Source organism: Chrysemys picta, chromosome 7 (genome assembly GCF_011386835.1).
Source record: "Chrysemys picta bellii isolate R12L10 chromosome 7, ASM1138683v2, whole genome shotgun sequence".
Lineage (NCBI taxonomy): Eukaryota > Metazoa > Chordata > Testudines > Emydidae > Chrysemys > Chrysemys picta.
The window spans coordinates 43,435,240-43,507,328 of NC_088797.1; the positions used below are offsets into that span (position 1 = coordinate 43,435,240).

At 42.7% G+C, this 72,089-nt stretch overlaps 1 long non-coding RNA gene across 2 annotated transcripts; it reads left to right on the forward strand.

Annotated features, from left to right (window-relative positions):
• The first annotated feature begins 11,995 nt into the window (after positions 1 to 11,995).
• On the forward strand, positions 11,996 to 28,809 carry LOC101950560 (uncharacterized). 2 transcript variants are annotated; one of them, XR_002887899.3, is made up of 6 exons: positions 11,996 to 16,325; positions 17,969 to 18,008; positions 18,582 to 18,651; positions 24,370 to 24,502; positions 25,098 to 25,155; positions 27,328 to 28,809. It is a non-coding gene; the product is annotated as an uncharacterized LOC101950560 (long non-coding RNA). The 2 variants fall into 2 exon arrangements; XR_010589116.1 differs by lacking the exon at positions 17,969 to 18,008.
• The last annotated feature ends 43,280 nt before the right edge of the window (positions 28,810 to 72,089 follow it).

Here is a 72,089-nt window from a genome sequence, read left to right on the forward strand (position 1 = left end):
AATGCATATTGTCCTGGATTGCAGACTGCATCCACACGTGCTACGAGTTGGCCAAGGTCCCAGCCCCAGAGATTACGGCCTATTCAACAAGAGCACAGGCATCTTTGACAGCCTTTCTGGCTCAGATCCCTATCTATGAGATCTGTAAAGCAGCCACCTGGTCTTCAGTGCACACATTTACAGCCCACTATGCTGTTAGCCAACAGGCCAGAGATGATGCGGCAGTCAGCACAGCTGTTCTTCAATCAATTGTTCCATGACTCCTACCCTCCTCCAATGGTAAGCTTGGAAGTCACCTAATTGGAATGGATATGAACAATCACTCGAAGAAGAAAAGACGGTTACCTACCTTTCATAACTGTTGTTCTTCGAGATGTGTTGTTCACGTCCATTACAATACCCACCCCTCTTCCCCTCTGTTGGAGTCAACGGCAAGAAGGAACCGAAGGGGGGTCAGACTGGCAGGGTAATATATACACCGCCATGAGGGCGCCACTCTAGGGGGGTTCCCCTGCTGTCCTGAGGGGAGCTGCTAAGGGAAAAAGTTTCCGACATCCGTGCATGCGGTGCGCGCACACCTAATTGGAATGGAAGTGAACAACACATCTCAAAGAACAACAGTTACGAAAGGTAGGTAACCGTCTTTTCCTTTTAGAACCCTGTTAAGGTCTTGACCTTCACAACATCCTCTGGCAAGAAGTTCCACAGGTTGACTGTGAGTTGTGTGAAGAAATACTTACTTTTATTTGTTTTAAACCTGCTGCATATTAATTTCATTTTGTGACCCCTAGTTCTTGTGTTATGCGAAGTAGTAAACAACACTTCCTTATATACTTTCTCTACACCAATCATGATTTTATAGACCTTAATCATATCTCCCCTTAGCCGTCTCTTTTCCAAGCTGAAAAGCCCTAGTATTATTAATCTTTCATCATACAAAAGCCATTCCATACCCCTAATAATTTTTTGCCCTTTTCTGAACCTTTTCCAATTCCAATATCTCTTTTTTGAGATGGGGCGACCACATCTGCACACAGTATTCAAGATGTGAGCATACCATGGATGTATATAGAGGCCAGGTGATATTTTCTGTCCTATTATCTATCCCTTTCTTTATTATTCCCAGCATTCTGTTCACTTTTTTGACTGCCACTGCATATTGAGTGGATGTTTTCAGAGAACTATCCACAATGATTCCAAGATCTTTCTTGAGTGATAACAGCTAATTTAGACCCCATAATTTTATATGTATAGTTGGGATTATGCTTTCCAAAATGCATTACTTTTCATTTATCAACATTAAATTCCATCTGCCATTTTGTTACCCAGTCACCCAGTTTTGAGAGATCCTTTTGTAGCCCTTCGCAGTCTGCCTGGATCTTAACTATCTTTAATAATTTTGTATCATCTACAAATTTTGCCACCTCACTTTTATCGTGTTTACAGATAATTTATGAATATGTTGAATAGTGCTGGTTATTCATAAATGATCTGGAAAATGTTGAATAGGTCTGGTCCCAGAACAGACCCCCAGAGGACAACACTATTTACCTCTCTCCATTCTGAAAACTGACCATTTATACCTACCCTTTGTTTCCTATCTTTTAACCAGTTATCAATCCATGAGAACACCTTCCCTTTATCCTGTGGTAGCTTACTTTGCCTAAGAGCCTTTGGTAAGGGACCTTGTCAAAGGCTTTCTGAAAATCTAAGTACACTATAGCCACTGGATCCCCTTGGTCCACATGCTTGATGACCCCCTCAAAGAATTCTAGTAGATTGGTGAGGCATGATTTCCCTTTACTAAAACCATGTTGCCTCTTCCTCAACACAATATGTTCATTTATATGTCTGATAATATTGTTCTTTATTATAGTTTCAACCAGTTTTCCCGGTACTGAAGTCAGGCTTACAGGCCTGTAATTGCCGGGATCACCTCTGGAGCCCTTTTTAAAAATTGGCGTCACATTAGCTATCCTCCAGTCATCAGGTACAGATGCTGATTTAAATGAGAGGTTACAGACTACCGTTATTAGTTCTGCAATTTCACATTGGAGTTCCTTCAGAACTCTTGGGTGAATAACATCAGGTCCTGGTGACTTATTGCTGTTTAATTTATCAATTTGTTCCAAAACCTCCTCTAATGATATCTCAATCTGGGACAGTTCCTCAGATCTGTCACCTAAAAAGAATAGCTCAGGTTTGTGAAGCTCCCTCATGTCCTCAGCCATGAAGACAAATGCAAAGAATTAATTTAGTTTCTCTGCAATGGCCTTATCATCCTTGAGTGCTTCTTTAGCACCTCGATCGTCCAGTGCCCCCACTGGTTGTTTAGTAGGCTTCTTGCTTCTGATGTACTTAAATATATTTGCTGTTACTGTGTGAGTCTTTGGCTAACTGTTCCTCAAATTCTTTTTTGGGCTTCCTAATTGTATTTTTACACTTCATTTACTAGTGTTTATGCCCCTTTCTATTTTCCTCACTAGGATTTAACTTCCACTTTTTAAAGGATGCCTTCTTGTCTCTCACTGATTCTTTTACTTTGTTGTTTAGCCAGGGTGGCTCTTTTTTGGTTCTCTTACTATGTTTTTAAATTTAGGTTATACATTTAAGTTGAGCCTCTATTATGGTGTCTTTAAAAAGTTTCCACGCAGCTTGCAGAGATGTTACTTTTGGCACTGTACCCTTTAATTTCTGTTTAACTAACCTCCTCATTTTTGTGTAGTTCCTCTTTCTGGAATTAAATGCTACAGTGTTGGGCTGCTGTGGTGTTTTTCCTGCCACAGGGATATTAAATTTAATTATATTATTGTCACTGTTACCAAGCGGTCCAGATATATTCATCTCTTGGACCAGATCCTGTGCTCCACTTAGGATTAAATTAAGAATTGCCTCTCCTCTGGGTTTCAGGACCAGCTGATCCAAGAAGCAGTCATCTAAGGTGTCAAGGAACTTTATCTCTGCATCCCATCCTGAGGTGACATGTACCCAGTCAATATGGGGATAATTGCAGAAAAAAGTGGGGAAAAAACAATACGGGGGGGAAAATGGTAAACTAATATGATTTACAACAATTTTGGTAATTAAGTCTAGTGTAGGGTTACTTTATAGAACAAAATGTAAGTGGCACTGATAAATACATTCATGATAACACAAGTTTGTCCCCCAATTTATAGAAAGCCATTCAAAGAAGAATGTGCTTTTAGGGGAGATAAGTAAAGTATGTTTAGAGTTTCTGTTATATCAACAGAGCTAAAAGTCATCTCATAAAGACTTAAAAATGTCTCTGTAAAGAACATTCAAATGTAGTGAGATTCTGTCTCAACAGTGTGAAATGCATTTTGATGTAGAACAGGAGTGAGGAGGCCAAACATTTGGTGTTGGTGATTAATAATTGAATATTGTTAATCCCCGAGTTAATGCTTTCTATTAACAAATCATTATGCAGCTAATAGCAAAGATAGACTGTATAAATATTGTTCTTTGCTGTCCCTATGGGTGCTCCACTGTAGGTATGTCTGCATTCCTGTGCTGCTGATCGGATAATTTTGGTAGCAGTGTCCATTCGGCCCACGCATGTGTTGCACCCCCTTCGCGCTCTGCCATGAAGCTAACCAATGCTCAGCGAATGCCCCTGGCTAGAGATGGAGCTTTAGCTGTCCATTAGCAGATTGTTAACTTCTTCAGAATTGTTAATTTTAGCTACCTTTTTGGAGCTTACATAAGAACAGCCATACTGGGTCAGATCAAAGGTCCATCTAGCCCAGTATCCAGTCTTCTGACAGTGGCCAGTGCTGGGTGCCCCAGAGGGAATGAATAGAACAGGTAATCTTCAAGTGATCCATTCCCTGTTGCTCATTCCCAGCTTCTGGCAAACAGAGGCTCGGGAAAGCTTTCCTTTCTTTTTCTTGTCTCCTTTATCTTTTTTACTCAACACCCCACCCACCCCCCTGACCCCCAACAAACAAACAAAAAACCTTTATTTTAGGCTTCGTTCCGGGAGAAAACCCCATACCACAGAAGTGTGGTTTGTGCCAACAACTGAAGCCCAGATTCAGAAAGGATAGAGAACTGAGACTCAAGCTTAATGGAGGCAGCACTTCAACCACCCTCTGAGCTGGGCCAATGTCCCAGATGGTGGGAATCTTCACTGCAGCCCTCTACTTGTAAAGGAGATGAGCCCAAGAAGATGCTCATTAGCCATTGACGCAAGGCCTCTAAGGCCTGGTCTACACTATGATTTTTAGGTCGAATTTAGCAGAGTTACCTCGATTTAAGCCTGGACCTGTCCACACGATGAAGCCCTTTTTTTCGACTTAAAGGGCTCTTTAAATCGATTTCTTTACTCCACCTCCAATGAGGGGATTAGCACTGAAATCGGCCTTGCTGGGTCGAATTTGGGGTAGTGTGGACAGAATTCAACGGTATTGGCCTCCGGGAGCAATCTCAGAGTGCTCCATTATGACTGCTCTGGACAATGCTCTCAACTCAGATGCTCTGGCCAGGTAGATAGGAAAAGGCCCGCAAACTTTTGAATCTCATTTCCTGTTTGGCCAACATGGTAAGGTGCAAGTGAGTGCAGATCTCATCAGCAGCGGTGACCATGATGGAGTCCCAGGATCGCAAAAGAGCTCCAGCATGGACCAAACGGGAGGTACGGGATCTGCTCACCCTATGGGGAGACGAATCCATGCTAGCTGAACTCCGTTCCAGTAAACGAAATGCCAAAATATTAGAAAAAGTCTCAAAGGGCATGAAGGACAGAGGCCATAACAATGACGCACAGCAGTGCCGTGTGAAAATTAAGGAGCTAAGGCAAGCCTACCACAAAGCCAGAGAGGCAAATGGAAGGTCTGGGGCAGAGCTGCAGGCATGCTGCTTCTATGCTGAGCTGCATGCCATGCTAGGGCGTGCAGCCACCACTACCCCAACCCTGTGCTTTGACTCCGTCAATGGAGAATCATGCAACATGGAAGCGGGTTTTGGAGATAAGGAAGATTACGATGAAGAGATTGAAGATAGCTCACAGCAAGGAAGCGGAGAAACCGGTTTCCCCAACAGCCAAGATACATTTTTCACCCTGGATCTGGAGCTAGTAACCCCCAAACCCACCCAAGGCATGCTCCCGGACCCTGAGGGCAGACAAGGGACCTCTGGTGAGTGTACCTTTGTAAATATTACACATGGTTTAAAAGCAAGCGTGTTTAATGATTAATTTGCCCTGGCATTCGCGGCCAGTACAGCTACTGGAAAAGTCTGCTAACATGTCTGGGGATGGAGCAGAAATCCTCCAGGGACATCTCCATAAAGCTCTCCTGGATGTACTCCCAAAGCTTTTGCAAAAGGTTTCTGGTGAGGGCTGCCTCATTCCATCCGCCATGGTAGGACACTTTACCATGCCAGGCCAGTAGCACGTAGTCTGGAATCCTTGCATAACAAAGCATGGCAGCGTATGGTCCCGGTGTTTGCTGGCATTCAAACAACATCTGTTCCTTATCTCTCTGTGTTATCCTGAGGAGCGTGATATCATTCATGGTCACCTGGTTGAAATAGGGTGCTTTTATTAAGGGGACATTCAGAGGTGCCCATTCCTGCTCGGCTGTTTGGCTGTGGCTGAACAGAAATGTTCCCTGCTGTTAGCCTCGTGGTGTGGGGGAGGGGTGAAGTGATCATCCCAGAGAATTGCGTGTGTGGGGGGTGTTATTTGGGTTTGTGCTGCATGCTAACCTGCAAACCGCAGCCCTTCCTTTTAAATTACCAACCCGTTTTAAATGGCCAACCCAACAGCCGCTTGGTATGGGAAATGGGGGCGCTGCTGTTTGAAACCGTTCCCACATGTTATGAAGTTTGAAGAAGCCAAAAGACTGTGGCTTACCATGGCTGCCTACAAGCCGAATTCTGTTGCCTGGCACTGCGTGAGTGATCTCTCACACCAAACCAGCAGGCCCTCAATATGAGGCAAAATGCGACCTTGTAATGAAAGCACATGTGCTGTGTAATGTGAACAGCATGGTTTAATGGGAAAGAGTGATCCTATTGTTCTCTAAAATGTGTCTTTTTAACTACCAATCTCCCTTTTTCCCCACCAGCTGCAAATATTTCTCCTTTGCAGAGGCTAGCGAAGATTAGAAGGCAAAAAAAAAAGCACTTGGGATGACATGTTCTCAGAGCTCCTGCTGTCCTCCCACACTGACAGAGCACAGCAGAATGCATGGAGGCAGACAATGTCAGAGTGCAGGAAAGCACAATATGAACATGAGGAGAGGTGGCGGGCTGAATGGTGGGCTGAAGAGAGTAAGTGGCGGGCTGAAGAAGATAGGTGCCGTCAGCTTGTTGACAGAAGGCAAGAGTCGATGCTCCGGCTTCTGGAGCATCAAACTGATATGCTCCAGCGTATGGTTGAGCTGCAGGAAAGGCAGCAGGAGCACAGATTGCCGCTACAGCCCCTGTGTAACCAACAGCCCTCCTCCCCAAGTTCCATAGCGTCCTCATCCAGACACCCAAGAACGCGTTGGGGGAGCCTCCGGCCACCCAGCCACTCCACCCCAGAGGATTGCCCAAGCAACAAAAGGCTGGTCTTCAATAAGTTTTAAAATTTTAAAGTTCAGTGTGTCCTTGTCCTTCCCTCCTCCCCCACCCCTCCTGGCGCTTCCCTCCTCCCCCGCCCCTCCCAGGCTACCTTGACAGTTATCTCCCTATTTGTGTGATGAATTAATATGCGACAGACCTTTCCGTATCTAACACACTAGAGTCACCTTTACTCAGTACCGTGGCCCCAGTACAAAGTCCACCTGGAGCTGCAGACTTTCTGGCAACATCATGCCAGGCACCCCGTTTTTCATCCACTGAGTCAGATAGTGAGCAAGAAGATGTGGTCTCCTGCCGCTCCTCTCACCCACCCTACAGTGCCCAATTCCAGTATGGACCTCAACCATACTGTCCCTCTGATCCCACTGAACAATTAAGAGAGAAACAAGAGGCTGAACTTGAGGAGGAAGTTACCCCACACACTAATTTCTCATCATCATCACCAGATGAGACAATGATGCACTCTCCACCGTCGTTGGCAGATTATTTTAAGCTATTTCAGGAGCTAGCCCAGCAGATGGCAGAGGCATTGCAGATACCATTACAGGAGGTGACCGTATCATACCACAAACTAATGGATATTTTACATTAGTCTATCCTACCTCATCCAGAGTAGCCCTCCCTATTAACAAGGCCCTCTTGAAACCTGCCAAACTCATATGGCAGACCCCCATGTCAGTCCCACCAACATGCAAATGGGCGAACAAAAAGTATTACATGCCAGCCAAAGACACGGAATTTCTCTTCTCCCACACACCTCCCAATTCAATCATCGTGGACGCAGTGAACTCGAGGCTGCTAGCACCATCTCAAATCCAGTCCCTATGATCGAGACTGGAAGAGGTGCAAAAAATCATGGAGGACCTTCCTTTTGAAGGTACAAAACTGTTTGCTGAGACAACAGATACTTCCCACCACACTTGAATAGACTTCAGGGCTATTAGTTGATCACTCGGAATCTAGACACCTGGACAGAAGAGAGGGGGAAAAAACCTCTTAGCCTTTATTCAGACCTCGTTCATAACAATATTCAGCTCAGATCATATAAATCCCAGAGAAAATAGTTCAGGTTCCCCAAATGGAAACTGTTGGGATCTCAAAATGACAGTTTTGATGGGTTCGTCAAGACCACTCTCCTCAATGCCATCTGACACTGGAAAAACTCCCTCATCCCTATGGATGCTGTCTCACCGTGTTCCGCAGCACCTGGGAACAGATAACCTTCAACAAATGGGTGTTGGAGATTATTCAAGGTGGGTACTCCATCCACTTCACCTCCCCGGCCCCCTCCCCAACACCCTTCCTTGTCCCTCTTTGGGGGACCATTCTCACGAGCGCATGCTATGACAAGAGACCATCTCCTCAGCGTAGGAGCCATAGAGCCACTGCCCATACATCTAAGAGGCAAAAGGCTTCCTCATACTTAAGAAAAAGGGAGATTGGAGACTCATACTAGACCTCAGAGTGCTCAACAAATTTGTCAAGACTCAGAAGTTCAAGATGGTCACATTGGCGACGATTATCCCAGCGTTAGAAAAGAGAGACTGGTTCTCAGCCTTCATCCTTCAATATGCTTGCTTCCACGTTTCGATTCATATGGTGTCTATCATATGGTGTCTATCTGACACCTTGAGTGCAGAAGGTGGGGGTCCACAAGGATTTTAAAAATTAATACTGGCCACTCCAGACTGGTATTAAATTCTCAAGGTTACAGCTCTTTTCTGACCTTGACTTGGTAAATGCTGCCACCACCCAAATGCTTAACCCCTTTTTTTGGAACCCAAGAAGGCGCACTTGAGAATTCCTTCCTGTGGGGTATCCTCAAGCCCTTTCACCATCCCTCTGGGGAAGAGCTGAGAAAGAAAACAAAGGAAATTAGCTGTTGCCACCAGCTAATTAAACAACATACGCACAAACTTCTTAGGACACCAAAAATCCAGTCCTGTTCTTAAAAAAGGTAAATTTTATTAAAAACAAAAAGAAAGACAATACATCTGGAACTGAGGCTTTTGCTAGATTTTAAAAGACTGTCCTGGATCTATTCAAGAAGCATCAAGATAGCTCTCATGAGGTTCATCTTAAAGATTACAAGCAAAACAAAAGCGTCTGGGGTTAGCACAGAGGAGTCCACCAGCCAATAAGAAATAACCCTAATCACGTCTTCCTAGACATTCCCTAATTTACTTACATTTGTGGGGTTCAGATAAGCAATCTTCAGGTATGATCTGATGGTTTTTCATACCTGGCTTAAAGCTTATCACAGCATAACTGCTCCCTGTTCCCCTCTTTTCCAGAGAACAACACACAGACAAAGGGAAGTTTTTTCCCCATTTTAAAAAGTTCTAGCCCTCCCATTTGACTCTTTTGGTCAGGTGCCCACTCCTTTCCTTTTACCTGTGGGCTTGTTAACTCTTTACAGGTAAAGCAAGTAGAGAACAGCTACTAAGAGGAATTTTATAGCTAACTGGGTGCCCATAAAAGGAAGTTACTCCCCTCCCCCCGTCATTTATTACAGTGTCACAGATGATACCTCAGATTCCCACTTGGCCAATGCCACTACCAGTACAGAGTACTCCCTTTTGGCCTCTCATTGGCTCCCAGAGTATTCTTCAAGGTCCTTTCAATAGTGGTGGCCCACTTACGCTCCTAGGTCGTTATGATTTACCCTTACCTGGATGATTGCCTCCTCAGACCGTGTTCCTTCACCAAAGCAGAGCAAGTTATCCAGACTGTCCTGGATCTATTCAAGAAGCTAGGCCTGCAAATCCATACACAAAAAATTGACATTAACACTGGTACAGAGACTAGAATTCATAGGAGCAGACCTCGACTCTCTCCAAGTAAGAGCACTCCTCTCACATCACCGTCTCTCCACACTTAGAGACAGTGCAATCCAGATACCAAATACTGGCCAGATATTGGCTTCAGTTTCTGGGGTATGTGGCCATGGGAATATCGGTGATACCTCATTGCCGACTCCGCATGAGATGCCTCCAGTTGTGGTTCAGTTTGGTTTACAGACCGAACAAGGTCAACCTAGATGAACTGCTATCGATGCCCACCAAAATCAAACAATCCCTGAATGGGTGGAAAGACCCAGCAAACACCTGCACTGGAATCCCATTCACCCAACCTCCCTCATCTCTACTCCTCACATCTGACACATCCCTTGTAGGCTGGGGCGCACATCTCAACAATCTCACAATATAAGGTAAATGGTCTCCATCTGAGATGTGTGTTCACATCAATTTACTGAAACTCAGAGCAGTCAGGAACACATATGCTCACTTCCTGCAGATGATCAAAGGTACACACACAGAGGTCATGATGGACAATATAGCCTGCATATATTCCATAAGCTGTCAAGAAGGTGTTAGATTTCCCTCCCGTTGTATGGAAGCACTAAAACTGGAACTGGTGGGTTTCCCACAGTGTTACAATATCAGTGGCTTACCTATCAGGAGTACACAAGATGACAACAGACAGTCTCAGCCGCAAATTCTCACACGACCATGAGTGGGAGATAGATTCAGTAGTACTCCACGTAGGGTGACCAGATGTCCTGATTTTATAGGGACAATTCTGATTTTTGGGTCTTTTTCTTATATAGGCTCCTATTACTCCCCACCCCCATCCCAATTTTTCACATTTGCTGTTTGGTCATCCTAACTCCACGACATAATCCGATAATTGGGGATGCCGATAATAGACTTGTTTGCTGCCTACCAGAACAAGAAATGACACATGGTACTGCTCCAGAGTGGGCATTGGACAGTGCTCCATGGGGGATACTCTCCTCTCATGTGACAAAGTCCTTCTTTATGCCTTTCCCCCATTCACTCTATTGCTGAAAGTACTGTTGAAAGTAAAAAGAGGAAAACAGCATAGTCCTTTCTCCCACATGGCACAGACAGATGTGGTACCCTTACGTGTCACAACTGGTGCTGTGTCCACTAATGACTCTTCCAATCACTCCTTCCCTCCTCTTGCAGAATGAGATGCGCTCTCCATCCCAACCTATGGATACTATGGCTCAAAGCCTGGCTCCTTCATGGTTCTAGCATGTAGAAACATGCTCTGAAGAGGTACAGGAAATGTTATTACACAGTAGGAAAGTGACTACCCGTCTTACTTACCAACAGAAGTGGACCAGGTTCTGGATCTAGTGCCAATCCAAAAGGGTCACACTGGAGATAGCCACTCTACGTATAGTCTTAGACTATTTGTTGGATCTCAAGAAATTGGGACTCTCTATTTGTACACTTAGCAGCAGATAGAAGGGACTCAATTTTCTCCCACCCGACAGCGAAGAGGTTTCTCAAAGGCATAGCGAACCTCTTTCCCCACCCAAGCTTCCTATCCTACAGTGGGACCTCAATCTAGTATTAAAAGGACTGACCAGACCACCCTTTGAACCCATGGCCACTTATTCTTTAACTCACCTTTCCATGAAGACTGATCGCCATTACCTCGGCAAGAAGGATAGGGGAGATAGTGGCCCTGATGGCATAGCCCCCATTCACAGTGGTCTTCCCCAACAAAGTCATGCTTAGACCACATCCAAAGTTCATCCTCAAGGTGACATCCGCATTTCACATGAACTGACTCATTCACCTTCCAACCTTTTATCCTAAGCCTCACCAGGATAATAGGGAAGCCATCCTCTATACGCTCGATGTAAGGAGAGCCTTGGCCTTTTATTTAGACAGGACAAGAGGTTTTTAGAAAATATCTTGGGCTTTTCCTTTCCATCGCAGACAGGTCCAAAGACACAGCGATTTCAGTTGAAAGACTCTCTAAATGGGTCTCAAATTGTATGAAACACTGTTAGCAGGGTTGCAACCTAGCACCTTTATCTACAGTCCATACACATTCCACGAGATGAGTTTCCTTGTCCGTTGCCTTTTCCAAGGGTATCCCTATATCAAAAATCTGCAGAGCAGCTACCTGGGCATCAGCACATACCTTTGCAGAACACTATGCTATCCTCGGGGACTCTGCTACAGATTTCAGATTTGGCACAATGGTACTATCATCTATAATAGACTCAACCCTGAAGCCCCAGCCCCTTCTGATTTATTGACAGAATGATGCAAATATAATTTTTTTAATTTGTCAACATTTTATTGGAAATTTCTATGAAGAGGTATTGAAACGAGGATTTGTTTTTAATTAAAAGCAACCTTTCTGGCTTTTTTGGCTGCAAAATCAGTAATAATGTCATCGTAGGACAAAGACAAAGTGATGTCTTGTTCGATTGCAAGAATAGCAAGACCAGTCAAGCATTCCTGACTCGTAGAACGGAGATAGTTTTTAATGAGCTTTAGTTTTGAGAAACTCTGTTCTCCTGATGCTACTGTTACAGGAATTGTCAGTAGAATATGAGTGGCAATGTACACATATGTCAATAAGTTTGCTGGTATGAATAAACTGTGCAACGTCCATCATCGATTTTTGCATGTGGCAACACGGATGACAATGTACTCAATTCTTCGGACAGTTCAAGTCCATTTAAATCAAAGCTATCACTGTGCTTCAGAAGCCTCTCTAGGTTCTTGGACTTTGTAATTCACTGCTCTTGTTTTCCTATTTTGTTGAATTTAGTTATGTCATACAAAAATCCAAACTGTTCATGATGTACTCATAAGGTATTAAACCTTTCGTCAATGGCAGATATTGCTTTATCCATCACAACATTAAAAAATTCAACCTCAAATTTCTTTTATGGATCATCTATGAGCTCATAGCAGATCGTCTATTTGCTCCTTCATACTCTGCTTTCTGTTTTTTCCTTGAAACTCGTGTCACATTCGGACATGGAAATTTTGGTTCTACACAAAGTGCCTGTGCAAGCTCTCTTGCTGTAATCTGTGCTTCTTTGAATCCATTTTCTCTGTATTTTACTAAAAAGTCTTGTGTGTTTGTTTAGTAAGGTAAATGTTGAATCAAGCTGCATCATTGGACTCTGCATTATTTTGCTTACACTTGAGATTTTAACAAGAATGTCATACCAGATTACGACAGATGTTAGAAACTTGAAGCTGGATATTTCAGAGGCCAATGATTGTGCTTCACTTTTTAGCTTTTGGATCTCTGGCTTCTTCTGAAATAGCAACCAGTGCTTCGTAAACTTCCTCAGATTGATATCTCAACGTTTTTGCACTTTCTACTCTGCTTTCCCAGTGCCTCTCAGATAGAGGCTTAACGGTAATACCATTGACATGTGTTTTGAATATTTGCCATCGTTGAGGGGAAGCTGAAAAGAGCACGTAAATGCATTGCAGCAAACCAAAAAAAGAAATCGCTTCTACAGAAGACTTGGCCATATCACACAAAATCAAATTAAGACTGTGGCATGCATACAGAACAAAAAAGGCTCGTGGATTTTCTGCCAGCAATCTAGCTTGCATGCCAGAAATGCATCCTCTCATATTGGCACCATTATCATAGTCTTGTCCTCTAATGTTCATTACAGACAATCCCATTCGTTTTAGTTCATCAAGGAGAACTTGAAGTCCAAAACCTGTAGTGTCCTCTACTTCTAAAAATGTGATAAACAATTCCCTAACTGTAATCTCTGTTGAATCACTGTTGAAAAATCTCACTATTAATGACATCTGTTCTTGATGACTTATGTCAGGAGTGCAATCTAGAATTATGGCAAAATATTTTGCCAAAGTAACCAATGAAACAATTTTGTCTTTCACTTTATCACTCATTAGCATGATCAGTTCACTTTGAATTCTTGGTCCCAAATAGTGGTCATGTATGTCATGTATTTCATTTTCAGTTACTCTTTGGAGATGTTCACTCATCACTGTGTCAAATTTTCCCAGCAGTTGTACAAGGCCCAAAAAAATTGCCATTTTTGGGCTGGAATAATTTCTCAATGCTTCCTCTAAAAGCAAGATTATTTGTTGATAGAAATTCAACAATAGATAATAGATGTTCAAGAACATGACGCCAATGCTGCTTCTCTGACTCCAGCAATCTTTGATTTGGGGCCTCAAGAGTTGTCTGACTTTTTTTAACCTTATACTCAGCTCACACCATTTGTGCATACTTTCAATGTGGTGTTGTGCCTTTTCATGTTGCAGTAATGTGTGACTAAGATTTTTTCAATCATTAATACCCATGGTTGCGATCTTAAAATTGCAACTATTGAAAATCTTGCATGGGAAACAAAATACAGCATCCTTGCATTTAGAGTACACAAGCCACCGTCTGTTGACAATTTCACCATTAGAAAGTCTTTTGTAGTAATTGTTTTCTGTGAATTTCCTACCTCTAATGTCTTTAAGATATTCAAGAACTTTTATTCTCATAGGGCCTTGCTCAAGTATAATGGCACGTAATTCGTTGTTTAAAGATTGCGGCCATGCGCCAATGTCATCTATATCTCATGCTAGTACAGTTTCAACTGTTGTAATTTATTGTTTTTGTGTCTGCATCTGTTTCAAATGATTGTTCTGTGTGTTGTTGCGTTTCTTGAGTTTCGTCTGCATAAAAATTTTCTTCGGCAGTTACTTGATAATCTTGATCAACTTTGTGGTTTTCTTGATGTACAAACTTAAGTATAGAACCCTTCTGTGCTTGTATAGCTAATCCTATTTCATCTTTCCATTTTCTTTTTTGTGACCCGGAAAGTTATTTTCGATACAAGATAACTTATAAGGGTGTTTTTTAAAGAAATAACTGTTTAAATTATTGTCAGATTATCAGAAATATTATTTAAAATAACTAATTTAGGATAGCCATGTATCTGTGACTTTGAGCTAGTGTGAAGACACCTCACAAGGCACTCCACCCTGACTGAGACATTGTAGAGTTGGAAACCCATGTCATTTTTACAAAGCCACTTTTTAATTTTAAATGTATAATGGACATCAATCTTAATGTTAGTTTACAACTCTATATCAGTCTTATACTGTAAATAGATCAATGGCATTGTCCAGTTTAATAAGCTTGGTTTCCAAACAGTGGGAAAATATATCCCTGGTTTTATTCCTAGGTAAAGCACAAAGTGACCAAAATGAAGTCAGCACAGAATCATCTCATCTAGATGAAGGTAGCACAGAAATGTTACAGAAGTCCTATTATGCCTTATTTTTGTTTGGAAAGATGTTAGCAATAGTAGCACATTTGGGGCACTGCCAGAAATGTATGATAAATCACTGCCTCTAAAGTTCCATCAAAAACTGAGATTTTCACAGCTCTAGCATGATCTGTTGCACAGATTCTTCACAGGGAAATGTCCCTGGCCTTTTAAACTCATATTAGCCATGTATTTACTTTATGAAAGTTGGACAAAACATTGTGAAAATGTAAGACATTGGCTGCCCAACCTCTGGGCTGGCAAAAGCTATTCTGACTCACTGGCAAATAAAGCAAGAGAATCTTAGTACAACATATGGTCACTCTATACACTAGTAAGGGGATGAGCATATTACAGTCGTTGGAGGGCTCTATTTAGCAGTAATAGGACTACAGGAAAGCCAGTCAACATTTTTTGTTTCTCTGATGAAAACTGGCCCACTCCCTGCCCCAAACCAAACTTGTCACAAATAATTGTCAACAACTTAATTTTCTGTTTTTGGCTAAGATATTTATTTAAAAAAATATTGAAATTGGATTCAGGATTGTTAGCAAGCATTTTTGGCAAACTAAGTTGTTAAATAATAATCTAAATGGAAACACAGTACTGCTTTCATGTTTGGCTCACCCCCAGCCTGCTGGTCCAACAGCTGCAGTAGAGGAGGAGATGGGTGGAAAACTGCAGGACCCCAAAATCCACCTCTTGGGGTGCAGAGTGGCAACAGCAGCAGCAAACCCTCAGGTCCGATCACAAGCCACTGGGCACCACCGCCAGCACCACGGACCATGGTGAAGTTAGCCCAGCATCTGATCTCAGGGACGGGGCACCCACGGAGCCACAGCAGCTCATCCTGCCCTGCGCTGCTCCCTCCGGATGAGATGGATCGCTGCCAGCCCAGGGGAGAGACGTACTCCCCAGCTACGGTGACCAGATGTCCTGATTTTATAGGGCCAGTCTTGATATTTGGGGCTTTGTCTTATATAGGCACCAATTACCCCACACCTAGGGTGACCCGACAGCAAATGTGAAAAATCAGGACAGGGGCAGGGGTCATAGGAACCTATATAAGAAAAAGACCCCAAAATTGGGACTGTCCCTATACAAGTGGGACATCTGGTCACCCTACCCCAACCCCCTCTCCTGAAGATTTTTCACACATGCTATCTGGTCATCCTATCCCCAGCCAGCTGTGTGTGAGCATTCCAATCCAACCCCTGTTGCTTGGGCTGGCTGCCGAGGAAGTGAGTCACTTTCACTTTCATTTCCTCAGCAGGCAGGCTGCCACCTCACCCCACCCCTGCCGGAGAGGAGGGGGGATATGGGGGGTGCTCCATGGGGGGGAGAATACACCCTATGGTGGGCAACAAAGGATACTGCCAGAGCTGCCCAGCCTGCCTCACCTCACACCGGGGGGAGAGAGTCACACAGTTGAGTTCCTTCCCCCACCTCTTCCCAGAGATCCCAGCAGCCAATCCCTCTCCCTCAGACTGCTGCAGGCAGCTCATTTGGCTCTCTCTAGGACCCAACCCTGCTCTTACATGCTCCACTGCTTCCCGTCCGTCCCAGCTCCCAGCAGAGTGGTGCCCCAGACATACTGGTGCCCTATGCTGCCTACGGCTAAGGATAGCCCTGCATATCAGAGGTAATCCAGGACAATGGTCAGAGTTCTCACAGGGGTCATAAAATGAAGATCCAAGGGGCTGGGTCACTGTGTTGAGAAGGTGAGGTCTGACAAAGTGATAAAGCAGAGTCAGGAGAAGTAGCAAGGCTAGGAAGTCTAGGAAGCAACTGGCAGGCACTGGTTTGTTGCTCAGACAGCTTCCTTTTCCTTATGGACTTTATATAGTCCAGGCACCCAGTGAGAGTGGTGCCTGTCCATCCTATCAGGGGCATGGCTGCTGTGAGCCTTTAGCACTAAGCCTGTTGGTCAGGAAACAGCTGAGTGCATTGCTGTGGCACCGCAGCTAAGGCTGATACCTAAGGATCCGGGTTCAGTACTGGGATCCAACACTGTCACTCTTGCTTTTTAAATATCAACAGTTTTTTAGTAATTATTTTTCAAATCACTTTAGTTAATTTTATATTAAACAATTCTTATAGCTACATATGAGAAATTCAAATGAGTTGCTTAACACAATCGGAAGCCTAAAAACTGCATTTTAAGAAACTTAAGCATTAAGTTGCTTAGGAGAACAGTCTCAGTGACAGTCAATAGGGCTTGTGCTCCTAAATCATTAACTAGGATTGTAGGATTGGATTTTCAAATATATATAATGAAAACCCTGATACCTAAACATCAGCATTAATATTTCCTTCTCACAACTGTTTATGAGCAGCGGTATTTTTGTACTTTTAGAGCAGTTTTGTGATGCTAAGGACAGTGTGATGTTATCTGATTACAATATGACCATATAGAGCATTGTTGCAACCAGTGGTGAGCTGGAGCCGGTTCTCACTGGTTCGCAGGAACCGGTTGTTAAATTTAGAAGCCCTTTTAGAACCCGTTGTTCTGGGAGCCTGTTGTTAATATTTTGGCAGCTCATCACTGGTTGCAACCACTGTTATAGATTTGCTGCAAATCTTGTACAATGTTTGTCAAGTGAGGTGTCTATGAAAAGGTTATGATTTTGTTGGTTATGCTATCCATATGCATGTATCCTTTTTGTATTTGAAGTTGTAAGTATTGGCACTATACCTAGATTTCAAATGTTTGCTTCTGGGGTACCACCCACAAGGTAGCTAGCCAGCACATCTTGGAGGGACTATTCAAATTAAGTGGCTCATCAAGAAACACTTGGTTGACAATGGACCATGGGAGACGCCCATCTACATTGAGTGGACTGTCATGTAAACATGCTGTCTGGAGTGTAGTTAATGGCTTCCTGCAATGACTGAGCGAAGTTGGGCGTGGACATGTGACTCCAAACTCCATCTTGTTGCTGTAATTTTCCACAGAACAATGGGTTTCCCTCCACATGGCAGAGGATATAAAAGGCGCTGGAAACCTCTCCATTTTGCCTCTGTCTTGCCCCACCCTCTATCCTGCTCCAGCCTTTTTCCAGCCCAAGCCTCTGGACTATGAACTTATACTAATGGGAGCATTCTAACCAAGGGATCAAGGACCTTCTAATGATTTGGAAGCAGGCAGAGGCTTGACTTAAGCCAGCAGTTTATTCCATCACTGCTACAAACCTGAACCAAGAACTTTGCAATTATTGTATGTATTTGATTCCTTTAACTAATTTTAACTCTCACCTTTCTTTCTTTTTATGAATAAACCTTTAGATTTTAGATACTAGAGGATTGACACCAGTGTGATTTTTGGGTAAGCTCTAAGTTATATATTGACCTGGGTGTGTGGCTGGTCCTTTGGGATCAGAAGAACCTATTATTTGATGAGACTGGTTGTAAAAAACCACTCACCTTTAAATCCAGTGTTTTTGGTGGTGATATAAGAACTCGAATGCCTGAGGAAACTGCCTTTATGTTTTCATGGTAGCCAGTGTGGTGAAACAGAAGTTTACTTTTGTGGCTGGTTCGGTATATCCTAGGGGGCTTAGCTACCAGTCTTGGGGTGTATCTGCCCTATTTCTCAGCAGTTTTTCCTGAATTTGGCATCCTCAGTTGTGACCCACTGAGGCATGGTTACAGGCAGGAAGGGAATTTCTTTAGAACAGTTTCTATGGCAATTTTTCTGGGTAAGAAACCAAGTAAAGCCAGAAAACCAGATTAAAACAAATCCCACATCTTCTCCCACAGAAAAGTGGCTGTCCTGTTACTGGAAGTGGCAATTTTCAACTGATTGTAATGTCCCTGCTTGAGAAAATAATTAGTGACTCTTTGCAGGGAAGCATTATCAGCCTTTTGTTCATCCTTGGCATTAATGTTTCTGCTGCAGGGTTGGATTAAGACCATCGTGAGCCATAGGAACACCATGCCACAGGGCCTCCTGGGATCTCGTCTCCCTGGTATGTCCATGTCTCCTAACTTGAGTGTCCTAGAGAGACAGTAGTGACAGCTATAGAAGACCCCCTTCCTTCGGAATAGTAGCAATGATACTAGTGGTCCCTGTTCCCTCACAAGTGGGTCCCCCACTACTTAGTCTCAGCAGTCAAGGCATAAGCATATGGGTGGAAGGGCCAGGCTCATTGTGCTCTTCTGCCACATGGAGTCCTTTGCTGTGGTGGTGTTGGTGAGATCCCTACAGCAGAATAGTGAGTGTGATGCACTGGGCAGTACATACTTTTCAGAAGCTGTATTTCGAACTGTCTAGGCTCAGACAAAATTCACTGTATCATTAATGTTCAGGTTATGTTTTCAAGTTTATTTTGATTTTTCCCAAATGTGGAGAGCTTTTAAAATTTTTTTTAGATTGGGCTAAACTTCTGTTATAATCACATGATTCCAGTAGCAGGGCCCAATGCACAGACCTCTAATGCATCTGCCTTAATCCTGCCTGGGTCTGATTAAAGTTATTGTTCCTAAAAAGGAGAAAAACTAGTTTGTTTATATAGTAAAGATCCATCCCATAGACCTTTTTGACCATCCTACAAATTTTAGGGAAGAAATTGGTCCCTGCAATAGAATTATGTAGGCTGTTCTAAAACTATAATAGAAAGGGTGTTCATTCTCTAAGTACTATAAGATCTTTTCATAAGGGACAAAGCTTTCAAAGATCCTATCTGAGGATTCATTGAGCTCTTCTTTGGCATTCTCTCAATACCACTCCCTCCTGGACATATGCTCTTTTAATTTACTGTTGGGGAGGTGTTTAACCACACACTGACACAAGAGAGCTTTGTTACTACTGGTTATGTTGATAAAAGTTACTGCTGTGCACTGTTGTACTTGTCAACATACTTGCTCTTCCACAGCAAATTATCTACAGTAATATCAAGTTCTAAGTTTTGCCAACCAGCATTTCTTTGTGTGTGTGTGTGTGTGTGTGTGTGTGTGTGTGTGTGTGTGTGTGTGAAAGAAAATTCAGTTAGGTTGTTAAATGAGTTTATTTTATTTAGTATACAAGGGAAAATTTTCATAAACACCCAAGTGACTTTGAAGCCTACATCACTTTTCAAAACAAGACTATGCTCCTGAAGGAGGGCCTAAGTGCAGTAGCAATGTATTTAGCATAGTTATCAGCTCTGTATTGCAGATAATGTGCCTGATTCTCATTTACACTAAGGCCCCTTTACACATCTCTATTAATGTGGTGTATAAAATTGTGTATAAAAAAAGTGTATAAAATTAATTTACTCCCCTGTTAAGGCCCTTTTAACATTGACAGAATTGTGCCAAGTGAACTCAGTGCAAATGGGAATCCAGTTCAGTTTCTCCATAGCCATGATTATCCAATATAATTTATTAAAATGAATACAGGAGGGTCGTAAGGAGTGCTAAATCAATAGCTTAATCAGAAACTCAGGTGTTCCATGTATCCACAGACCAAATATAGCATGAGCAGCAGCACAAACTTCATCCATGCTGCCCTTAGGGTTGCCAACTTTCTACTCGCACACAACTGAACACCCTTACCCCACCCCACTCCTTCTCTGAGGCCCCACCCCCTATTCACTCCATTCCCCCCTCCCTCTGTCTCTCACTCTCCCCACCCTCACTCAATCTTTTTCACCTGGGTGGGGCAGGAGGTTGGGGTTTGGGAGGGGGTGAGGGCTCCCACTGGGGTTGTGGGATCTGGGGTGGAGCTTGGGATGAGGGATTTGGGGTGTATGAGGTTGCTCCGGGCTGGGACAGAGGGGTTCAGAAGGCGGGAGGGGGATCAGGGCTGGAGCAGGGGGTTGGGACATGAGAGGGTTCAGGAGTGCAGGCTCTGGGTGGCACTTACCTCAGGCAGCTCCCGGAAGCAGTGGCATGTCCCCCCCTCTGACTCCTGTGCAGAAGTGTAGCCAGGTGGCTCTGCATGCTGCTCCGTCCACAGGTGCTGCCCCCGTAGCTCTCATTGGCAGTAGTTACCAGCCAGTGGGAGCTGCAGAGCTGGCATGTGGGGCAGGGGCAGCGTGCAGAGCTCCCTGGCTACCCCTATGTGTAGGAGCTGGAGCGTGGACATGCTGCTGTTTCTGGAGCCACGCGGAGCCACAGCAGGCAGGGAGCCTGCCTTAGCCCCACTGTGCTGCCAACCACACTTTTAACAGCAGTGCTGACCGGTGCCTCCAAGGTCCCTTTTCATCCAGGTGTTCCGGTTGAAAACCGGACACCTGGCAACTCTAGCTGCCCTACCTCAACCTTATTCTGCAAAGGGGGGGCAAGAGGCAAATTGTGGATCTAGATCCATACAGTCCTTGGTCTGTCTCCTGAGAATTCTACTGGTTGCTATGGGTTGAAGCTACATTTAAACTTGATTTGAGGGCTCAGTACTGCTCCACGTTGAATTCAATGGCAGTGGCAACAGATTCAGGCTCTAAGACTTTATGAAAGAAAGGGCAGAAAATATACTCCAGAAGAATGAGGGAACAGGTGAAATAAAAGTCAAGTATGTAGAAAGAATATTAACACTTTCAATTTTACTAGATCTAGGCTTTACCAGAGAATACAAAGTTTTATTTAGGGCTGCAATGAGGTTAAAACTAGTAAAATCACACACTGAGCAGGGTGAATGATTAGAGGGAGACTAAGCCTGAAAGTAGGAAGTGAAGAACTACAGTGACATTTCTGGAAAGGATTTTAATGTTTGTTGGACTCAAGAGACCCAGTCACTAAATGCTCCTTTGTTTAATATATCTACTGTAGTTAATTGAAGACGGGTAGCTTTATAGGAGCAGGCTTTTAGGTGTCTATGGAAAAATCTGCATTAAAGAACCATTTTAGATAAGGAAGGCAATTAATTGGGCATCTACATGTGACCTTATTTTCCCCAGAAAAATATAACTGAAGTCTCAGAACAGTTTCCCATAGAATTGCTAGAGTATGAGGGCTTTGCTGTGAGTTCCCCAAGTTTGCTGTCAAAAGTTTTTTTTTTTTTTTTTTTTTTTTTAATCAATCAATGAAGTGGTTGCTCAGTACTACACTGCAAATGCACTGTTATATTTATAGCAGGAAGTCTCCCTCTGACTGTTCAAAAGCTGCATGCAGGCATCATTCCCCCAGCCTTAAAAACAACAACAACAAAAACACAACAATCATCTGAGCTACCCAAGTTCATTGTTGCCTCAGGGAAAAGCCTTATATGAACCTAAAAACCCTCTAGCATATATACCAATATCTATGATTGAATTATCCATCAATTGTGGCTTTGTTACAATTTTCCCACCACGTGTTGGAGAGACACTACGGACTGAAAATGATCAAGTGACCAAAAAGAAGACAATTTATTTAGCCCTTTATGGTAAAGCTTTGAAAATGAAATCCTTATACCTTTATACAATTCAAGTAAATAAGCTGAATGCTGAGGTGGGAAGAAGGAATTCTTTCCCTATAAAGATAGGGAGCAGATCTCTTTTTTTTTCCCACCCCACTCCCTCCATAAGCCACAGTAGCCTCCACTTCTATTGTGCCACTCACTCTGCGGGTAGACAGGTCAGTGGATTCATTACGCTATCCTGTCCACAAACTCCTCCCTTGCATTGCGGTCCAAGGAACCTCTTCAGAGCCATATTTAATAGTTTTAATTGAATATGCAGCCCCTGTGTGGGATCCCTGACTCCTATGTACTGCTGTAACGACCTGTTACACCTGTAGAATTGCCCTCTCTCTCCAGTGTAAATAGCTATTAGGATCCAACCATAAGATATGATCTGAATCTTATTTGAAGTGAATGAGAATATTTTTCTGTTTCATATATCTGGTCACATCTACACGTACAGCTTTTGCTGATATAATAATGTTCATTAGGGGTGGTGGTTTTTAATGACATTTGTAAGGTGATTAAAAAAAAAAACCCCATGATGTAGATGCAGTTATACTGGCATATAGGTGCTTTTGTCAGTATAGCTTATTTCACTCAATGAACTGGTATTATCTATATTGCCAAAAGCACTTTTCCCCCCAGTATAATCTGTATCTACACTAGGGCACTTTGCCAATATAGCTATACTTGCAAACCTTTTCTAATGTAGATTAGGCCTCATTGTGGAAAGACACTCAGCTAGAGAATCCTTAGGCAGATGTGTCCTACAGCACCACATAAAGAATCCTGACATCTTGACATGAAGTTTCATTGACTTCACTGAAAGATCAAATATCAACATGTGATCCAGTAGAATTAAAGTTTCCAGGAGGGAGGTGTATCAGACTCTTAAGATGAATGTGCAACCTCTAGAACAGGGGTTCTCACAACACATTTTTTGGTGATCTCGGAGTGTGGCCATCAACTCTTGCTGGTGGGCACTCTGACAAACACGTCTCTCTGTTCCTGCCTCCCATGACCCTTCAGCAAGAACCCGCCCCAGGGAAGATGGGTTGAGAACTCACCAGCCGCCTGTGGAATCCCTGGCTCCCTGTACCCCAGCTGGGTGTGAGCTGCCCAGGGGAGCAACCCAGTCACTGAACACCACAGCTTCTTCCACTGACAAGAGCCACCTCTGGTGCTGCGCACACCAACTACACATGTCTCCAGCAGTGCTGCCCAGAGCTCCCAAGGAGGCTGCGTGGTGCAGAGCACTGATCCCTGCTGGGGATGCAGCGGAAACATCAAGGTTGGTTACTGCAGGATTGTGCTACTGCTTTGCCCCCCATATCTCTGCCCAAGCTTTGGAGGCTGTTATGGCCGCATAACAATCCGCTAGTGGCCGCATGCGAGAAACACTGCTCAAGAATGCCTTGCTCTTAGAACCTTTGCATTCTCCAAACCTCAGCTTTTCTGAGCATGAAGTAAATTGTCACGAAGAATTAAATCATGAGACACCTTCAAAAATCTACATTTCTTCACCAATTTGTTGTCTAGGAAAAACATTTAATAATCAGGATTAAACATATCCTTCAGAGAAGGAGATAAACTGATAGATGTATCAGCAAACTCTCCTGGAGTCTGATGCAAAAGATGTAGTAAACTATCTATGTGGAAAGAAGAAATAAAATAGCTCTGAAGCACATTCATGAAAAATATATAGCCTTTGAAATTTTGGTTTATTTTAAATAAGGAAGCGAAAGGCATTGAACGGGTTCACATTCTTGGGAGCCTTAGAGCCCTCTTTTAAAAAAAAGATTAACATGAATAGATCTTCACATTTATAGGATGGCTTTTCTTGTCAGGATGGTCAGGTGTCTGACTTCAAAAATGCATTCATGCACAAGTGTCTAGCTGCTAGTTTACTTGGATACATATATCAAATCAGGAGAGATTCTTGTATTTAAATAATGATCATCACCAACTGGCTATTCTCAACACAAACACAACTTCCCAAATTAATTTGCTTCATACTGTACCTGATTTGTTGAAGATCAACATAGCCTTGGATATAAATGCTGTTATGGTGTCACTTCTGCTATCTTAAATTCAAGACCCTGTTGTATTCCCATATCTGTGCTTTATGCACCTTAGAGTAAAAGAGAACAATCGGAATCTCACGTGCTAAGAGAGGTGGACTGCAGAATTTGGACCTAGACTTTCTCCAAGTTGATAGTATTTGGATCTGGGATTTTGATTTAGGGTGTTGCCATGTCTCATGATTTTATCGTAAGTCTTGTGATTTTATTGAGCACCTTGTAATATTTGGTGTGTTTTCTTAAAGTAACAGCTGTTGGAGGCAACTGACTACATGAGAATCTCAGCTTTAACTTAATCAAGTTTGCAGCATAATGTCTATGGAGAAAAGTTTGAAAATATGACTTGACTGCAGACTCTAAATGCTCAATAAGTAGAAGGTAAATAACCCCAAAATTAATATTTTTAAAAAAATCTCATGATTTTAAGTCAATATCTGATTTTTGGGCCCTAATTCATGAGTTTTGAATGCTTGGGGTTGGCATCTGTAATAAGTACTCTGTTACAACCAATCTGGTCTGGATTTGAACGAGTGACCTAGTAACAAAATCCTCCATATCCCAATAATCAAAGTTGTACAGCCCTAATGATACTAGTTACAAAATGCTGAGATTCCTGTCTGTGACTTATTGTTATTTGACTCTACAATCATTTAAAACTTTTGAAAAATTTAATTAACTTTTTAATAATCTCAGATTACTATTTTAAAAATATTGAAAAACCTAGGGACATTCTGCATGTCACGAAAGATCGCTAAGTGATTTAAAGATATATGGACATTTATTTGCAGAAGTTTAATTGTTGCACAGATAATATAGATGCATTTTATTGGGTATTATGTTTGAAAGCTGCATATATACACACTACTTCAATCCTGTTTTATCAGCAAAAGGAATGTTTAGTATGTTATCAGTGTCATCTGGTATGAGGAGGATCGCTTCACTGAATAAACCATTACACATTTATTTATTTTAGACTGTAAAACTAATGGGGAAAGCAGCAGTTGAAGAAACAAGATTGAAGAACTGCAAAGGTGATTGTATTTTGCCAAATAGTTCTTTAGCAGCTATGTAAGTTATTGGTTGTATATCCTATGCTGGGCAGGGTGGACAGCCTTTTGTAGCAAGGAAAGGGCAACTGGCAGATCTGCTGCATTTCCTGTGTACCTCCAGATATTGTGGAATCCGCTCTGTAGGGTTGGACTCCATGGTTCTAAGACAGAGAGGTGGAGCCAGGGAACAGTCTCTCTGGAATATGTGCTTGTGCAGATTGGGCAGTTTTCAGTTCAACAATCCCCTTGGAAATTATTGCTGATTAATCCACCAGCAACTCTCTTACACTGGGATTGAGAGTGTGGCTACTGGCAGTGGGCTGCATAATAGTATGGCTTTTTATGTATGGAAAAGGAGGAGCTTTGCAGGCATCCTGGACCTCCATGTGGACTTCCCTGCTCTCTATTGTTTCTAAGATATTACTCATATTCCAGGGGGATCAAAGCCTCCTTCAGTGGGACAATTTATGTTAATTGCAAATGTATAAGTCATTTATAAAAGATTAATTAGTAGATGTTATAAAGATGTTAATCATAAGTAACATGTTTTTATAGCTATAAGCAACCCATTTACTTTGCTTTGGAACAGGACATATTTTAGTCCAGGAGTTGCAAACTTTGTTATAAGCCTGTGACAGACACCCAAAGGAGTATAGATGTTCTAAGCAATCTATTGACAATTATATAGTAAAAATATAGTTTCTGAACAAGCCTGATTGTAGAAGATGCTATATCATTATCTATTCAGTATTTTTTATAATCAGCTATTCAGTGTAAGGAGATCCTTAAGAGGGGATTGTCATAAGTGATTAAAAATACTTATGAGATTCTAAGCATTACACATTTAACAATTAATTAACCATTTATTCAGAACATTAGTTTTTAACACTATACAAAGTATGTATAAATATACCCTTAATATAAAATGTGACCCATACTATGATAACGGCAAGATTTCTGTAGTACAGGTCATTGTCTGCCCAAGCTCACTTAAGCCCTATTCTGTCATATGTGCCCCATTCTGATCTCCCACTTGGCTTTAACTAACATTAGGTATGACTTGAGGAAGGATGGTTCAGGGTGTGGACCACTAGCCTGGAACTCTGGAATCCTGGATTCAATTTCCTGCTCCACCTCAGACTTCCAGTGTGACTATGGGCAAATCACTTAGTTCTTCTGTGCTGCAGTTCCCCATCTGTAAAATGAGAATACTTCCGTACCTCATCAAGGAAGTTGTGACAATAAATATATTTAAGATTGTGAGATGGCCAGATACTGTGATAATGGGGACAATCATTTTAAATACACACACACACACACACAGTATATATAGTTTAAAATAGAAATGAGTAGATAAGAAGGGAAATACATGTTTAAGAAAAGTTTGAAATGAGATATAACTGCTGCTCTTGAATGGCTGAGAATTGTGCTAATTTTTTTTTCTCAACTCTCCCGTTTCCCACTCTAACCTGCTTGTTTTTCTCATCCACCTGTTATGCCTTAGACTGTAAGCTCTCTGAGAGACTGTCATTTGTTATATGATTTACATGTAGAATGAAGTCCTGACCTGATTGGCCTTTTGGGACCACTACAATATAAACATTTAATAATAATAATATAATAACCTAGAATGAGGAATTAAGTTCACAGTTATAAGCAATATCTGAAGTAGCTGCAAGAGCTTTTTGATTATATTTATTATATATTATATATATACTTCTCGTGCATCCTATTAGCTGCTATAAAGTTTACTTGCCTGAATCCTCACTGATTGCAATAAACATTATGGAAGTCAAACTGTTTTGCATTCAACCATTTAAACTACAAATCAAAGTTTCCATCCTGTATGCACATTCTCTCCATCATTCTGAGCAAAGAACTTCTATTGACATGCATTTGGGGACAAGGCTCTGAGTCAAATTCAGCCTTGGTGTTAACATGCACAGCTCCTATTGACTTTTATGTGAGCTGTGCTCCCTTTATTCCAGAACTGAACTTGGTCCTCCAAGTCCTACGTGGTAAGAGGAGTGACCAGCTACGTAAAGTAGTATGTTAGGGAGTCCCTGTCATCAAGGCAAATGTGAAAAAAGACATTTCACATGAACAACATTTTATGGAGCCAATAGCTTTTTGATTCCCACTTCTATTTTTCAGATATTCAAGATTCAGGCAGAAAAGAAGGCTTAAGCACCCCCACAGTGTTTCTAACCCTTCATGGAAATGAAGCTGAACCAAACCCCTGCCTCAGAAAACCCCAAAACATAGGCAAAGTTTCATTCTGCACCCAAAACGGAGAGAGATCTTCTGTGGCTTGAAGAAGGTCGGAGGCTCCTTCCGGAGCTGTTCTGTCTGTGCCCCTGACCCATGAAATCCTACAATTGATCTTAAGTGATGGGAAGGGTCTTGCATAGTCCATCTACACCTTGGTGAACTTCCCCCTGTGTGTTTGTACTGATAAGGACACTAGATACTATAATTTCTCTTAAATTTAATTTAAAGACATTATCATATCAACTGAACATTTGTATCGTATACAAATACTCCCTCTGCCTAGCCTGCTTTATATCATTCTCATTGATAATCCCTATAATGTCGTAATAGTTATGTAACCTAGGTACTATAAGCATTGCTATTATAGATCTGTTAAGGGAATTTTGAAGTGACAATCTGTGCTGCAGGGAATCACCACTTTTAAAAAGTGTAGGGTAAAGCTTTGGAGGGGGAAAAGAGAGCCAGTATATCATATGTATATTTTGTCACTCTGGCTACAGAAGCAAACAGCATCAATGAAATTGTATTTGACCAGAGTAAGAGTTAGAGGAATGCAACAACTTACTGCTTCAGAGTAACAGCCGTGTTAGTCTGTATCCGCAAAAAGAACAGGATTACTTGTGGCTACACCTTAGAGACTAACAAATTTATTTGAGCATAAGCTTTGGTGGGCTACATTCCACTTCATCGGATGCATGCAGTGGAAAATACAGTAGGAAGCTGTTACTCTGAAGCAAACACCCATTGTTTCATGTTCTCTCTCTCTGTGTGTGTGTGTATACACACATATATATATATATCTTCCTACTGTATTTTCCACTGCATGCATCCGATGAAGTGGGCTGTAGCCCACATAAGCTTATGCTCAAATAAATTTGTTAGTCTCTAAGGTGCCACAAGTACTCCTGTTCAACTTACTGCTTGTATTAGATAAACTGAACTATTTGAGGAAGGAGGAATTAAGTAGTCACTGATTAAAGAAAATAATTGAGCTGATCTCTCCTGAGTTTATAGAGCCCAATGACAAAATGACCTTTACTGTACCTCACAGAAAACAGGACAAAAATAATTCTCTTTTAAAGCCTTTCTTCCAAATTATGTATACTTTGTACCAACGCAGTGACGATATATGTGGAAATGGACTTATCTCATTCAAACAGATCATTATAAACTTGATGAATTTTATAGCCTACAGGAAAAGTATTTTCATCAGATGTGTTTGTGTAGCTGTAACTCCTCTAGTCTGTCAGCACTCATCTTGATAATTTATACCTGTTCTTCAACATTTCACTTGTATAATTTTTTACTGGCTGTTTTGATTGGCATTTTATACGTCAATGTAATTTAAAAACTCAATAAAATACTTTTTACACAAATAATATTCTATAAAGCAGTCAAGTTTCTCATGGTGATTCTTCAGATTCTAAATGAGTGAAGGAGACCCTCTATTAGATCGTACCTTCTTGTAAAGGTTTACAGCTACAGTCAGATGCTTTGTTTGGTAGTGTAGATCAGCTTCATGGGAATACAACCATTGGAGGAAAGGAGACCTTTATAAAAAAAGTTCTGTGGGAAGATATAATTAGGATCCATAGAAATTTAATGGGGGTATATAGACATTATTCTGAATATCTATAGACTAACTTTAATTTTCTATAGGCATTTTCAGGCATCCTAGAAATGGTAAATATTTCTCTATTTGTTGCAAAGGAATTTCCCATAAGTGACACCACTGCAGTTGCTGCCCCAACACTACTCTCCAACCACTGTTGAAGAAACGACATCTGCTTTACCATATCCCTCCTATGAAAGCAGAACTATGGAATATTTTGCATGACTGAACCACATAAACATCAATTCTGCTGCTCATAGAGTCTTCATGAACAGAGAGTGGAGTGGGTAAGGATGATTTGACCAGAAATGTCTCTCTCAAAGCAATTAAAGAAAGCATCCTTGGAATGACGGTCTAAAGTTCATAGTCTGCCCTTGGGAAAAATTAATTTGTTTACTACTTTTAAGCTTTAAAATATTTTGTATTGTAATCTCTATGGTGCTTTGCCATTCCCTTTTATGTTTCATTAGCTTTTTAAGATTTTGTGTCTTTTATATATTTTTAATGGTACACATAGTATTGCCTATAGTAAGGTTGCTTTGCACTTTCCATTATAAGATTCTGTTTTCAGTTGCTGATAACTTTGGCAAACTTAAGGCATTTAGGCTGAATTTTTCCATGTCAGGTATCTTCCCAAGGCTGATTTTTTGGAGGGATGTTTCAGCTGAAATGGTTGTTCCATTTCTGAGAATGATGCAGGGAAAATATGTTGTTTTGCTCATGTTAAATTTTTTTTTTACAATGATTGTGATGAGAAGCTCTGGTGCCTCCATACTTTGGAGCAGGGACTTGAAATTTGGTGGTGGTGCTGGTGGGAGGGGGGAGATTGGGGGAATGAGGAGTGTCTTCCAAATGTCAGGGATGCAGCTTTTGCTTGCCCTGTGAAAATTCACCCAAATTTGACCAAGGGTTGAGCCTCTGAAAATCCCAGTTTGCACATGATTTTTTTTTTTTAGAATTTGACAGCTAAACTCTCTGAAGATTCCATCTGAGCATACTCCATCCCCATCACAGCTCCTATGTACTCACTGAACTGCATGTGTGCCATCTGTACAGAGTGACCGAGCATACTCCATCCAAGGACTACCGGTCTCAGGAACTGCTGGGAGCTGCTGTGGCACCAGACACTAGAACGGATAGCAGGGGGACTGTCTCTCTTATGTGCTTTCAGTGCTCCACCTGCTGGTGCCTAGGCAAGGAGGAGGAGGAGTTAAATGACTTGAATGCAGAGGGATGAGTAACAGGAGTGGGGATAGAGGAAAGAGATGCCAAGTTGGGAGAGAGGGGCAGGATCTCAGAAAGGAGAGGAGAAAGGGGCAGGACCAGAGAGGGAGACAAGATGGGGGAGATGAGGGGCAGGAGCAAAGGAAGAAGAAAACGTGGGCAGGAACTAGGGACAGGAGTAGGGGAGGAATGGGAAAGGACTGGGGCAGGCGTGGAGGGATAGCAACAAGGGAAGGCACACTGGCAGGTTCTGTGGAGGAGGTGGAGGAATAGGAGCAGAAGAGGATAGGGAGAGCAGCGGAAGAAGGGCCTGTTAAAAGTAGAGAACACTCTCCTACAGAACTGACATTTAACCCATTATTTCTGCATCTCAATTCCTCTATTGTCTATCAAGTAGCTGTAAAATCCACAGGCAGTATGTGTCACCATCCTCCCTTAGTGACATGGCCACATATAAGGTAACAGCCTTCTACTGCTGCTCGTTACTCAGTGCAAGTGGTAGAGGACTGTGCTGTAGGTCTAAAGATCTCAACCATGCTGAGGACCTGTTGGGAGATGGGGGTCAGTAAGGATCAATATAATTAATTTTTTATTTAAAAAAAATCTTAGGAAATAACATTTTAAAATCTACATTAAAAGAATGTTAAGATTGCAAAGTGTTAAGCACTCAAAAGTGAGGAAATGCCAGAACCAAGGTTGCCTATGCAACGTTAATTTGGCTTTTTTGCATATGCATTATGTACAGTTTAATTACATAATTATGTATTATATTTCCACAGGACCACTGCCTCATTAAATGTACAAGACAGACTGCTCTAGGAATGAATCAGGGTTGTGTAGTGAATAATGCTATTATCTGAAGGACCCCTGTTTTGTTTGCTCCACAAATTGAAAGATATATGGTGAATAAGGTAGAGAATGGTCTTGCAGTTAAGGCAGTTAATGCCACCCTGGACAATTGGATTCTAGTCTTGTCTTTGCCACGGAGTTCCTATGTGATGCTGAGCAAGTCACTTAAATCACACTTCTCATGGGAGGCCATTGTATGTTCTTCATTTTCTGTGTACCTCTTGAGACACCTGGGGTCTGATTTGCAGAAGAAACTGAGCACTCACAACTGCAGCTGAGATCAATGGGAGCTCTGCTCTGACCATATAAAATGCTATACAATGCTAAGTACTCTGAACAAATCAGGATCTATTCTTCTCAAATTGTGCTCATCTTTGCCCCCTTTCCCCCCCAAAAAAAAGTTAGTTGATGCTTGTGTCAATCTCGCATGGGTGTTTTGAAGAATGAGTTCATTATCATTTGTAAAGAGTTTAAGATAATACGTTGACAGCATCATAGAAAAAGCACATGGCTAAATTAATAAATTCTGTACTCAGTGCAGAATCTGAAAGGTGTGTGGTAGATAATGCAGGGGGGCCACATATTGAATGAGGAGGATAAAAGAAATATTGAATAACTACCCATTCAGTGAGCTGTGTCCGTCCTGTGCACTGAATGTGGCAGGGGACTTGTGGAAAAAGTAGTATGTGATGCCGTAATTGAAGATTTGTATCATAATGCACATGCACAAATTGGCCAAATTAAGGTTGCATAGGCAATCTTAGTTTTTAAAAGTGTGTGTGTGTGTAATTCTGCAAAGCAGATCCTGTCTCTCCCTTAGTGAGTGCTATTTATGGATTTGTTATGGTTATTGTTTGTTAATGGTTGGTGAGACACCTGTTTTATGCATGCACACTTGGAAATTCTATGTGAGTAGATGGCAGAGAGGTCAATTCTGTCCATGCAGGGAGAAGAGTGTGAATGAACTTGACAGGTACATAAGCCACAGGGAAAGGAACTGGAGCATGTGAACAGTGAGTTACATGTAGTGTTGAGAGAGAGAAACAGCCACAATGTATAGCATGTGCATCTATTTGTTAGGAGAATAGTGTAGTTTAAACCAAGGAGGTTTGAAGCAGCAACAGTATCTACAATTTTCTTTGAGAGTCTGTCTACAGGACCGTGATTTGAGTTTCATGGCAATTAGTTTGTCTCTCTCTTTGGTACATAAAACAGGCATGTGACATTCTTTGTACTTGTTAATTTTATATAGGCTGTAGACCATGTATGATATCTATGGGTTATGTTGTTGCTTAATGGAAAAGTAATTAGGAAAGAATTTAATACATATTTAATGGTTTTACTGGAGTTTAGCAGCTGGAAATGAGGAGCCAGGATCATATAACCAAACAGTTCTCAGCACACCACCAGCAAGTATTCTGGCTCACAGACCACAGTTTGAAAACCTCTCTTCAAAAGCCAACTCTTAATTGGCTTTTACATTCTAGAATGAGCTATTAAATGCTGTATCACTATTTGACACTTTCAAGACTTCTGTTCTTGATTAGGGTTTTTGTTACTCTGAAGTCTGAACATTAGAAATAGAACCTAACCACACATTTTTCTGGGGGGAAAACAAATCTCATCTGTTCTACATTATTCATAGCACAACTCTGCCTGTATTTCAGAGTGCCAAACATATAATGGAGACCTGTACTAATTTAATATCACGTGTCCACTTCTGGATGTGGCAATCTGTGCACACAGCAGTTTTTTTATACACACAGCACGCAAAGTATTACTTCATTTACGAGAGAGCCTGCTTTAGAAAAATGGCCATCCAGTTCAAATTAAGCAATATTAGAAAAAGGTTAAACTGGTAACCTTTATTGTAAGATAGTAACAATGCCAGGTCCAGAAACAGCTGCATTGGGAAGGCTCTCATGCTTATCAGAAAGATTTACTTATTTATTTTCCATTAATGCACCAGCAGTTAAACACAGAGCTACCTAGACTATTTTGCTGGTCTGCCCTAACCCACCAAAGGGGCCTCAGGCCCTGGCACTTGATTCACTAATTCCCTGATACTGGGTGGTGCCCCTGTGACATAGTGAGGTGGAATGGTCTCCCATTGAGCCAGAGGGGGTGGGACAATCACTAACACACTACAGCCAGGCATATGTAACACCAGGGGCATGGGGTGTGCTAGCCCCCTCGCAATGGAAATATTGTGGAATCTCTGCCCCTGAGTAAACTTGTGCATGGTTGGTGTTTGGAGGGGGGTGCAAACGCAAGAGTGGGACCAAGAGATGCTGGAATGGCTGCTGAAGTGCCATAGATCAGGCCAGGGAGTAGGGATTGGGACCTGAGGGGTAGAATGGGCCCAGGACCATACTTCGCATCCTGAAGTCAGCTTCCCCCTCCCCCTGCCGAGTCTAAGTGCTATCCCTCACTACCTCTCTGACCACACGTTCACAGAGAGCTTCTTGCCCCCCATTCAACAAGATTAGTTGAGCAAAACATTATTACATTCCCTGGTGAAGGGAAGCTGACTATTATACAACACTTCATAGAAGCCCTGTGTGTGGATTAATAGAATCAACACTGGGGAGTCAAGCAAGCATAGATGGTCTTTAGTTTTAAGCCCATCTTTAAACTTCCAGATAACATACTAGGATTTAGGGGAAAGTTTGAAGCTATTGCTGTTCTACAATAGGCTGCTCCATATCCATATATTAGAAAGTTTGAAACCAAATTTATATCTCAACTTCACTGCTCACCTCTATTCTGGACTGATCTTGATCCCCTCTTTGAACACCCTGAAATTTGGAGAAGTTTGGATATTAAAAATTGTACTTCAGGAACACAACTAGTTTTGTTTTGCCATTTAAATAACTGATCCTGGTAAAGTTTGTTTTTTTGATGGTGATCACATCTTTACAGTAGTTTCTCACTTTTGCACGTTAAATGTTAGGCAGACTTTTTTGCATTGCTGAGACACATAATGACTGTCTTTCCAAGTGAAAGAGAGGAAAGAAACAGTCATCAGTAATGGACTCTAATATATTTGCAACTCTACTAGGATGTAAACAAAAAACTTTCTATTCAAAATCATCAGGTGAATCCATCAACCCTGACGCTCTTTCATGAAGAGAAAAACAAGCATTTCCATGTATTAAATTAGCTAGTGTTCCCTGTGTTCAGTACAAAGTTGTTCATTTGGGGTGCAATTTTAAAATAATTTATTATGTAGGCAAAACTCTCATTTAAAGCTAATGGGAGTTCAATTTGCATAGAGTTTGATCAGGGGACACAGGCGAATGAGTGACGGACATACAGGAATCAGATAGATTTAAGATATATGCCCACCCCCTGTTTACACATACCAGGCACATAACTGGTTCCAGTGTGGGGTTTTAGGGCTCTCATCATATAACCAATAAATTAGGTTAGACCTGCCTAGGCCTCAGCTCACTTCTGAATCCTTTCTTCCTCCCACTGTGTGCATGTGGGATGGATAGAAGTTACTAAGGGGGACCTCAGGCCATGAAGGCTTCGGATCTCTTCTTCTCCTATATAGCAACAAGTTCCACAAGTGAAACGCCAGGTCTCATTTACCTCTGTCCCTTTTAACCTTTATCTGCATGGGACAGTGGCCCGTTTTACCTATTCTACTATTAAACTTTCACGTCCTATTGCTGTCAACTCAACTATACCTCATGATGCTGTGAGGAAAATGAAAAAACCCAATAGACCTCTGACACTTTGGTCCAATGGGAAAATTTCTTTGTTATTCCAAAACAGGCAATTAGTCAGACTTGCAGTGTCCTTAAAAACCACAGCTTCTGCACTCCAACTAAGGGGAGGGAGAATAGGGCATCTAGCAGGAGCAAGAAGCTTTAAAAAAATCTTGGGAAGGTTTAAATAGGCTGCAGGGGGAACAGGTGAGAGCCAAACAGCTATCTTAGTGACATAACCAAAAGGGAGACAGTGGAACTGAAGGAGGGCAGCCCCCATCTTGCCACACGTGTGCTCTCACATCCTCCCACCAGCCCCCAACTTTCTCTGCACTCTGTTACATTCCCTGCAGTCAATTCAAGAGCCCGCTCCCATTGACTGAGGGAGGGGGATGCCTGTGCAATTTATACAGATCTGTAGGTACAAGATTTCACACAAATCCAGATTTCATTTACTCCTCAATGCCATCAGCTGATAATTTGCATGTAGCATGGGAAATTACTATCTTTATTCCATAAAATACAGATGTAACTACACCTTTACTCTGATATAACACAACCCGCTATAACACGAATTCGGATATAACATGGTAAAGCTGTGCTCCAAGGGGGCGGGGCTGCATGCTCCGGAGGATCAAAGCAAGTTCAATATAACGCGGTTTCACCTATAACGCGGTAAGACTTTTTGGCTCCCGAGGACAGCGTTATATCGGGGTAGAAGTGTAGTTAGCTTTAGGCTTACTCTAGACTGTATATTTTCCCCAATTTAGACTGGTGTCCAGTCATAATCTTAATTTGACCCTCATTCTGGGTGTCGTTGCTTAAAAGATTCAGAAACCTGAGTGAATATTTTGACAACCTGCCCAGGGTTTTGAGCTTGTAACTACCCCCTCTTCTGGCACTTCTAGATGACAGGTTTCAGAGTAGCAGCCGTGTTAGTCTGTATCCACAAAAAGAACAGGAGTACTTGTGGCACCTTAGAGACTAACAAATTTATTTGAGCATAAGCTTTCGTGGGCTACAGTCCACTTCTTCGGATGAGTGGCCGCACACTCCGCACACAGTTGTGACTGCAATGCGCACTTAAGTTTGTGGTCAGTGGGGTTGAGTCTTTGGCAATACCTTTATTAAAAAGATCTAAAATACTGCATCTTGTGTTACTGCATCTTGGGTGATGACTGCAGAATACTGAAGTACTTTTATGAAAGCGTTATTTATTTTTTATTAAGTTCTGACTGTCATCTTGGTGCTGAGCAATACATGGAGGAAGATAATTTCTGCCAGAGAGATTTACCAATCTAGTATCTGTTGTCTGTTTTCACAAGCTATCTTTAATTTAAAACTAATTTATAATGTTTGTGGCCCAATCCTACATGAGTGCTCACCAGTGGGAACTAAGGGTGCAGTATGCCTCATAGAATCAGCCTCTTCAATAAAAGCTGGTTTGTTGTCCAATTCTCAGATCATGCAACCAATAATTTAACTAGATGTTCTAATTTATATGTAACAAAGCAAGAACCTGAAGAACTGATATGAGAGTTATAGGAACATGAAAAAAATTGAAGTATATCATAATTTATTAATGGAATAGGCTTAACATCTGCTGGCATCGGGGTTGCTATTATTTAATAATAGCTCATTAACTGTCTCTTTCATTTTCCTTCTGTTTGCTAGGAATTAGAAAATGTCGTGCCTTCCTCTGTGGCTATGGCTTAAATAAAGGGGATCTTTGTTTCCATGGCAGAAATGTCACAAGGAGGTAGCTACAAGTGAAGAGATTATTCCTCACCATTTCATTTGCTGACAAATGTAGAACTCGTACAGAATAAACACAGTCCTGTTCATTGCTACAAAGGGTAGGAAACTGAATTGCTTGTAGGCATTCACTTCATTGTGAATTTATGGTATGACTATAATATTTGCATTAATCCCAGCAGCACAATGCATACATAAATGCATTAAAATTATTTTGTCTTGCTCACACAATTTACATTAAGATCCATATGCGGAGTTATATTTCTACAGCAAGCTTTACACATAAAATTCTACTTTTCTTCCTTTTTCTTCCATCAATATGTTGCATATTTTTAAGCTTTCCTGGGCTCAGTGCCAGCAAGGAACTACAAGGATCTATGGCAACTGCCACATTTGCACTTTTCAATTACAAATCAGTAACTAAATTCCCATTAAATATTCTTAACCAGCCTGTTCAACATATGTTCATTTGGGTATCTGTATCTATAAGTTGAGGCAAATTAGAACCGTAGCTAAATTTACTTCCTAATAGCTGAAGATATTTGAGAAAAAATAGATTTTGCAAATGAGCACTTTTAGAAAAGAGGCAGGGTCCCCCCCAATCTTTTTTTTTTAAGGGGAAAAATTAAGCTCAGCCTGTGCAAATAGGTAAAATCATAGGCTTTTGAATGCTCTCTCCACATCTTACTGCATATATGAGGAGAGTGGTAGAGGAAGAGTTTTTCAATGGGTCTAATAATTCACTCTATAATCTGGTTTAGGAATTAGATCCCTATTTAAAAAGCTATCCCCTCCTATTCCACTCTTCATGTTTTCCCCCTTTAAATGTTAAAAATGTAGTGAACTTATTAACAGCAAGACTCTTTTTCTAGAAAGAGGGCTGTTGCATTTGGGACTTCTAACAATGCTGACATAAAAAGGACCAGCTGTCAAATGGACGTGCAAAATCTTGGAGGTATAATAATAGATACATTCTAATACAAGTTAATGTCTCTTTATAAAAGGGTGCTTCATGTACATACAAATGTTGTTAATGCTCAGCAATCAAAAATCTTAATCAGGTTGTTTCACCTACATTCAATTAGTCTCATTATGTCTACACTACGGGATTAATCCGAATTTACAGAATTCGAATTTTGGAAACAGATTGTATAAAGTCGAATGTATGCGGCCACACTAAGCACATTAATTCGGTGGTGTGCATCCATGTACCGGGGCTAGCATCAATTTCTGGAGCATTGCACTGTGGGTAGTTATCCCATAGCTATCCCATAGTTCCCGCAGTCTCCTCCGCCCATTGGGATTCTGGGTTGACATCCCAGTGCCTGATGGGGCAAAAAACATTGTTGCAGGTGTTTCTGGGTGCAGCCTCACCACTCCCTCCATGAAAACAATGGCAGACAACCGTTTCGCGTCTTTTTTCCTGGGTGAACACTGCAGACGCCATACCATGGCAAGCATGGTGCCCGCTCAGCTCAAGACCGCAGTCATGAACATTGTAAACAGCTCATGCATTCTCGTGCAGTTTATGCTGAACAATGACCAGAAAAACGAGGCGAGGAGGAGGCGGTGATGGCAGCACAGCAACTAGAGTGATGAGGACATGGACACAGAATTCTCTCAAACCATGGGCCCCGGCGCTTTGGAGATCACGTTGTTAATGGGGCAGGTTCTAGCCGTGGAACGCTGATTCTGGGCCTGGGAAACAAGCACAGACTGGTGGGACTACATAGTGTTGCAGGTCTGGGATGATTCCCAGTGGCTGCAAAACTTTCGCATGCGTAAGGGCACTTTCATGGAACTTTGTGACTTGCTTTCCTCTGCCCTGACGTGCCAGAATACCAAGATGAGAGCAGCCCTCACAGTTGAGAAGCAAGTGGCGATAGCCCTGTGGAAGCTTACAACGTCAGACAGCTACCGGTCAGTTGTGAATCAATTTAGAGTGGGCAAATCTACTGTGGGGGCTGCTGTGATGCAAGTTGCCAAAGCAATCACTGAGCTGCTGCTACCAAAGGTAGTCACTCTGGGAAATGTGCAGGTCATAGCGGATGGCTTTGCTGCAATGGGATTCCCTAACTGTGGTGGGGCGATAGATGGAACCCATATCCCTATCTTGGCACCGGAGCACCAGGGTACCCAGTACATAAACCGCAAGGGGTACTTTTCAATGGTGCTGCAAGCACTGGTGGATCACAAGGGACGTTTCACCAACATCAGCGTGGGCTGGCCGGGAAGGGTTCATGATGCTCGCGTCTTCAGGAACACTACTCTGTTTAAACGTCTGCAGCAAGGGACTTACTTCCCGGACCAGAAAATAAGCGTTGGGGATGTTGAAATGCCGATAGTTATCCTTGGGGACCCAGCCTACCCCTTAATGCCATGGCTCATGAAGCCATACACAGGCAGCCTGGACAGGAGTCGGGAGCTGTTCAACTACAGGCTGAGCAAGTGCAGAATGGTGGTAGAATGTGCATTTGGATGTTTAAAAGGTCACTGGCGCATGTTACTGACTCGCTCAGACCTCAACCAAACCAATATTCCCATTGTTATTGCTGCTTGCTGTGTGCTCCACAATCTCTTTGAAAGTAAGGGGGAGACCTTTATGGCAGGCTAGGAGGCTGAGGCAAATCGCCTGGCTGCTGATTACACGCAGCCAGACACCAGGGCGAATAGAAGAGCACACCAGGAAGCGCTGCACATCAGAGAAGCTTTGAAAACCAGTTTCATGACTGGCCAGGCTACCGTGTGAAAGTTCTGTTTGTTTTTCCTTGATGAAAACCTGCCCCTTTTATTAACTCATTCTCTGTAAGCAACCCACCCTCCCCCTTCGATCACAGCTTGCTTTCAAAGGAAATAAAGTCACTATCATTTAAAAATAATGTATTCTTTATTAATTGATTATAAAAAGAGGGAGAGAACAGACAAGGTAGCTGGGGTGGGGTATGGAGGAGGATCGGAGGGAAGGAAAAGGCCACTAAAAAAAGGTTAAAGTTATGACAGGCTTTTGCTTGGGCTGTCCACTGGGGTGGAATGGGAGGGTGCACGGAGCCTCCCCCCCGCGTTCTTACACGTCCGGGTGAGGAGGCTATGGAACATGGTGAGGGGGGAGGGTGGTTATACAGGGGCTGTAGTGGCACTCTGTGATCCTGCTGCCGTTCCTGAAGCTCCACCAAATGCCAGAGCATGTCTGTTTGCTCATGCAGCAGCCCCAGCGTTGCATCCCGCCTCCTCTGATCTTCCTGCTGCCACCTCTCATCTCGAGTATCTCTCCTCTCCTCACGTTGGTCCCTCATGTCCTCATGTTGTTCCCTCATGTCCTCACGTTGGTCCCTCATGTCCTCACGTTCACTGGCATCTTTCCTGTACTTTGATACTTCCACTCATTCAGATGAGCTCTTTCATTGTGGGTTGATTCCATGATTTCCGAGAACATGTCATCTTGCGTCCTTTTTTTTCTCCAACTTATGTGAGATTGCCTTCGGGATGGAGGAGGGAGGCTTGAAAAATTTACAGCTGCTGGAGGGAGGGAAAAAAGGGAGAGAAGTATTTAAAAAGATACATTTTACAGAACAATGCTTATACTCTTTCACAGTGAACAACACTATTCACATTACATAGCACATGTTATTTCAGTGCAAGGTCGCATTTTGCATCTTAATATTGAGTGCCTGTGACTTTGGTGTTAGAGATCACAGACGCAGGTCCGGGCAACAGAATTCGGCTTGCATGTGGTCATGGTAAGCCATTGTCTTTCGGCTTCTGCACCCTCCTTTCCCACATACCAAGCAAAGCCCGTTGAGTGCTGCGGTTTTCCTGTTAACCTGCAGCAGCAGAAAACAAACTAACCCCTCCCATCCAATTTTCTGGGATGATTGCTTTATCCCTCCCCCCACCGCGTGGCTGGTATCAGGGAAGATTCCCTGCTAGCCAAACGCGAAAAGCTCAACGCCAATTACCCACGCCTCCCCCCCGGCTTGGCTAACTACAGGGAAGGATTTCTTTTCAGCCACGGGCAAACAGCCCAGTAGGAATGGCCACTTCTGTCCCCTTAATTAAATTCCCGTATTTCAATCAGGTTACCATGAGCAATATCACTCTCCTGAGGATTACACAGCGAGATAAAGAATGGATGTTGCTTGAATGCCAGCAAACACTGGGACCATACGCTGCCAGGCTTTGTCATGCAATGATACCAGATTACTTGCTACTAGCATGGCGTGGTAAAGTGTCCTACCATGGAGGACGGAATAAGGCTGCACTGCCCAGAAACCTTCTGCAAAGGCTTTTGGAGTACCCCCAGGAGAGCTTCATGGAGATGTCCCTGGAGGATTTCCGCTCCATCCCCAGATACGTTAATAGACTTTTCCAGTAGCTGTACTGGCCGCGAATGCATCCCAAGTCCTCAGGGCAAATTAATCATTAAAAAATGCTTGCTTTTAAACCATGTTTTATATTTTAAAAGGTAAACTCACCTGAGGTCCCTTCCATGGGGTCATGATCTTAGATACTGCCTTGGGAGGGTTGGGAGGGTACTTCAGTCAGGCTGAGAAAAAGATCCTGGCCGTTGGGGAGAACGGAGTGCTGTGTGCTCTCCGCAAGCTCGTCCTCCTCCTCCTCCTCCTCTTCCCCATCCACAGAATCCTCAGGTGTGGCTGAGATTACCCCCGCCTCGGAATCCACGGTCAGAGGTGGGGTAGTGGTGGCGGCCCCCCCCAGAATTGCATGCAGCTCAGCATAGAAGCGGCATGTCCGCGGCTCTGACCCAGAGCGACCGTTTGCCTCCTTTGTTTTTTGATAGGCTTGTCTGAGCTCCTTAACTTTCCTGTGGCACTGATATGAGTCGCTGTTGTGGCCTCTCTCCATCATGCCCTTGGAGATTTTTTTCAAAAGTTTTGGCATTTCGTCTTTTGGAACGTAGTTCTGCTAGCACTGAATCCTCTCCCCATATAGCGATCAGATCCAGTATCTCCCGTACAGTCCATGTTGGTGCTCTTTTTCGATTATCGCACTGCATGGTTACCTGTGCTGATGAGCTCTGCGTGGTCACCTGTGCTCTCCACGCTGGGCAAACAGGAAATGAAATTCAAAAGTTCGTGAGGCTTTTCCTGTCTACCTGGCCAGTGCATCCAAGTTCAGATTGCTGTCCAGAGCGGTCACAATGGTGCACTGTGGGATAGCTCCCGGAGGCCAATACCGTCGAATTGCGGCCACACTCACCCTAATCCGAAATGGCAATACCGATTTCAGCGCTACTCTCCTCGTCGGGGAGGAGTACAGATATCGATATTAGGAGCCCTTTATATCGAAATAAAGTGCTTCGTTGTGTGGACGGGTGCACTGTTAATTCGATTTAATGCTGCTAAATTTGAATTAAACTCATAGTGTAGACCAGGCCATTGTGCTATCAAACCCGTAACACAAGTTAAATATGTTTCCAGGTTTGTGTTACTTCATGCTTTAAAATCTATAGCTGCTCATTCATAATGCAATAGAGCTACTCCACATGTGGCTAAATGTGCCATTCTCCCATGGGCTGTAACTAATATTGTTGTATGTCTAATGATTAGGGCAAAAGATTGGTGCTCAGGACTCCTGGTTTCCATTAACGGTTCTCCTACTACTGAATGTGTTACCACTAACTTATAAGCTCTTCGTCTCTCAGTTTCTTCATATAATAATATAAAATATAATATGCTTATCCATTTTAGCAGTGTTGTAATGCTTTAATTAATCCATGCTTGTAAAATGCTTTAATATCTTTAGCTGAAAGCTGTTTGTAAGTGAAAATTATTATTAAGTAACAGCTTGATCTTTTGACCTAGCTCATACAAAGTTCCAATGATATCTTTGCCTAAGTAAGAGAAGTACAATTGGGACCAAAACATCCTGGTATCTGTAGATTCAACTCTAAAAATACAAAACTTAGTTCTGCCGTGTGAAATCAAAGATCCAGAAAGCCTTCTTCCTAGGATGATCGGGAATGGGGGGTGGTCTATGTTATGAGAGGCGACTGGAACAGCTTGGCTTGTTTCATCTAGCAAAAAGAAGGCTGAACGGGGATATAATTGCTCTCTATAAATGCATTAGAGGGGTAAATACAAGAGAGGGTGAAGAGCTATTTAAGCTAAAGGACAATGTTGACATTAGAACAAATGGATAAACTGGCCATGAGCAAATTCAGGCCGGAAATTAGAAGGTTTCTAACTATCAGATAGAGCGAGAGAGATGAGTTTCTGGAATAGCCTCCCAGAAGAAGTTGTGGGGGCAACAACTTAATTGGTTTTAAGAGAGAAATTGACACATTTCAACTGTGTGACCTTTTAACAGGGTTGCTCGTAATAATAAGAGGCAGGGGCTCAACAACTCTGGGGCTTACTTCTGGTTTATGTCTTATGTTCCTAAAGCTCATGCTTCAGGGTTTCAGCCAGCCACTGATAGGGGTCAGGAAGGGAATCCCTCCCCCCCATGTATTCTGGGAGGGGTTTATTTATCTCCTTCCTCTGAAGTATCAGGGATGGCTATGGCTGGAGATGGGGCATTATGCAGGGTGGGCCAGAGCTCTGAGTTGACACTGAGCATTCGCTCTCTCAGGTGCTTTCCTGGCTAACTGATGGCCACATGTGTGGACAGGAAAGAATTTTTCCCCAGGTCAGACTGGCAGTAACCTTGGGGAGGGGGGCATCTTCACCTTTCTCTGCAGGACACTTATTGGAATTATTTGGGTACATCTCAATTAATCGTTTTCCTGTCATTTCCGGGGCTTTGAGCACTGGTGCACCTCAGTCCCTCCTGTTCTCTGCCTGTGGAATGTAACAATCTTGTCTTCTGTGGGTTGTAATACTTTGGTCACATTTTGGTTGTTGGGTTTAGTGCAGGTGCTGGATGATGGTGGTGGTCTGTAATATACAGGAGGGCAGACTAGATCAGCTAGTGGTCCTTTTGGGCTTTAAACTCTATGACTCTGTCCCTAACTAACTTTTTTATTTTCAAAACTAAGCCTAACTTTTGTTTCTAAAGAGACCCGAACACCTTATTTCTTTCATTCAAGGCCAAAGCAAATTGTTGTGAGGCATATTGCAGTAGTAAATCCAACTGCAGCAAAAACAGTTATATGACAGTATATTAGTTAAGTTGTATGACTGAGATATCACATACAGCAGCTTTCATTGGTTGCTATAATTAATATTTGCCAAGATCCTTCTTTATTAGGGAAAAAATAGATGAGCCTGATTAAATGTGGATCCTGAAGATGTTGGTATATAGTAGACTTTAGAGGATTTGGCTCTGTGTACAGTGCAGTTCAAAGTAAATAAAGGAAGTGCTATTTACTCCTTCTCATAACACAAGAACTAGGGGTCACCAAATGAAATTAATAGGCAGCAGGTTTAAAACAAACAAAAGGAAGTATTTCTTCACACAACACACAGTCAACCTGTGGAACTCTGCCAGAGGATGTTGTGAAGGCCAAGACACTAACAGGGTTCAAAAAAGAATTAGGTGTTAGAACTGTTAGCCAGGATGAGCAGGGATGGTGTCCCTAGCCTCTGTTTGCCAGAAGCTGGGAATGGGTGACATGCGATGGATCACTCGATTACCTGTTCTGAAGCACCTGTCTTTGGTCACTGTCGGAAGACAGGACACCGGGCAAGATGGATCTTTGATCTGACCCAGTATGGTCACTCTTATGTTCTTAAGCGACTTGAATTTAGAAAACCATTTTAGGTCCAGTACTTCACTAGGGCACAAAAAACTGTGCAAGAGAGAGCAAATGCTGCCTTTGTGGATTATATATGGAAAAACAGTTTTTTTTCTCTCTACCACTTTGACCTGGACTTGGTTGGCATGTTCTGAATGTGACCAGCATACTGTGTGTGTTTAAAGAATGTATCAGCAGCTGAACAGGTGGTGAAGAACAAAGCAATACAAATGAAAATTTTAAGAGCGTTGGGAAACATTGTGACTACTGGAACACTTCCTTCATTTTATAAACAGATTGGCATTGAGAGGGGGAGAGAAAGGGAAGGGCAAAGATCAAGAATATTGAAATTGACATTGGATGCCCTTTCCTGGGAAGAAGTGCAATAGCTGTAGGTGGAATCTTAGTTTGAGGCAGGAGCGGCGCCAGGGTTTTTGCCGCCTAGGCGGCAGCACTCCTCCCCAGAGCATTCGGCGGCGGGGGTCCTTCCACTCCGTGTCTTCGGGGTGTTTCGGTGGGTTCTGGAGTGAGTGAAGACCCGCCACCGAAGTGCCCCGAAGACGCGGAGCAGAAGGACCCCCGCTGCCGAAATGTCACCGAGGACGGCAAAATGCTGCCCCCCAAATCCTGCCGCCCTAGGCAACTGCCTAGGGTCACCTAGTGGAAGCGGCCCTGGTTTCAGGATATATTTTTCCTGTATTAGGAAGAGGATAGTATATAGGTAACTGTTTATTACAACAACAACAACAACATAATAATAATAATAAATAATGAGTGAATGAAGAAGGGTGGGAACCGTTCAATAAAAAGGGCTGTTTTTTATTTTTGTTTTGTTTTACACTTTGCCAACTGATCTGTGACCAATGAAGAAAATTTTGTCAAATATTAATTGTTTTTAAAATACTGTTGCTAAATATTAGTTAGGAAAGGCATTTCCTGAACTTGTGTCCACATGACACAGCTTTTTCCAAACGAAGCTGTCAGTGTTTTATAAAAGTCAATGTCTCTGCAGTTATTTCTCTTTCCAATTCCAGCTAAAGCTTACAGAAAAATCATGATAATCTTTTATGAACTGTATAGAGAGTCACTTGGTTGAAAAATGGTAATTTTTGTTTTTGAAAATATTTTTTTTAATTTTGAAGGATTTTTACCTGCTCCCATATAGATTAGCTATTGACTAACCAGCAGTTTGACTCACAACACCCTCAAAAGTAGAACAATTTAGCCTAGAATATTTCTATCATTTGGGCTTGGAATAGCCACAAACTGGACTATTTTTTAATCCAAAGTTTATTCTATTTACTTGATTGACATTTGCTTCCTTGAGTCCAACTACAGACATCTCACTAGAGCAGAAATAATTGATTTTAAGCAATGATGCAGAACCATCAGATGGTTTGATGTTTTGGTGGTTCCGAGGCATACATCCAGACATTGTAGAGTATAATTTATCCAAAGTGTTTGAGCTACAAAATTAGGCAGGAAATTTTAGAAGAACTGGGTCTCTTCTGAGTTTTCTGGATTTTCTTGTGTCTGACTGGGTGGCAAATACTTCAAAATAAGTTTGTTTGGATTTTGGAGAAGATTCAGGTCAGTATTTTCTGTGAGCAAATTCACACATCTCTGGGCTCAATTCCATTGGAAGTTGTCTGCTTTTTGTTTGTGAATAGAGCCACTTTTCCAGTGAACTGTGTCATAGTGAAACAAATGACAGTTCCAAACCCCTTCAGTGGGCTTTCCACTTAGTGACTATAAGTGGCTTAGTATTCGTATTGCACTTTGCTGTTGGAATTACAGGACAGGTGCATCCCAAGCTGTTTATAGCCACTCTCTCCTCCTGTACTCTAAGGTCCACACTAGGAAAATTAGTGTTTGTTTTTCAGTTCCAGTGTAACTACTCCATTCCTGGCCAGTATTAAGATGTTCTTAATACTGGCACATCATCTATCCTAGCAGTTATGCTGTTGATTGCAATGGTGCAGATCTTGCTAAAAATCAGGTACTGGTTTTCCTAGCTTAAACCAGGCCTCCTGAAACAAAGGAGAAGGGAAACTGCTACTGTCCTGTGTGAGGAGGTAAGAGTAATGAGAATATCTGAAGAATCCCTAGGTTCCTCAAAGGGAATTAAAACATGGCTTACAAAACATCTCCCAGTGTCTTCTATAATTGGAAGGGGATAAGATGACCTTACCATTACCAGCATGAGTAAGATGGAGATAGTTAGTTAGCCAAGATGTCTCTTTTGTGTTAAAACATCTCTGGTGGTGAAGTTTTCTTGACCGTTTATTTATTGCAAAATTGTGTTCTTATAAGGGGATTGCACTATTTGTATTTGGCTGAACAGCATTCTAAAAAAGTCTTGACAACCAAGAGCCATGCATTGGTTAAGCAGATCCTATCTGACTGCCACAGCATTACTGAATTTGTCATGAGACTACAGGCTATATTATAACCATTATAATAAGATGCATGCAGTGCAGGGCCACTGAGTTCACAGGGAGTCCAAGCAGCTCGCGCACACAGATATTTTGTATCCTAAATTTAACAGCTCCTTAGAAAACTAGACAATTCCAGTGAACTTTGCATGACTTTCCTGCTGCAACAAGGTCTTGAGAAGTTTTCCAAGCTGGAGAAATACCCAGCACTCCTGGTGATAAGCCACTTTTGGCAATGCAGATTTATTGTGGAGAACATGGGGGAGGGGACACAATTTTCTTTTATACAGGCAACCTCCCATTGATGGTCAAGGACTTTAAGTTCTTTTCTGGACTTCTAAATTTCTCAGTATTCTCAAACTACACCATCAGAATGCCCTTCTAGATATCATACTAACAGTAATGGGATTTTTGAATGGATATCCCTGTGAATATTAAGGGTCTAGTCATGCAACTGTTATTTGTGCAATTACGCCCACTAAATTTATTATTTGTTACTTTACCAAGAGGTTATACTAAACAAATTGAGAACTATGTTACCCCTTCAAGTCCAGCTAGTTAAATGTATTATAGTTTCTAATCAGATGTAGAGAAAGACATAGCAGCCAATAGATCTCAAGTAACTGTATTTAAAATTACTTCATAAATCAAGCAGTATGTAGAGTTATGTATGTTCTTTAGTCCATCTGTGCGCACAATCCCCCTCTATACTGTGTTCTTATGAGCAAGAACGGTCTTCAACTCTGTTTGGAAAGAGCTACTGCAGTCTAAATGTATGAATTTAATCACTGCATCTCTACAAGTTGACTAAGGGCTGAAATATATATTTTGTAGTGAGGTGATTTAATATTGTTTCTTGTTTCATCACTTTCCCCTTTACTCTGTGTGTATCCACACAAACCTATTATAGAAATACTTGGCACGCCGATGGCTGGTTCTGTGTTCAGTTACATTTTCACATGGAAGCTTATCTGCACTGATAGAGTATGCATCTGGACCAATATCTGCAGAGCTCAGACAGAGTGGAGAATCAGGGCCTGTAAGGTGAAATTCACCACAGTACAGGTGTTTTAGGCAAGCCCCTCAAGACCATTTACACTCTATATTTTCCCTTCCATGGGATAGATGAGGGAGGTTGGCTAGGTTGAGCACTCAAAATAGGCCAGTGCACAAGACAGCATTTTGGGTGAAGCCTGGGCCAGGCTTCGCGATCTGCAATTACAACAGATCCAGTTGCTCTAACATCCCATGTAAGTGGTGTGTAGTAGGGAGATGCAGCCATTACTACAGCCATTGTGTTGGCTCAGCAGCTGTAGAGGGGCTATGCAGTCCATCACTATGACGGGATTAGATTCCATCCACTCCCTCATATACTCGTCTCTGTGTCAAATCAAATTACTCAACCGTTATGCAGGTGAAGTGAATTTCAAAAACTGATAGTGTCCCATACAATAAATTACACTTAGTTATACACTGTAAAAAGCTTTACTTGTTGAATCATATCCTTGTAACTTTTTGCCTTCATTTCTTCTATCTCACTGAGTCTTACCTAGCTACTCCACACATCTGATAGATAGATAAATCCTTGAAGTTGTCTATCCCGCTTGATAGAAAGGTGCCTGGGGCTATACTAAGTTTTTGCATGCAATATCATGTATTATGAGACTTTGAACCTAGAACTCTGAATCTGTCATTCCTCTTCCCCTCTTCCTGTACCTTCCTCCAATACAAAATGAAGGCAGACTTAATAAAGTCCCAAATGGCTCTTTTTTTTCTGCCCAAACACATTTAATATTGATCAGAAAAATAATATTCCTTATGTTCCTGAGAGGCATTAAATTATAAGCCCTTAATATTGTCAATTCATTTGCAAGGTTATGAAGGCTAGAGATGCAGAATTAAAGGTTTGATATACTCTCTCATTATAACAATGTATCAGCTCTCTGACCTTAATGCCTTCCTCCTGGGCCCAGAGCACTGAGAAGGGTAAAAGGTATTTGGAGCCTGTTTCTCCACTACTGTGCTCCAGGTGAAGTCATTTACAGGTGTGTAAAGTAGGTGTAAAATGCTGCTAGTAGTGGAAGTGGACAATTTGGATTTGATAACATTTTCTATCCGCTCAGCACTAGTGTGGCTTCAAAGGGGGCAAGACAGTAGCAAATCAGGAATTTAGAGGGATGGATGAAAGGACTTGTGTCACTGTCTGACAAAAGGTACTGCTACGAGTAGGACCTGCAGTTAGCCAGCTTTTTTGCTCTCTGAACCTCAGGGAGTCTGAGTTCAGCTGGACACAAGTTGAGCCACCTGATTGGTCAAGCTGCCCAATTGGCCGAGGGGATCAGCATACCTGCTCTTAAGACCAGCAGCAGCCGGGTGTGCTGGCTGCTCAGAGCATTTGTCCATGGCTGTGATAGCAATCTACCTTGCTTCACTCAAGGTAACCTGGCTGTGACCCTTCACTCCGATTTCTGACTTCTGACTCCAGCTCTGATCCTTTTTTTCTGGCCCTTGGCTCTGATTCCTGACTTCTGAATTCATCTCTGAGCCTTGGCTCTGGTATCTGGCCACTGACTCCTGCTCCAACCACTAGGCTTCACTGTGTATGTCCTGGGCTCTGACATCTTTGGCCAAATGCTTACAAATGCTCTCTCTGTAATATGGAGGGGCCTAACAACCTAAGTCTGGGATGTCAATCTCATGCTGGAGAGGGGATAAATTCTAGTTAAAATTATACCCTGACCCATGGTCAGTAATTAAAGACAACTAACCCCTCTCAATTCACAGTGGAACTGCCAAATACATTAGAAGATAGCTTGTAGAAAGATAAAGGTTAGAACCTGGTTTTTATGTAGTAACTAAAGTTAATTATTTGTTCAGTACCTTGTTCAGTCTCCTGCCCACAAGGGGCCAGCCTGAGGTCCCCCTCCCCACTGGCACCCAGGGCTGGGTTGAGCCACCCTGCTGCCTGCCTGTGACCGCCCCCCCAGATCCAAGCCACCCCACTGCATGCTTGCATGCAGAGCTGGTCCTCCAAGCCCCCCCACCAGCAATCCCCTCATGGCCCCCTTCCACCTCCCAGTCACAGGTCAGGTCTGAACTCCTGCCTGCCTGCCCACAGGGCTGGTGGTCCAAGCTTCCCGCCACACGCCTGCCCATGGTGCCACCTGAGGCCTCCCTCACCTCCCTGCATGCAGGGTGGGCCAGCCAACCCGAGCCGCTCTTCCTAGCCCTCCCTCCAGCACAAGGCTGGAGTTGTCACTGCCCCCACATGTTCCTCTGTGCCCACTAGGGTCCAAGTGCGGGGGGAACGGGCTCAGCAGTGAGGTGAAATGCTGCTCGCAACCTGTTCCCCCCCGCCAGGGGACCAGCGGAGCCCCTCCGCCAGGGGGAGCAGGTATCCTCCTGCCAGGGCTGAGTAGGGACCCTCTTCCCCAGTGGCTGCTCTAGGCGCCGGGCAGGGGGCACAGCAGGTGCACAGAAGAGTAGGGAAGCTGACGGTGCTGCCTGGGGGGGCATTTGGGCAGGAGCCTCAGTGGGAGCGGAGAGTGGCAGCGGAGCCTAGGCTGCTCCTGGGCGCGCTGTCACCGCCCATCCCTGGTGCTGCTGCCACCGCCGATGCTGCTGGAGGAGGTGGCCAGGGAAACTCTGACATGGGCGCACACTGGGGAGCACAAAAGGCTGGGGTGGTGGGGGGGAAGGACAGCTTCTTGCTGCCCCCCACTGCCGGCTCTGTGCTGTGATCCCAGAAAGTACAGGGTAATTTGCCCACAATTAACAAAAAGTCAGGACACCTGAAAGAAGGCTTAAATACAGGACTGTCCTTTTAAAAACGGGATGTCTGGTCACCCTAGTTAATGCTAACATTAGAAATATATTCATTAAGTTTTTCAGTTAAAATAGGAGTGAGATTATTGGATCAGGTGATATCACCCCTCTCATAACTATTGTTTCAGACTGTCTGAAGAATCTGGCAGATGTGATGTGATTGCATCTATTTAACCTCTGTTCACATTTTGAAGCTTTTCTTTGCAAATGTGAGGGCTACAAATTTACCTGAAAGATGAGATTTCACAGAATCTGAATATGCCACACAGGACACGTAAATATAACAAGCAGGCTAGATTCAGCCTGTAGGCCAAGTGTTTGACCTCACTTATCTAAGCAGAGAAAGCTGCCCAAACTGCCTAAGCTTTTACAGGAGAGTCAGCTCCTACTGGGACAAGTAGGTTCGGAGTATTTTAGTTTCAGTAAAGCGACCAGCAAATGTGGATGTATTCAACAAGAACTGCTAGCTCAGTATCGCTGTAGTGAGTGTATTAATAAAATCCAAGCATGTCCATTCCCAGTACTGGCAGAGATCCAATCTGGGTGCCTGCTGCTGTCCAGCAGGAATTCAGCGAGCCTATCCCAGCTGAGAGCTGATTTGTCCTGGCAAGGATTCTTGTGCTGGCCTCTTTGGTGCCATTTTTGATGTGATAGGTAGTCCCTGTCATGAGATATGTGTATATATATATGTAAGCAGAGTCAGGATGAGCTCTACCCTCACATCTGGTGGTGAATTGTGGTGAGTTGTGGAAAAGAACTTCAGGGGCTGATCTTGTTTGCATGGGCACACCTACCCTGCCTAGTATGAGCCCATAGCAGCCCAAATGGTCACTTTGGCTGCTGTGGGATCCCCAGTTTCTCTGTTATTGGGGTAGGAAGAATAAAGTGTTGTTACCCTGATTATGTGAATCAAGGACAGTGGAACTGTTTTATGACAGAGGGACTCGCCATCAACTAAATAGTACTCACTAGACAAGGGACATGGGTTCCAAAACCCAGTGAATGGAGACGCTGGGGACAGGCATTTGTACCTGATGGTATAGGCCCCTTTTGAGGGCCTGAAACACCAACTGCACCTCCTTCTCTCTCCACTGTGCAATATCAGAGCTAAGTTTGATTCCATTGGGAGTCTAGTTATAGGCTTCTGAGCTGAATTTACTTTGGGGCAATGGTGCACCAGCACTGAGGCTCCCCTGCTATAAGCTGAAATCACTAAAGAACTAAAATTACTAAGAGCTGAAATCACTGAGTGCTGTGAGGGGGCCTGAAGATATATTGCTGAGTGGCTGGCGGAGCAGAGCAGTTTGTGGGACGGCTAGTGGAGTGGCTGGTGGAGCGGAGCAGTTTTCAGGACGACTGGAGCGGCTCATGAGACGGCTGGTGGAGTGGAGTGGCTGGCAGAGCAGAGCAGTTCGCGGAACAGCGGGAGTGGCTCACGGAATGGCTGGTGGAGCGGAGCGGCTGGTGAGTGGCTCGCGGTGAAGGCTGTAGCAGAACCCCACAGAGAGGCAGGGCAGTCGGCCTCGGACCACATAAGGTGTCCCTTACTGCAACCCCCCCCCCCATTTCCACCCAGGCTGGGGGGGGAAACTCTGCAGATAAACTTTTGAACTCTGGGGCTGCACTGACCAGGGGACAGAGACTTTTGGGGTGTTGGACTTTTGGGACTTTGGGTGATTTTTTGGGTTGCTGGACTTAAGACCCTGAGGGGAAAAGGACACTGCTAAACTTACTTTGGTGGGTCTTTTGCTCATGGTTTGTGTTATGTATCCTGTTTGTGGTCTTTTCCCCAACATAATGCCACATTGTTTCCCTCGTTTATTACAAGGATTTTGCTACACTCAGACTCCATGCTTGCGAGAGGGGAAGTATTGCCTCTTAGAGGCGCCCGGGGGTGGTATGTAATTGTCCCAGGTCACTGGGTGGGGGCTCAAGCCGGTTTTGCATTATGTTACTGAAACGGAACCCCTAGATACTGAACCCATCCCTTGTTGCTGCCAACTCAGATGGGCAGAAGGGTTACATATATATCACTGGTACAATGATATTGGTCTAAAAATCACACCTTAGATTATACCTAAAAACTATTCGATTTTCACAAAGCCTGAGCAAGATCAGGTGGACGTATACCAGTCAGCCACTTTCCTATGACTGCAACAGGAGGTGGCCATTGGTGAACCTTTGTGTGGTCTGCAGCACATAGATCTGTTACAAGTGTTACTATATAAATCACACACAGACACAGCGCTGGGAATCAAACTATGGTCTTTCGCCTCCAAAAACATATCCTAGCTCATCAAACTAGATGGTATTCCTATTCATAGTAGTGTCTGATTTTTTCAAACTAACTTTACTAATTACTTCATTAATATCTTGCAGCAGGTAGTTCCACAAACGGTCCTTCCCTTTTCCCTGTTTCTTCTTTCTACCACATAAGCTAAAAGAAATCTCATCCCATATTCCAGGAGTGGCCAACCTTACTGACTGTCTGAGTCAGTAACCTTCAAAAGTTCTAGAGCCGCAAGACAGGCACAACCTGCCCTGCAGCGCGGTGCCTGCCAGGGCATGGGGCTTCTGCCCCAACACCCCCCCTCTGTGGTTTAAAGCCCTTTGACCCTCCACCTGCAGGGCAGAAGCCCCTAGTCCCGCCATCCCGCCGCAAGGCAGAAGCCCTGAGCTCCCCACAGCCCAGTCTGGTAAAAGGATAATAGGGGGTTGGGTGCATTGGGAGGCTCACAAGCCACAGTTTGGCCACACCTGCCATATTCTGTCAGCCAGCTGCTAGAAGATGTTATGAACACGTTTATGAAGCCAGTGTAGTCCACTCTTACACTTTTTATTTCTGTCTCAGTTACTTCAGATTTGACATGGAAAAGGTGATTTGTAATTGCCTGTTAAAGCAATGAGATAATACTGACCTTTTTTATATGGATTCACTTTGTTCTTCAACATCTACAGTAGGCATCTGGCTATTTAACCATACACACTTCCCCCATGTCTTATTTATGCTGCTAACTGATCTGTCATGCTGATCCTGTGGTGAAAGCTAAGTAACTACTCAATCTGTTCACCTCTACTTCCTTCATGTCAAGTATGCGCAGGAGTAGTTTAATTAGAAACTGTTCCAGATTTGTCCTCGGGAAGTTGCTGGTTTCTCAGGGAAGGGCTTTATGTTCAGATGTAAATAAATATTTCCTGTACTAAGAAATAGGAATTCAGAGTATATACTTGGGACTGTGGTGTTCTTTTCTTCTGCTTGCCGCTGACATGACGTGCTTCTGTGTTATACTTACTACCAGGCAGGAAGGTCGCTGCTTCAGTAAATGATGGACCTCCAGCTAAAGTATGCTGTGAAGGGGTTGTTAGAAAACCAAGCAGTCTGATTTTTTGAAAACCATGTTGCATTTCATTCTCCATTTGACTGTAACCTTGATTATTTCCTTTACTATAACCATCATGTTGGATTACATCATACCACTTGTGTTGTGGGGGCAGTATGGTGAATGAGAGAAACATCCAAGCAACTGAATAGCCTTACCCTCACAGGACCATGAGGGCTACCAGCAGAATCATTGGCTGTTAACCCTGTGTGCCCAGCAACAGTCAGGGTAGGGGAGAGGGGTTGGAGAATGAACCTACCCTCCACTCACACATGGAAGGGCAGAAAGAGAAAAGGTGTTACAGCCTCCCTTCACTTAATTCTCTGCATTTAGGTGGGCACATAACTGAATAGGGAAAGATAGTCAAACATAATATTCATAAAAGATAATAGAGACGATTTCCCAGTTTGCACACTCACCAGTGTGTACTTCTGGTTTCTTCTGGATCCAGACAAACAAAAGTTCTCTTCTGAGGTATGATTACCCACTCTCTCTATTTTCTAACAGAAGGATAGATGGAAGAAAGAAACTAGTTTGAAGAATGTTCATTGTAGTTGGGTTTACTTCTAATTTGGTAATAGATTTAATGTAGGAGTTGTTTAATGAAATTAGTACGGCGTTAGTATTAATCATTACATCTCCTTTTCTCTTGCGCTTTCTCGTTCTTAGCAGCTGGTGATTCTATCAAAGCACAATCTCTCAGGATTATTTTATAGTTTTTAAAATAATTTTGATTTAGCACCAAACATTGGTGCAGAGAATTTCCATGGATTAAAACTCTAGCTTAGTTGTTACAGTAGACACAATGGGCTTCTTTAGAAATCCAGAATAACTTTGTTGTCTGTTCAAAGTTTCAGATGCTTAGAATCATGCAGTAAGTGGCGTCTGGCATTTTAAAGGAACACAGAGGATTAAATAGCTCAATTTTGCTAGGAGATTTAAAAAAAAAATCTGGGAAAAATAAGCTGGGAAAATTGCCCTGTTCTGAGGCCATATCGTCTCTAGCCATTCTAGCTGAAACTGGCAATACACTATCCTTTTTACGTCTATGCCTTCTAACTGTAATTTTTATATGGTTTCTGAAAAATATAAAAGGCATCTATTGTGATAAAACTACAGCATTTTATTACAGTTTTAGTGTGCTTTTCTTTACTGAATTATCCCCAGTATAAGATGTGAAACTTTAGTGGTAGATGATGCATTTTTGACAAGCCATGAAATCAGGGCAATTTATTTTCTGGGTCAAATAACCATTTTAAATAACCTCACTTTCTTTAGGACTGTTTATTAAAGGGTTATTTTCATGTGCTCAGATTTATTTAGTAATCCATTCAGTTGTTCACAAATTTCTACCTGAAGGGTCACTATAGTAATTTTTTTTTTACCATTAAACTGCTGGGATTTGCAAAGGGGCTTAAGCGACTTATGTGCCCATACTCCTTTGAAAAATCAGTGGGAGTTGGGTGCCTATCTGCCTTAGACCCTTGAAAAATCTCAGCCAGAGATGGATGCAAGCTGGACTCCGAAAACCAAACAATCCCAAAATTTTGGATGGCGACGATGAAATCTCTCCCTGATCCTGGATCCAAATTGTACATCTTGAGCCATTTTGTTAATAGTCATTAGTGCCTATGATAAGAGTCTAGACTGGAGTCAACATTTTACTGGGGATGTCCTGCTCATGATTTTTGGCTTCCAAATTTGGGGATTCTAGGGCAGTCTGTCCATACTCTACAGTAACTCCTCACTTAACATTGTAGTTATGTTCCTGAAAAATGCGACTTTAAGCGAAATGATGTTAAGCGAATCCAATTTCCCCATAAGAATTAATGTAAATAGGCGGGGTTAGGTTCCAGGGAATTTTTTTTTGCCAGACAAAAAGCATTATATAGATTTTAAACAATTTTAAACAAGCAATTTCGTACAGGTATTAAACAGGCTGGCAGCCTCCTATCAGCTCACCTACGGCCCCCCCAGTGCCTCCTGCCTGCTGGCGGACCCCGCGGATCAGCGCCTTCCCCCTGTTCCTCCCGCCTCCTGCCCGTGGCAATCATCTGTCTTGCAATGTTCAGGAGGCTGGGGGGAGGAGCGAGGACGCGACGCGCAGTCTCACCCCTCCCTCCCCTGCCTCCTGCCTGCTGCAATCAGCTGGTTTGCGTTGTTCAGGAAGGAGGGGAGAGGCTGAATGCCACATCGTCGCTCCTCACCCCAGCCTCCTGAACGCCACAAGACAGCTGATTGCCGCGGGCAGGAGGTGTGGGAGCAGGGGGAAGGCGCTGATCTGCAGGGTCTGCTGGCAGGCGGGAGGCGCTGGGGGGGAGGGGGACGTAGGGGGGCTGCCAGCCGTGGACAAAGCAGGCGGCCAAATGATATTATAGGGGAGCATTGCGCAACTTTAAACGAACATGTTGTGTAATGGAGCCAGGACATAACATCGAAACAACGTTAAGCGAGAGGACGTTAAGTGAGGAGTTACTGTACATTAAAAACACACATACACAAAAACTCTACACAGACATCCAGACCAGAGTCTTTATTGTTGGCCACATTTAATGCCTAAATGCGTTTTTAACATGTTTATCAAAGGCATAAAATCTTTGACAGTTCAGCTTTCATTATATATCTTCCTAAACATCACAGCTTCCAGCAGAGGCTGAAGCATAGGATCTAGGCCGTGAGACGAGGACTCTGAAAACAGAATATTAAATACAGCTCTGAAGTTCCCAAGCACTGTACAGTTTCCCCAATCCCACCATGATTCCCTTGTTCACAGTGCTTCCCATTGCCTTCTCCTATTTTTTGTCTTTGTTTTGCTGGCTTGAATGAGAGGGTATTAGAAACAGGGAGTGAAGCACTCTTTTCTTACATACAATCTTTCTGTTAAAGCCTGAATTTAAAGACTTGACACAGGCCCAAAAGTCAGCTGAGAAATCAGATTCTATTCTTCTTGCAAAGCTCCAAACATATAATGAATTGCTAACGGCTTTAATGCTGCCGGCTGCGGTGTGGTTTTTTGATAGGTCCATGAGATAGCAGAGCTGTCTTTATGAATAAAAAGAATGCACAATATGAAAAGCTTTCCTGGTGAAACATCTGATTAAGTGTTAAGCCCTGACAGTGTTTTCACTCTTGAAAATACTAGGCATGCTTCTTTTTTTTCAGTACAACTGAAGTGACAAAGGAAATACAGTAATGATTTGGCACTCTTGAGTGACTATAGTTTCTTCACTCTAGTACCAAAATGATTCAAGGGTGCTCAGGTGCTTATGGTAATGGGGACCACATAAATATCTAGACAAATAAATAAAGGCCATGCTCGCAAACTTTTTATTATTCTCTAGACTATTCTAGCAGATTGATTTGATGAATGGATAATTGGTATTTGTTCCATTAGGCTGATCTAGGGGACAGAAGCATACACAAATGGTAGGGCAATGCAAGTGAATTACATACACTGTGTTTCCTCCTCCAGGCATAGCATTTGAAACTATTTCATTTCATGAAGGTACTTGCACTATTTTGAGGTCGCTGCTTTTGCAGAGTTCGCTACTGAGCAGACCATTCGGACACTGGGCTGCAAATGTCTGTTGTTTAATTTTGACATTTTATATATATTTATGTAAAATCTGCCATATTGGATTAGGCTCAGTGGGCTATCTAATACAACATCCTATCTCTGACCGAGGGCAATAGCAGCTACTTCAAAAGACGTTAGATGATATAATTATGAAATAACCTGCCCATAGGGAAAGCTTCTTCCTAAAACCCTTATTTAGAGGTTGGCTTATGCCATGAAGCATAATCGTTTATATTCTTTATTCAAAATGTTTACTATCCTGTCTTATGTAACTCTAGTAGCTCTAACAATGAGGAGTCTTTGTGGCACCATAGAGACTAATAAATTTATTTAGGCATAAGCTTTTGTGGGCTAAAACCCACTTCATCAGATGCATGGAGTGGAAAATACAGTAAGCAGAATATATATTATAGCACATGAAAAGATGGGAGTTGCCTTATCAAGTGGGGGGTCAGTGCTAACGAGCCAATTCAGTTAAAGTGGAAGTGGCCTATTCTCAACAGTTGACAAGAAGGGATGAATACCAAGGGAGGGAAAATTACTTTTGTAGTGCTAACAAGGCCAATGCAATCAACGTGGTCCATTTCCAACAATTGACAAGAAGGTGTGAGTATCAGCAGAGGGGAAATTACTTTTTGTAGTGACCCATCCACTCCCAGTCTTCAGGCCTAATTTGATGGTGTCCAGTTTGCAAATTAATTCCAGTTCTGGAGTTTCTCATTTGAGCCTGTTTTTGAAGTTTTTTTGTTGAAGAATTGCCACTTTTAAGACTGTTATTGAGTGTCCAGGGAGATTGAAGTTTTCTCCTACTGGTTTTTGAATGTTACAATTCTTCATGTCTGATTTGTGTCCATTTATTCTTTTGCATAGAGACTGTCCAGTTTGGCCAATGTACATGGCAGAGGGGCATTGCTGGCACACGATGGCATATATCACATTGGTAGATGTGCAGGTGAATGAGCCCCTGATGGTGTGGCTCATGTGGTTAGATCCTATGATGGTGTCCCTTGAATAGATATGTGGACAGAGTTGTCAATGGGGTTTGTTGCAGGGATTGGTTCCTAGGTTAGTGTTTTTGTTGTGTGGTGTGTAGTTGCTGGTGAGTATTTGCTTCAGGTTGGGGGGACTGTCTGTAAGTGAGGACTGGCCTGTCTCCCAAGATTTGTGAGAGTGAGGGATCATCCTTCAGGATAGGTTGTAGATCCTTTATGATGTGCTGGGGAGGTTTTAGTTGGGGGCTGTAGGTAACGGTTAGTGGTGTTGTGTTACTTTCTCTGTTGGGCCTGTCCTGTAGTAGGTGACTTCTGGGTATCCTTCTCTGTTGGCTAATTGAGCATTGTGTATTTCCTTTTATCAGTTTTAGATTTATTGCATGTCCCTTCCACTGAATGGCTCCTTGTTCTTGTATAAAAGTCTAAATAAGAAGCTCCCACATTACCTTGTTTACACTATTCATTTCAAATACATACCTCTATCATGTTCCCCCCTTCTCCATTTCCTCGCTAAACTCAACAGTCCCATTGTTTTAAGTCTTCTCATATGCAAATCTTTCTATGCCTCTGCTCATTCATATTACCCTTTTCTGAAGTTCTGTTTTTGCTATGTCTTTTGAAAGAGAATGACTAGAACTAAACACAGTATTCTAAGGGTGTGGCAGCAATTATATCATGACATTACAATATTTTCTCTCTATGTACATGTTAAAATTCTTTTTCCTTCCCTCCAAGTAGCTGCTCACTGAACAAATAATTTCATTCAGCTATCAACCATGACGCCTCAGGTCCACCCAAATTTTTTTCCCAAGTGGTTGTAGTTCAGAACCTAGCAATATGTATTAGTAGTTAAAAGTATTCCTACCAATAAGAATTAACTTGAATTTATTATCAAGAATGCATTTCAACTAACTTACTTACTTTTAGGTGTCTCTGAAGTTCCTCACTGTCTTCTCTGACCTTGAATAACCTACATAAATTTGTGATATCAGCAAATCTTGCCACCTCTTTGTTCACTCTCTTTTCCAGAGCTATTAATAAATATATTAAACATGTTAGTCTGTCACAGTGTCTTATCTTCTTTACCCAAATAGTTTCCCCCCACATCTTCTGTGGGACAAGTCTGATGCAAAGAAATCATTTAGCTTAACTGCAATTTTCTTATGCTCCTTAATTGCTCCCATACCTTGCTGGTAGTTCAGCAGACCTACCACTTTTCTCACAGGTTTCCTGCTTTTGATATCCTTGGAGCATTTCTTGTTGACTTGTGTATTTGAGTATTTGTTCTTCAAGAGCATGATCTAATGCGCTTTGAAGTTAATAGAAAGCTCCCAGTCACTTCACTGGCCATTGGATGAGACCACAAATTTCATTGTAGTAATTTCTATCTAATATTCTACCTGATATTTTTTCCTTCTATTGGTCTCTTTAGGGTTGGATTTGCATTTTCTGAAGTATGTCTTTTGGACTCAGGTAACCTCTTCAATCATTCTGTGAATTTTTTCTTACATTACTACTTTCACTTTCAGTGGTATGAATGCTTTCTGTTACTCTGTTATGTTTATTTAAGTAGCCTCCACAGTGAGTCCAAAGATTTTAGTTTCCTCATTTTTTTTAAAATAACATTTTTAAAACTTAGTGTCACAGTGCTGGGTTTTGGTATGTGAAGCACCCTCTGCCTGTCTTTCTGAAAGAGTTGAGACTTTGTAAAAGGTTATACTTTTTTGAATAAGTTGTGTGTGTACACCATAACAAAATTCAGTTTTTAGAGATTATGAAAGCTGAGTACTGGGTGTAAATCAGTTTTAGGAAGTCCAAATAGGAGCCGGCAATATACCAGTTGGGAACTAGGGGCACCAGTATGAGCACTAAACGTATTTATACAGTTTGTGACAACTTGGGAAATATCTATTTTATTTTTTTATTAATATAATGCATGACTGTGTTTGTTTATGGTGGGTTACTATGTACTTATGTTCTCTCAGGCTTCTGGGGGGGGGGGGGAACTCACGCCAAAACCATGCTGAACCTGTGTTGTTAACATAGTTGGGAACCACAGACTGCAGCCCAGAGATCCAGTCAAGAGTGTTTGGACTGTGTGGTTCCACACAGAGTGAGTGAGTTGTAAGAAGCCTAAGGGGTGCACTTGAGAGGAACTAAAAGGGTCTGAGGTGCAGTTCACCATGTAGCCGTTATGCCGCTGATGGCAAATCCCATTCTGACATGTACAATAGTTTTGCTGTGATCCTGCTTCCATGTACAACTTTCCTCAATAAAACAGTTTTTTATGGAAGACTTCAACATTCTCATCTATAAATGTTGTTTGTAACATTAATTTTAGTTTCATGTGCCACAACCTCTATAGGCGCTCTCTGGTGTTTTGTTGCCCATCATAAAGTACATAACTCCTCTGAAGGTTAGAGTAACAGCATTATGTTGATGCACAGACAGATGGGATCATATCCAACTCAACTACTTCAGATCAAATGTTAAGCTTAAATTCCCAATTGCTTCAAACCTGTTGCTTATATTACTAAACCATCACTTCTGATGCTCTTGTAAAGAGTTCAGGAAATCTTTCTTGCCAAGGGCAAGAAGCAGATGGAGTAACTTACAAGGAAGGTGACTGGTCAAGAATATCAATGGACCTAAGAGACGTGTGAATTTATTTCTATAGAGGGAGTATAGTGAGCAAGCTGAAATGTAGAATTACAGTCGACCAAAAAAAGGCAGGTGTCTTCTGACTAGATCCCACAAGGGCAGAGGAGAGGTGTGTGAAAATAAAATTAATGGAACGTTTTCAAACTATTTCTTTGGCCTTGCAGAGTTAACTGAATTAATTTGTGTTTGAACAATTGTTTTCTTAAGCCCTTCCCCTTTCCCCCTTTTTAAATTTCTGAGCATGAATTGATTTAAAATAAAGTTTTAAAGTTTGTGTAAGGGACAGAACAACCAACTGACCTAAAAAATGAACTGGCATAAATAAATGATGTGTATAAGAAGAATACAGTACTGTAGGTATATTTAACTAGAATTACATTCTCCCAATCTCTGTTTATTTTCCCTCTACACTGTTCTCAGCTCCATTTTCCATGCCACTTTTCCATCGGATATTCCCCCATGGTCCCAATTGCTCCTTCTATTCATAGTCCCTCTGTGGCCACACACACTTGTTTTCCTCGTCTTCATCTGATCAGCCAGCCTCCAACAAGTTCTGGGTTGAGATGATTTAGCCCTCCAGTTAGATTACATAGAAATTCCACCCCTTCTAGGGTACCTAAAGTCCATAACAGACACAGAAAAACTCTTTTGCTCCTCCTGGGCTCAGTCTTCAACAGACTCCCAGGCTCTGCTTGTTTGTGTACCAAGAAAACAAACAATTCTCCCCACTGGGGCTCATGCAAGAAGCCTAAATTGGTCATTGTCAACAAACAAGGTGATCATCCCAGGCCAAGCCTACCTTCCCTCAAGGGGGCTGTAGGCCACAGTCTTGCTCAGATCCTCACCCACCCAGTAGCCTTTTCTTCCACAGTGAGAGAGATGAACATCTGCTCTCCCCTTTTAGCTTCTCCCTTGAAGCCTGACACCTTCTTTATCTGTCATAGGGCAGGGCTGAATGGACTCCAGCAGTCGGTTACTCTTTCCTGTCTCATGAGGTTTGTATACTCCATCACACCCTCCTAAGCAGCAAATGAACACAGAACGTTCAAGTTCTTATTTGACAGGCTCTGCATATTCCCATTTATGGATGTTGCACCACCTAGTGGTGCCTAGTGGTAGAACTTTCTCCAAGCAGTATACATTAGAGTGCTCCTGCGTCTCTTCCATATAGCGTCTAGGAAAATTCTAAGGGCGAGGCTATATAAGGGGGTACACAGCCCTCTACCACCTCAGTGCCTTCCCGCCATGTGCCAAAGAAAGTGAATTCCTCCGGTCCATTCGTATCTTGATTTTGTCCCTCCATTCTTAGTGTCCTATTAATTGTTTAGTACAATTTATAGTTTAGTGGTAAGTATAGATAATTGTTAGGTAATAGCTCAGTTCTGGAGAAGCAGAGATTCTAGAGATGCACTTTGTGCCTGGCTGTCTTTCCAGTGTCAGATGACCACACTATGTTCTTTAAGCACTTGGGAGAGGGCCACTCTCCTTCTGAGTGTTCCATCTGCCAGATGTTCATGCCCAGAGCTTTCAGGGAGAGGCAGAACATGTTGCAGATGCTTCTCCTTAATGAGGCCCTTGAAGCTAACCCCTCTGGATCCAGGCACTCATCTAAGAGTCCAGTTTTGGCTCCTGTGATGACTTCTAACAAGTCAAAGCAGTTTAAAGATTCTAGGAAATTTCAATCTTTGTTGGGTCTGGCTCCAAGTTCTGCTGTTCAAGAAATCAGGTCTTTGAAGGTACCATTGATGGAGAAGGGCAGATCGCCTATAATGGTACCAAGAGCCATGTTGTTGGTTCTGGCTGTGTTGCTCCCAAGAAGGAGGCTAGGGAAAAGACAGCAGCTCTTAGTAGTGCTGGATCCCACACGTCAGATTAATTGGATCCATCCAATTCTGACAGGCACTCTGTGGTTCTTAAACCAAGGGCAGTTCCAGTTTCAGCTACAAGAACCAAGAAGAAGGATTTGAATATTTCATTGGATCCTGTCCTATCCAGGTCTTCAGCTCTGTCCTCGATCTCTGCTCCAATTCCAGGTCCATCTTCGGATCCAAAGAGGACTTTTACTTTGGTGGCTGATAGGTACTGTTCAGCTTCTGAGCATTTCTTGGATCCAAGTGAGAAACAGAGGGTCTCAAAAGAAAGGCAGGCTTCACTGGTTCCAAGATCTCCGTTGTCTTCACTTGAAATAAAAGGGGATGAGCAGAGGAGATTATTTGCCTGTCTCCTGATCTGTCTATATTGTCTCCTCCAAAGACTCCTTTAGGGTCTCCGCAAAGAGCTTTCTCTCTGTTTGTTTCTGTCCTCCCTCCAGATCCATTGCTGTTTCTGAAAAAGATTGATTTTCTAGGGATAAAGGTGTTCACTTCTTTCTCTCTTTTAATTTTAGGGTGGCAAATTACCAAGCAGTTATGCCCTGCTATCAATTCTGCCTGTGGAAAAAGCTGGCACTGTTTGTGCAGAATTTGGTGGATGACAGAAGGAAACTGGCAAATGCGATTCTAATGGAAGGTCAAAATGTGGCAAAGCACTCTCTCTCAGGCCTCCATTTAATGCCTCGGACTCTTCTGCTAGAGCGTCGGCTTCTGCAGTTACTCTGAGGAGACATACTTGGTTTCGCACCTCTTCTCTGGCTCTGCATACTAGAATTAAAGTGGAAAATCTCCCTTTTAAATGGGATGGTCTTTTCAATGAAAAGACAGATGTTTTGCTGGAAAAGATAAAGGAGACAAGATCAAAAGCTTGCTCTTTGGCCTTGATTTCTTCTATTCCTTTCTGTTAACAGAGACAGTATTATTCACAGTCTTCCTTGGCTTATTTCTTGTCAGGTCAAAAATGTGAACAAGAGCACCAGCCGGTTTACATCTTTCCAGAGCCAACACATGAAGAGGTCTTTTAAATTGAGGTCTTAATCTAAGCAATCTGCTCCCTCTGTTATCTTTGAACATCAGGTCTCAGATTTGATGTGCGGATTGAGAATCAAGAACGAATGAGTACAGTGGGAACCCTTCCCTTCCTCTGTTTGGAGACAGGCTAGCCTGTATCAGCAAATGGAAGCTTATTTCATCAGACAAATGAGTTATAGAGATGGGCCATGCCCCCTTTTAATTCCCCCATTCTTCCCTTTTCAAGAAACCTGAAAGTAGAATAGTCTTGTGAGAAGAAGTGCAGAAATTTCTTCTGACAGGGCTTTCAAGGAATTATCCAAACAACCCAGGGTCAGGAGTTTTATTCAATATACTTTCTGATGCAGAAAAAGGAAAGGGATTTTTGCTCACTTCAGGTGACAAATCCGAGGAACTGTCCCAGACTGAGGTATCAATAGAGGAAGTTTTGGAACAAATTGATAAATTAAACAGTAATAAATCACTAGGATCAGGTGATATTCACCCAAGAGTTCTGAAGGAACTCGAATATGAAATTGCAGAACTATTAACTGTGGTATTTAACCTATCACTTAAATCCGCCTCCGTACCAGATGACTGGGAGGGTACCTAATGTAACACAATTTTTTAAAAAAGGCTCCAGAGTCGATCCTGGCAATAACAGGCTGGCAAGGCTAACTTGAGTACCAGAAAAATTGTTTGAAACTGTAATAAAGACATAGATAAATAAGATATGTTGGGGAGGAGTCAACATGGCTTTTGTGAGGGGAAATCATACCTTACCAATCTATTAGAATTCTTTTGTGTCAACAAGCAAGTGAACTAGGGTGATCCAATCAATATAGCATACTTGGACTTTCAGAAAGCTTTCGGCCAGGTCCCACACCAAAGGCTCTTAAGCAAACTAAGCAGTCATGGGATAAATGGGAAGGACTTCTCATGGATCAGTAACTTGTTAAAATATAGGAAACAAAGGGTAGAAATAAATTATCAGTTTTCACAGTAGAAATAGGTAAATAGCAGGGTCCCCAAGGATGTTTACTGGGACTTGTGCTGTTCAACATATTCATAATTGATTTAGAAAAGGGAGTAAATAGTGAATTGGCAAAATTTGTAGGAAAATACAAAATTACTCAGGATAGTGAAGCCCAAAGCTGACTGCGAAGAGTTACAAAGGGATCTCACTACCAGATAGGCTATGGGTGGATTTTACAGTTGGATTCTCCCCACATCTGGATTGAGCATTTACTAAAATAAAAAGGACTAAAAAGACTCTTTTTTATTATCCTGATCGCCTTCCTGTGAAGATGAGCCATACAAGTGGACTCCTCATATCAGCTGAGTTTGCAGCTCAGAGCACATGGCAGGAGGGGGATAAAAACCCCATATAAAAGGAACTAGGTTTCTCTATGCTGCTTGGACTCTGCTAAGGGGGCAAGGTGTTTCTAGGCATAAGCAAGAGATCCCCAGCTGCTTTGCCTGGGTTAGCCCTAAAGGTGAAATAGAGCTTTTGAAACCTAAGACTATAACTTATTTGTGTGTGTGTTTGCTTTAACTTTGTAAATAACGTAAATTTCCTCTTCCTATTTAATAAATCTTTGTACAGTTTACTATAGGATTGGCTACAAGTGTTGTCTTTGGTATGAGACCTGAAGCACAATAGAGTAGGTGTAAGTGACTGGTCCTTTGGGATTAGGAGTATTGCTGTGATTCTTGGTGTAAGGGACCAGATGCTCACCTGGGTATCAAGACAGACCGGAGTACGCAAAGGGATTGTCTGTGACTGTGTAAAGGCTGTTAAAGTGCCTGATGAGTTGGTTGGTGAAATCTAAGTTTAGAATTTATAATCAGTTAGGGGTTTGTGCCTTGGTTTTTAACAGTCTGCCCTGAGCTTGGTACTCATGGACTTGCATCACCATTGGGAGCATTACAGCAGAGTACTTTTGATTACCCATATTTGGACGATGAGCTGTTGAAGGCTGCTGTTTACGCGGATCTATTAAGCCACATTGCTTTTACAGAACACTTTTTTTCCCCAGATGTGGGACTATTTTTGAATATCAAAAAGTGAAATCTCTGTCCAACTCAGAATTTTATTCACAGGTTCCATATCGGACTCAGCAGCAGGGAAAGCTTTCTACCAGAGGACAGATTTTCAAAAGTAGTGAAATAAGTTTTAAACATTCAAATATGTCAAACTCAGGAAGTAGTCTTCTCTGGGTCTCATGGCAGCTACTACTTACATGACTCCACTTGCATCTCTCAGAATCAGGCCAATATAGAATTGGATGTCTCAGGTCTACAGACCACATCTGGACAATCTCTAAATGTTAGTCAACATACCTTGAAACATTCTGAATTCATAGAGGTGGTGGCCAGTTACAGCAAATATTCTCAGAGGTATCCAGTTTGATCTACCTTTACCATTGGTGAGGGTAACTTCAAATATGTCAAACAGTGGTTGGGGGGTGCATCTTAGTCATCTTGCAGTTTGAAGTTACTGCGCTTCTCAGGAGATAGGCTTACACATCAACATGTTGAAGTTGAGAGCCATCCATCTGGCTCTCCGATTGTCCCTCCCTCATTTACATGGGAGGGTTGTGGGAGTGCGGGAGCACCCTCTGGCTTGAAGTGGTTTCCATCATATACAGGATTTACAGTTTGGTTCAGTGGCTTTCGGCACACCCACTGTACACTTCCCTACAGCACTGGAGGGTTGTGCAAGTAGTAATGGACAACACATTCTACATGTACTATATCAGAAAACGGGGTGGTGCTCACTCCACTCAGCTATATGCAGAGGCAATTAGATTATGGGACTGGTGCATTCTGCACAACATTTATTTGGTGGCTCTGTGTTTAGCAGGAGAGAACAAATGATTGCAGATTGTCTCAGCAGGGACAGTTCTCAAATGCACAAATGGTCCCTGAAGGATCAATTGATTCAGAGCATCTTTTCCAGTTGGGGTCCACCAAGTGTGGACCCGTTCACTACAAGGTTCAACAAAAAGTGTCTCCTCTTCTGCTTTAGAGTGGGAAGAAATAGTCAATCCATATTGGATGGGAAAGGGACTTTCTGTATGCATTTCCCCCCTTTCCGTTGCTACAGAAGATGGTAAGGAAGGTACACCTCTACCCCGATATAATGCGACCCGATATAACACAAATTCGGATATAACGTGGTAAAGCAGTGCTCGGGGGGGGGGGAGAGGAGGGAGGGCTGCTCACTCCGGTGGATCAAAGCAAGTTCGATATAACGCAGTTTCACCTATAACGCAGTAAATTTTTTTGGCTCCAGAGGACAGCGTTATATCGAAGTAGAGGTGTACGTCAGGACAGGGCAGTAATAATTCTGATTGCCCCAGCTTCACTGCATCAGTATTTTATGCATCTGCTTCAACTGTCTGGTGGGATTTTCATACGTCTTCCTCTGTCTCCAGATCTTCTATTCCAGTAGTAGTGCAGGATTCTTCATCCGGATCCACAGTCCTTTCACCTGATGGCTTGGGCAATTGGACTCTGACTCTGTTTATTCTTGAACAGTCATGTTTCTCGTCAGTACCGAATGTACTGCTTAAGTCTAGAAAGCTGTCTATCAGAAAGTGTTCTTATTTGCAATGGTCCAGATTTGTGGCTTGGTTGAAAGGAAAATCTGATTCTCTTATCTCAGCTTTTATACCTTGTTTTTTAGAATATTTAATGCACTTAAAACTGAGAGGTTGTTTAACTCATCTTTGAAAGTTCATGTGGCAGCTAGCTCATTTTACCTTTTTTTGGTTGAGAGTAGATTACTGCTCATGCACAATATGGGTAAGAGTTTTTGAAGGGGTTATCTAATATGTATCCCCCTTTGAGATATTCTGACCCTTTTTGGGATCTTAATTTGGTTTTATCTATACCCATGAAACCACTTTTCAAGCCCTTGATTGAGTGTTCTTTGTATTATTTATCTTTTAAGATGACGTTCATTATGGCCATAACATCAGCCAGAAGGGTTAGTGAATTAAATGCCTTGATGGCTGATCTACTATTTATGTCTTTTCATAAAAATAAGGTCGTTCTTAGATCTGATCCCAGATTTTTGCCAAATTGGTTTCTGAATTTCACATCAACCAGAGAATTAATTTGCCAGTGTTTTTTTTCCAAAGCTGCATACTACTAAGGGTGAATCTGTTTTACATAGTTTGGATGCAAACTCTTACAGATTTTAAATAATACTAAAAGTTTTCAAAAATCACCTAAATTATTCATGTCTTATGATACTGTAACAGGGCTGCTGCTTACTGAGCAGTTCCCCATGGCCAGCGTTTCCTTTGCAATGGCCTCCCTCTATTCTCCCAATCAGGGCCCCTTTCAGTCTCTCCCCAGGCTTTCTTATAAGTCCTATTGTCCTCCACTTGGGACTGGGTTAGTGCCCACAAGTAGTTCCAAACAGTCCCACCAATAAAGTCCATCACTGCAATCCAAAGGTTCTTACTTATCTCTGGCTCTTCTACCATCCACACAGAGCTCTTCCCCCTGCCATAACCTGCTCTTCACAGGGTTGCTTCTCATAGCTGTCTCCCTGGAATTTAGCCTTCTGGCTCTGGCTTCCTTCTCTTGACAGGGTCTCCCCTTTTCTAAAGGAGAAGTTAGTCTATATACTGCCCTCCTCCAGAGAGCTCCTTATGATTGGCTGGAAGCGAGGGGAGCCCTACCCAGGGGTGAAAGTAAATTAAAGCTCTTACCGGTATGCTGGAGTCCTGAGAAGGGAGGCGGGGCCTCCACCAGAAGGGGACAGAGCCTCAACCAGAAGAGGCAGGGCCTTTAAATCCCCGGGCCCTTTAAATTGAGATTGAAAGGGCTCGAGACTTCAGCTGCGGTAGCAGCGGCTGGGAGCCCCATGGTAGTGGTAGCTGTGGCGGCGGCCGGGAGCCCCAGGGCTCCTGGCTACCAGGCTCTAATGGCGATTTAAAGGGCCAGGGGCTCCACTGTGGTAGTGGCGACCGGGCTCCCCGGGCCCTTTAAATCACCGCCGGTGTCCCGGGCTGCCGCCGCTACCCCAGGGCTCCGGCAGCGGGAATCTGGCGGTGATTTAAAGGGCCTGGGGCTCCAGCTGTTGCCGGGAGCCCCAGGCCCTTTAAATCGCTGGCCTGGGGAAGCTGCCGCTGCCGGTAGGTTCGGCTGTGTACAGGCTCTTACCAGTATGCCATACTGGACCAGACCGGCTTACTTTCACCTCTGGCCCTACCCCACTCTACATTACAGGGCTCCTGATCCCAGATTCTTAAAGGAACATTGTCCTTGGGTTTTTCCTCCACATCCAGCTCCTAATTCCCCAGAACCGCTTCCTTTCTTCTTCAACCATGCCATTTCCTGGGCGTTTGTTCATTTCAGCTCTCTCGAACAAGGTCTTTTGCTCCATTCTACTCTTACAATACCTGTAAGTTTAAATATACATAGCCATCTCCAAGAATTCCAGTTACAATTAACCAACCTTAATTTTTGTTGTACTTTGAACTGTCAGAGAGGATTTTAAATTAGGCACAATGAGTTTGCCAAACCTATAATTCTTTTACATCATCAAGGTTGCCAGTGGGTATCTTTATGAGGCTCTCTTATTTGTAACATTACAGGGATAAGACTTTGTGCCTGGCAAAGTCTAGTGAAATAATTTGGGCATTTTTAATTAATTTCTTCCCCCACCACTCAGACCATAGCTACAGTTTAACAACAGGAAAAGTCCTGGAACTGGAGGCAGTCTTGCAAAACACAAACAGATTATAAACTGCAAGTGTAAATCATTATTTTTCAAACAGCTACACTGAAACATCATTTGTGTTCTAGTAATTTTGTTGGCTGTGATGCCTGTAGCAGTGATCTATTGTATTCCATGGTGACAGCTAGAGAGCTGGATATGACATCCTCTGATGGATGGTTTTGTACTTGTGGCAATGATAAATATTTCCTTTAGATCATAGCATTTTATAACTTTGATGTGTGTCCTACCTTTTTTTAATTTTGTATTTACTTTCTTAAAATTGCCAAGTGGCAGAAAATATGCATTTAATTCAATCTGATTTTTAAAATTCCTCATTCTTAACTGAGGATCCATAGACATCTAAGAATGGACCACCCTGCTCCAGGGAAAACTCTAGGGAAGACTGCTTTCTCCAAAGAATAGTTTAGAATGTTAACTTTTCCATGTGTATGTTGGTGGTGGGGTAAGGAGTGGTCTTAAGCACTTTTCAGTCCTGCTGTTTCATTTCCCATGCATCTTTCTCTAGAGGGTACTTTCAGCAGTCACCCCCACTATCTGTTATGGCTGTTGTCCTGTGAGTATTGGCTGAAGATGGGTGCTAAATTTGCCATCTAGTGGTAAGATTTTTAATATTTCACTAGAAATTTATATTCATGGTGTGATTTTTTTTTTCAAAAAACTATTTTGATGCATCTATTCCTGTTGGTTTGAGCAGTTTTAAAACTGCTGTGGGCAAAGTCATAGATAAACTACTGTACATAATCCTTTCATTGGCCCCTTAGATTGGCAGAATGGAAAGTCAAATAGAGGTTTTTCTTATATAGCTAGTGGTTCTAAGTATATAGGGGAACCCAGTTAGACACAAGGAACAGCAACATGTTTACCTTTTAGAAATCATGAAAGATGGGTGAGGTCCCAGAGGACCGGAGAAGGCAAACATAAAATCCATTTTTAAAAAGAACAAGAAAGAGTACCCAGGGAATCACAGGTCAGTCTAACTTCAATACCTGGAAAGATCCTTACTAATATCAGAATAAATCACAACTGCTTATTAATAACAAATTATTAAGCAATCAGTTTGTAAGCACCTAGAAAATAATAGGGTGATCAGTAATAGCCAGTGTGAATTTGTCAGGACCAAATCATGGCAAACCACTTAGGGCATGGCTACACTTGCAGCTGTACAGCGCTGTGAGGTAAACCTGTCTTTGTACAGCTGAGTAGGGAAAGCGCTGCAGTCTGTCCACACTGACAGCTGACAGCGCACTGGCATGGCCACATTTGCAGCATTTGCAGCTGAATTGGGAGTGGTGCATTATGGGCAGCTATCCCAGCATTCATGTGGCTGCAACGTGCTTTTCAAAAGGGTGGGGTGGAGTGTGACAGGGAGTGTGGGGGGAGAGAGAGTGGGTTTCTGGAGTGTGTCAGCACGCTGCCTTGTAAGTTCCGACCCCTCTGCCGCCCCTGCTTCTCATTCACTCACTCAAAGCAAACAGCAAAATGTTTGCTTTTTCTTTCTGGTACAGAGCTTTGAAATGGCACTTCCGCATTCCTGGAGCTGATCACAACAATGAGAGGAGTGGCCACTTGATAAGGGGATTATCACAGCGCAGCAAGTTAACTCCTCGTTCACACTGACACCCGGGAGTTGTAGCCACTATGCTGCATCAGTTATTCCTCTTGGGGAGGTGGAGTACCTGCAGTGCTGTAGCCATGGAGACACAGCGCTGTACGTGCCTTGCCAGTGTGGACGGGGAGTCAGGTACAGCGCTGTGGGCGGCTTTATTGTGCTGTAACTCGCAAGTGTAGCAAAGGCCTTAGTTTCCTTCTTTGACAGGGTTACTGGCCTAGTGGATAGAGGGGAAGAAGTAGTTGTGATTTATTTTGATATTAGTAAGGATTTTGACGTAGTCCCTCATGAGATTCTCATAAGCAAACTAAAGAAATGTGGTCTAGATGAAATTACTTCAAGATGGTTGTATAACTGGTTGAAAAATCATACTCAAAGGTCCACTGTTAGACTGGGAGGACTTATCTAGTGCAGTCTTGTGGGGGTCCATCCTAGGCCTGGTACTATTCAATATTTTCATTAGTGGCTTGGATAAAGGAGTGGAGAGTATGCCTATAACATTTGCAGATGACAGGAAGATTTGTTGCATCAGGCAATAACCAGAAGTTAATTAGTGGTTTCTGACTCAAGCCTCCTGGCTAGGGCAGACAGTAAATACAGTCTAGGCTCTGACCTTCTAGAGCAATAAGCACTCTTTGGCACCAAGCCTCCTGGATAAGGGACGCAGTAAA